This window comes from Fringilla coelebs (assembly GCF_963513975.1).
Source record: "Fringilla coelebs genome assembly, chromosome: 6".
NCBI lineage: Eukaryota > Metazoa > Chordata > Aves > Passeriformes > Fringillidae > Fringilla > Fringilla coelebs.
In genome coordinates, this window is record NC_140034.1 from 2565787 (window position 1) to 2635539 (window position 69753).

General features: G+C 52.4%; 4 protein-coding genes across 4 annotated transcripts; 3 read left to right on the top strand and 1 right to left on the bottom strand.

Moving 5' to 3' along the window:
* Positions 1–6665: 6665 nt before the first annotated feature.
* On the top strand, positions 6666–8141 carry GNG2 (G protein subunit gamma 2; the record flags this gene model as incomplete). Its single annotated transcript, XM_084207960.1, has 2 exons — positions 6666–6752; positions 7712–8141. The coding sequence occupies 2 exons, from the start codon at positions 6666–6668 to the stop codon at positions 7838–7840; spliced, it is 216 nt and encodes a 71-aa protein (XP_084064086.1). The 3' UTR covers positions 7841–8141.
* Positions 8142–15038: 6897 nt separating this feature from the next.
* Positions 15039–31709, top strand: RTRAF (RNA transcription, translation and transport factor). The gene is made up of 8 exons (XM_084207790.1): positions 15039–15216; positions 17639–17763; positions 19267–19366; positions 22924–23010; positions 23862–23950; positions 27087–27155; positions 29847–29895; positions 31374–31709. Exons 1-8 carry the CDS (start codon positions 15156–15158, stop codon positions 31526–31528), a joined length of 735 nt encoding a protein of 244 aa, XP_084063916.1. The 5' UTR covers positions 15039–15155; the 3' UTR covers positions 31529–31709.
* Positions 31710–32255: 546 nt separating this feature from the next.
* NID2 (nidogen 2) lies at positions 32256–52301 on the bottom strand (the record flags this gene model as incomplete). The annotated part of the gene is made up of 22 exons (XM_084207404.1): positions 32256–32658; positions 32763–32875; positions 33487–33610; positions 34149–34306; positions 37877–38048; positions 40180–40309; positions 41338–41507; positions 41622–41843; positions 41938–42174; positions 42872–43105; positions 43187–43306; positions 43389–43532; positions 43615–43743; positions 44449–44592; positions 44880–45098; positions 45227–45427; positions 45625–45870; positions 45950–46099; positions 46697–47061; positions 47283–47515; positions 51033–51341; positions 52113–52301. 22 exons carry the CDS (start codon positions 52299–52301, stop codon positions 32648–32650), a joined length of 4020 nt encoding a protein of 1339 aa, XP_084063530.1. The 3' UTR covers positions 32256–32647.
* Positions 52302–65553: 13252 nt separating this feature from the next.
* Positions 65554–69410, top strand: PTGDR (prostaglandin D2 receptor; the record flags this gene model as incomplete). Its single annotated transcript, XM_084207893.1, has 2 exons — positions 65554–66369; positions 69073–69410. The coding sequence occupies 2 exons, from the start codon at positions 65554–65556 to the stop codon at positions 69337–69339; spliced, it is 1083 nt and encodes a 360-aa protein (XP_084064019.1). The 3' UTR covers positions 69340–69410.
* Between the last annotated feature and the right edge of the window lie 343 nt (positions 69411–69753).

Genomic DNA, 69753 nt, shown 5'->3' on the forward strand with positions numbered 1-69753 from the left:
AAAACCCAACTAAAAGAGGAGAAAAAACTTCTGGAGGTGGTTCAGCATGGATTTGGAGCTGGAACTGGGGATGGATCCAGCACCAGGCACCCAAATTCCAGGATCCTCTCTGCTCCACAGCCTCTCAGCTCTGTGCAAAGCAGGCAGCAGCTGCTGCTGACGAGGAGCTGGCAAATGAAGCTTAATTACTGCTGCAAGCAGAGCTGGCAGCTCTGGGGTGCCAGAGCCCCACAGGAGCCCAGGCTGGGAGGGAGGAATGGGATGGCAGCTTAGCAGGAGGGCTCAGCATCGAGAAATGCTCCTTTTGCAGCGGCTGCTTTGGGTTGGATGTGCCATGTGGTGAGGAAATTCATCCAGGAATCCAGGGGGGTGGGACTGGCTGGCATGGAGGAGGGCTGGCTGGCCCAGAGCAGTGGTGGCTTTTAGCTCAGAGCAATTTCAACCCCAATCTCAGCACATCAAGCTGCTCCACATCCACATTTGGTGCTCCACATCACACATAAGAGGTGAAGATTTTGGTGAAGATTGCTCAGGATTTGGATATCCTGATTCCCTGTCATTTGGGCATCCTTGTTCCCCAAAATTTGGTCATTCTTATTCCCCAGTATTTGGGCATTTTTGTTCCCCAAATATAATTTTTTTCCTTTATATGGGCATTTGTATTCCTCAGTCTTTGGGTATCCCTGAATTCCCAGGATTTGGGTGTCCATGTTCCCCAGTATTTGAACATTCTAATTCCTCAGTATTTGGGCATTTTTATTTTCCAGTATCTGGGCATTCTTATGCCCTGGTCTTTGGACATCTCTATCCTTCAGGATTTGACATTCTAATTCCTCAAAATTTGGACATCCTAATTCCTCAGTATTTGAGCCTCTTTATTTTCCAGTATCTGGGCATTCTTATTCCCTGATAGTTGGGCATCCTTATCCTTCAGTAATTGAACATTCTTATTCCTCAACATTTGGACATCCTTGTTCCCAAGTATTTGGAAATAAGGATCCTTATTTCCCAAATATTTGGGAATCTGTATTTCCCTCTGTATTGCCTTTCTTATCCCTCAGTATCTGGGCATCCTTATCCTTCTGTATTTGGACATTCTTATTCCTCAAAATTTGGATATCCTTGTTCCCAAGTATTTGGGCATTTGTATTTCCCAAATATTTGGGAATCTGTATTTCCCTCTGTAAGGGTTTTCTTATCCCTCAGTATCTGGGCATCCTTATTCCCTGATATTTGGGCAGCCCTGAATTCTCCAGTATTTGGGCATTCTTTGGGAAATTTTTGGGAAGGCTGGAATGAGCAGACCAAGAGCTGGCACAGCTGCATCAGGGATCACGGATGTGCCTTGCTGTTTGCTCGCCTAAATTCCAATTTTTGGTGCCTGTTCAGGCTGGGTGCTGCTGGTGACAGAAAAAAAAAAGTCATTCAAATGTACCCAAGGCTCTTCATTCAGCAGAGAGCAACAAATGAGGCGGTTTTTTGGGGAGCTTTTTCAAATAGCAAAGATCAGCAGCAAAATTTCTGTGTCCAGACATTTATTGCCAGCATTTTTCATGGAATCCCAGAATGGTTTGGGTTGGAAGGGACCTTAAAGCCCATCCCACTCCAACCCCCAGCTCCTCTTTACTCATTGCAGTCAAGCAAGCAACACCCTGGAAAGTCTCCAAAAATGCCAAAATATTTGAGCTTGGCACTTAGAGGGGAGTTTATTTTCCAGGCATTGCATTTGCTGGCAGTGACCTCCTTCCCTGGGCCAGCACAGGGATGGGAACTTCCAGAGGCAGGGCTGGAGATGTGCTGGGTGCAGAGAGAGTGCCTGACCCCACTTGGGGAATCTGGGAATTCCCAGCCTGGTGGAGGGATGGCAGCACCTGGATCCAGCTCACTCAGGAGCTGGGCCAGCATCAGCCCAATTAATCTCCAGGTCCCCTCCATCAGAGCTCAGCTCCTGGCCTTAGGCAGCAAAACCCTTTTGGATTTTTAATTTTTATTTATGTTTTTTATTTGTATATAAAATAGATTATATCTATATATCTATAAATAGATTATATGTATTATGATACTATATTTTATATTGGTTTTATATATTATAGATAAAGAAAATAGATTTCATTTTTATATTTATATTTTATTTTATAATTACCTTTATTACCTTTATCTTTACCTTTATCTTTACCTTTATCTTTACCTTTATCTTTACCTTTATCTTTACCTTTATCTTTACCTTTATCTTTACCTTTATCTTTACCTTTATCTTTACCTTTATCTTTACCTTTATCTTTACCTTTATCTTTACCTTTATCTTTACCTTTATCTTTACCTTTATCTTTACCTTTATCTTTACCTTTATCTTTACCTTTATCTTTCTAGTTATATGTTTATTTATATTTATATTTATTTTATATTTATATGTTTATTTAGATTCATATGTTTTGTTTTAAGGTAATTTTAATTTGATTTATTTATTTATTTTAATTTTTATTTCCTGGTCTTCCCATTATCACAGGGCTGCTCTTGCACCATCTGCTGTTGTGCTGAGCTTATTTTTATTTTTAAATTTTTTTAAATTTTATTTTCATTTATTTATATTTCATTTCCTGATCTCCCCATTATCACCAGGCTGCTCTCACACCCACTGCTGTTGTGCTGAGCTTTGCCTGCAATGAGAGGAGTTTTATGGCACTCCCAAGGGAATTCAGGCAGTGCCTTATTCCCCTCACTTAATGGCACGTGTGTGCCTGGATAATGGGATTCCTGCCTTGGAGCCCACAGGTTAATGAGTCCTTCCTCATTATTTTCATGCTAATGATGTTTTACAGGGCCAGGACATGGATAGTGTCTCTTCTGGGCTCTGCACTGTAATTACAGCTCGGGGTCTTGCCAGTTGTTTTGCTGTTTGTCTGTTGTGCAGAGGGGCTGTGGGTTATTTACTGTGTGTGGAAAGGGCTGGGTTTGTTCAAAGGGCTGCAAAAAAGCTGGAGAGGGACTGGGGACAAGGGATGGAGGGACAGGGAATGGCTCCCACTGTCAGAGGGCAGGGATGGAGGGGAGATTAGGAAGGAATTCTTTTCTGTGTGGGGCTGGCACAGGTTTCCCAGAGCAGCTGTGGCTGCCCCTGGATCCCTGGCAGTGCCCAAGGCCAGGCTGGACAGGGCTGGGAGCAGCCTGGGATGGTGGGAGGTGTCCCTGCCATGGCAGGGGTGGGATGAGATGGGATTTAAGGTCCTTTCCAATCCAACCCATTCCATCTCTCTATGATAAATCCAATCCAAACAAAAATCCCATGGAATTTTGGGGTTCCACACCTTCCCAGGGGTGCAGTGGGGTCTCCTCTCTCTGGGATTTAAGAGCTGCTTTGTGTTGGAGCAGCTCTACCAGGGCTGTTGTCCAGGGTGGAACATTCACCAGCTCACTTTGAAGGGTCACCTGCTGCTTTTTTTTGTTATTTGTGGTGGAGGAAACGCCCCAGGTTTCCCCAGGGGTGGAAATGCTCTAAAACCATCACTGGCCCCAAAATGCTTCTCATTTCTACTGGAAGCACCTGCAGAGTGGCTGAGCGTGGCCCAGGGTGTGGTGGTTCCTGGGAGGCTCCTCTGAGTTGCCCCAAAGTCCCCAACATTGTCCCAACAGGCCTGTGCTCCTCTCAGGATGGTCCCACCCTTCCCTCACCTTATTTTTGGGGCTGTTTTCCCCATTTTAGTGTCCCTAGGGCTGGCTGGAGTAAGAGCAAGGGAGGGTTTCCTTGCAGGAGGGTGGCAGCAGGGTTGGATATATGGAATTGTCTCAAGGATCAGGGCTGAAACAGCCATCCAGATGCTCTCAGCAGTCCTCCCAGCTCCCATGGATCCTAAACATGGAAGTCCCTGAAGTGATTCCCTGCTACTGGAGCAGGTCCTTTCACAGAATTCACAGAATCACTGGGTTGGGAGAGACCTTCAGGATCACGGGGTCCAACCCAGCCCCAACAGCTCAACTCACCCCTGGCACCCAGAGCCACATCCAGGCTTTGTTAAACACACCCAGGGATGGGGACTGCACCACCTCCCTGGGCAGAACATTCCAGAACTTTATCACCCTTTCTGTAAAAAAAACTTTTTAATATCCAACATATATTTTCATACTTTAATATCCAACCTTGAGACTTGCACACCTTGAGACTTTGTATGACAGGGCACAACATGGAATTGTTGAGGCTGGAAAAGCCCTCTGAGATTGAGCCCTCAGCACTGCCAATCCCACCACTAACCTGTGTCCCCAAGTGCCACCTCCACACACTTCTGGAACCCTCCCAGGGATGACATTTGCTGCCTTAGGAAAGTCTCTGTGGCACCTAAGCCAGTCTTGGTTGAACCTGTTGCTGTGCCAGAACCGTGGCACATTCCATGGTGTGGGAAATAGTGAAGGCAAGAAGAGTTTTAGAAAGTTGGGAAAGTAGGTTTTAGAAACAGAAAGAGTAGAGAAATTAGAATTAGTTGTAGTTGTAAAGTTTGAAGGTAGGAAAAAGTTACTATAAAGCAGTAAACAGTAGGTAAAGTAAATAGTAAATAAGGACATGAAACAGTAGCTTGAGTTTTAGGTTTGGTTAAGATAGACTTTAAGACTCTAGAAAAATATGTTTAGTAAGACAGTAGAAGGTTTTAATCTTAATAATGGTGTATTGTTAATAGAAGGCATGTAAGGGTTGTGTGAAGTATGTGTACCTTTAGTGATTGGTTAGAACAATTGTTTGTAACTTTAGCAATATGCTATTGGCTAGAAAGTTTTTAAAATGTTCTGTAACAAAGAAATCCTTGGCAGTTGCTGGCAGGATGTGAGCTTTTGCTATCTTTCTGTTGTCCCAGCTATGTAATGTTGAGACAGTGAGGCTGATGCTGTAATAAAATTCCAAGAAATGTCTCTCGCTAGTCTTGTTCTGTCTCTGAAAGAGAAAAAAACTTCCCCAACACAAATGGTGCCCCGTGAAGCAAAAGATTCATTTCAGAACCTTTGCAGACCATTCAGTCATCAGTGTTAAGAGCCCCAGATAAGGAAATTGAAAGGAGAGAGAAATCGAAAGAGGGCTGTGCTCTGCTGCTCAAACCCTTCCCCAGCCACCAAAAAAAGAGGGGAGAGGTGAGATAAGCAATGCTGAACCTCCAGCCATGGTCCTGGGGGAGCAGATCCGGCCAGGAGCTCGGGCTGCCCCTGGGAGCTGGGCTGGAGCATTTTGGCAGCGCTGCCCAGGAGATGCTCCTCTCCTTCCACCCCAGCCCGAGCCCTGTGCACCCTCCAGCCTGCTCGGGGCTGCCAGCAGCCCTGGGCTACGTGCCCGCTGACTGAAACCTCTTCCTGTGCTGAAAACCTCGCTGAATGCAAACAAAAATTGTCCCTGGGGGCTGGGCTTGCACGGCACGGGGCGAGGGACACACGGGGGGAACGTGGGGATGCGGCACCCGGCGGCTGCGGGGTCCCTGGTGCCAGAAATGATGGTCCCATGGAGCTGAGTTTCATTTTCTGTTCTCTTTATTTAAGGGCACTGAAGGGCCAAGAGGAGCAGAGCTTCCCTTAGAGGCGCAGATCACCGGAGAGATCAGCTTCTGGTAAAAAACAACCCCTCCTTGTGCCCCCCTCCTCATCCTCAAACCTGGCTGGCCCTGGCATGGCTCCTTCTCCAAGCACAGGCACCAGTGCCTGGTTGATTCCTTCTCAAAATCCCATAGATTTATGTGGGATCCCATATAAATCCCACTAAAATCCATTATATATACAATATACTATATATAATATAGTATAAAATATAAATATATAATATATACAATATAGAATGTAAGCTATAACTGTAATATATATTATATATAGTATATAGTATATTGTATATTATATATTGTATATTTTATAATATCAAATATAGACTATATAATATAGAATATAATTATATATATATATATATATATATATAAGTCCTGTGAAAAACCTATTTTGAAGCTGGCAGGCAGCCCCAGTCAGGCAGGAGCACTGCTGGAAAACCCTTGCTGCTGCAGGAGCTGGATGCTGGGATTCTGCTGCCTCTGCCAGAGCTCACTGCTGGTAGAAGGTGCTGGAAAAACATCCGGGATCCAGCCTGGAGTGGCCTTAATGAGCATCCCCTGCCTGCCTGGGGTAGAAATCTCCAGAAACAGGAAACTCCAGCATCCTGTTTAGCATCTCAATGTGCAAATTGGCAGCGGGGACAAAGGCAGGGAGGCCAAGGGACACTGGACACACACTGGGCACCGGCACGGGCTGGAGGATGGGCAGGGAATGAGTCTGGCACAGAAATCCTGTTCCCTGGTTTTTGTTGCTGTCAGAGGCTGTCATGGAACAGCAAACACCAAAGCACAGCTCAGCTGGGCTCCTGCTGCTTCAGGCTGAGCTCTGGACAGTCCCAGTGCCACCTAAGTGCCACTCCAGCTCTGGGGACAACACTGGCAGCATGTCCCTGCCCTGGGTTGGCTTCTGTCATCATCACCCCCTCATTTTGATGGCTCTAACACTCCTCACATTAAACCCCCATTAAACCCTGGCACCTTTGGGTTAATTAAAGCCCAGCCCATCCTCTGGGGGCTGGCAGGGCTGGGAGCAGCCCAGCAGCTGATCCCGGTGTGTTCCTGCCCACAGCCCATCCCGGGAGCCCTCCTGGCCTGCCCATGGCTAGCAACAACACTGCTAGCATAGCACAGGCCCGCAAGCTGGTGGAGCAGCTGAAGATGGAGGCCAACATCGACAGGATAAAGGTAGGGATTCTTGGGAGATGCCTCTGGCAATGCTGGGAGGTGGTGGCTGCTGCCCAAAGCTCGTGGAGGGAGCTGGGATGTGGAGCCAGGTGGTGTTTGTGGGGGATGCTCTTGTTTTAAGTAGACCATTCAGTCATCAGTGTTAAGAGCCCCAGATTAAGGAAATCAAAAGAAGAGGGAAGTTGAAAGAGGGCTGTGCTCTGCTGCTCAAACCCTTCTCCAGCCACCAAAAAAAGAGGGGAGAGGTGAGATAAACCACGGGCTGAGCCGAACCTCCAGCCATGGCCCTGGGGGAGCAGAGCCAGCCAGGAGGCAGTGGGAGATGGGATCGTAGAATCTGGGAATGGTTTGGCTTGGAGGAGACCTTAAAGCCCTTCTTGTTCCATCCTCCTGCCAGGGACACCTTCCACCATCCCAGGTTGCTCCAAGCCCCATCCAGCCTGGCCCTGGGCACTCCCAGGGGTGAGAGGCAGCTGGAAGCATCACCTGGAGCCCTGTGGGGTGGTGGGAAGGAGTGACTGTCCCCAAGGCATCTCAGCTCCTTGCTAAGAGCTTAAATCCAGGGAGAGAAGTGCTCCAGGGCTGGGATGAGCTCTGGTGGCTCGGGAGCTGCTGCCATGTCTGGAATAAAGAGTGAGGCTGGTGGGTGAGGGCAGGAAACGCTGCTGTGGATGTTCCTGCCAAGGGATGCGTGGGAGAGCCAGCAGGGATGCTGAAGTCAGTGCTTGTCAGGTGAAGGATGGGATTGGGGGAAGGCTGGGAATGGCAATACAGGCTGACAGAGCAGCTCAGAGCCCAGAGGTGAAGAACCAGCTCAGAACCAGCCCCAGCAGGGACGTGTGCTGCACTGTCAGCCAGGTTCTCATCTCAAATCTGATGCTCCTTGCCCAGGGATGCTGCCAGCCTGGTGGCACCTCTCTAGGTGGGATGTCCCTAACCCAGGGCTCCTCCTTTTGCAGGTGTCCAAAGCAGCAGCAGACCTGATGGCGTACTGTGAAGCCCACGCCAAGGAGGACCCTCTATTGACCCCCGTCCCGGCCTCAGAAAACCCCTTTAGAGAGAAGAAGTTCTTCTGTGTGATCCTGTAAACCCAGGAGGAGCCTGACGGGCACTCAGGCCACCCTGAACACTGATGTAGAGTTTTTAGGAATGGGGACGACCTGCTGGTCCGCAGAATTTAAACAAAAATAAGTAAAAAACACGGCCTGGAAGCTACAGAGATGTGCATGTTTAAAGAACCTGGCCACCTTTGGGGGAATCAGATGATCTGCATTGCGAGGCAAAAGATCTGAAGTCTGTAGAGTTGCCTAGAAAGAGAAAAACAAAACAAAAAAAAAACCCATGTAAAGAATAAATCTGTGTCACTTCTCTGCTCACAAAATTGTTCGATTGTTCCATATTTAAAGCACCAGAGCTGTGCTGAGCAAAGTTAACTGCTAAGGATGTGTATAACCTTCTTGGAATGATATTGTTGGTTTCTTTCCAAGCTAATATTTTTGATTTAAGTTGTCAGATATATAGCAGACAGGTTAGGTGGCTGTGCTGTTACTCAATGTTTGGTCTTGTGCTTTTTCATTTCTGGCCGTAGCGTAGCAGGGGGAAGTCGAGGGGACACCAGCAGCTCTGTGTCCCCAGCAAACCCCACTTTTTACCATTCTCTCTATGGTTAGCTTTGGTTCTGCAAGTAAAAGTGGTTCCTGTGTCGTGCTTGGTGCTTCCTAGCCCTGTGATGACATTCAGTGGTAGTGCATGAGAGTTTTAATTCCGTTCATCCGCTCCAGACTTTTCTTTTCCAGCGTTTGGCACCACGTGCTGGTGGAAGAAGCCGTAGGGAGGGAACAGAGGCGATTCTGAAAGCAAAGAGAGCTCCTGAGATGCCTTAGACGTGCCTGAAATGCCTCCTGCCACAGGGCAGGTGCCAGCCCGGGTGCAGGGCGAGCCAGAAATCCGAAAATCAAAGTCGACCGCTTCTTTCCGGGTCTTTCCTTTCTCCTACACCTCTGTGCCTCTGCTCTCCTCGCTTGGTCCTGCTCTTTTCCCAGCTCCTGGTAGCACTTCCTTCCCTTGGGGCTGGTCTGGAATGTTGCTGGGATGCTGCTCAGTGGTGGGATGCTGCTTCAGGGTGGGATGCTGCTCTGTGGTGGGATGCTGCTCCTCCATGGAATGCTGCTCCTTGGTGTGATACAGCCCCATGGTGGAATGCTACTCCAAAATGGGATGCTGCTTCTCCATGGAATGCTGCTCCGTGGTGGGATACAGCTCCATGGAATGCTGCTCCATGGTGGGATGCTGCTCCTCCATGGAATATTGCTCCTCCATGGAATGCTGCTCCATGGTGGGATACAGCCTCATGGTGGGTTGCTGCTCCTCCATGGAATGCTGCTCCGTGATGGGATGCACCCCCGTGGTGGAATGCTACTCCATGGTGAGATTCTGCTCCATGGTGGGATGCTGCATGGTGGGATAGCATGGGATGCTGCTATCCCAGCATGGGATGCTGCTATCCCAGCATGGGATGCTGCTATCCCAGCATGGGATGCTATCCCACCATGGGATGCTGCTCCTCCATGGAATGGTTCTCCTCCATGGTGGATTGCTGTTCCATGGGATGCTGCTCCACGGTGGGATGCTGCTCCTCCATGGCATGCTGCTCCTCCATGGTGGATTGCTCCTCCATGGGACGCTGTCCCACCATGGGATGCTGCTCTGTGTTGGGATGTTCCTGCCCCTTCCTGCCCCCATCTCCCCTCCCGTTCCCGCTGCCCCCTCCCCACGCTGGGAAAGGCCAGGGGAGCAGCTGTGGGGCCGCCCCTTCCCGGAGGTGCCTGATTCCCTGTTTACACACGGCCTGGGCTCAGTGCCAGGCTGGGCAGTTATTCCCAGGTCTGCTTCATCTGCTCCCAGCTCTCGGGGGACACACGCCACCTTTCTGGGCTCCTCCTCGGGTCCATGCTTGTGTGGATGTGGCTTGTCTCTCCTTTCTGCTGCTAAACACCTCCTGGCTTTCCCCTGGTCATCTGTCCTCCTGGGAATCTTTGGGAACCATCACTTTGGGAATCATAATGTGGGGATTTATGTACAAAATGACCTGGGGGTCACAAAGGGGTTTAGGGGTCTGTGGTGACCCAGTTCTGAATCAGGTGTGAGCTTTTAAAAATTCCTGTGGATCCAGGAGGGGAAAAGTCTTTAGGTACCTTTTGGTAACTCTTTCTAGCCCGTAAAAAAAAAGTGCTTTTTGGTTTTTCTACCTTTTCATACTCTTTTTCTAGTTCTTCTACGGAGAAGGCCAGTTCTTCTCACACTGGACTCCAAACTTTTGGCACCTGGGAATGTTTGTAAGCCACGAGTAGCCTAGATGGTCCCAGCCCCCCCCCTAATTCCCCCAATTTTGATCTTTTTACTACAGCTCCCCTAGCTTTTGGATGAAGGGTGGATGAAGTGGTTTGCTCTGCAGCTGGTTTCACTCTTGGTGTTACCAGGCAGAGATGTAAAAAACCCCATCCTGAGTTTTGTCTTTCCTTCTTAATCTGATTTATTGTCACAGAGAGTGAAGTACAGCCGGTCTGACCCGGGGCTCCCACCCCACCCCTTCTCAAACACTGTCACAAAAGTGGTTTGTAATAATTTTTTAAACAACTTGCCTATTTTACAACTCGAATTCTTAATACCTTAGACAACAAAATAAACCTGCATGAATATGGGGGAGTGAGGAGGGGAGATTTTGAACTAACCCAAACTATTCATTGAAGGTGTTTATGTTGCTGGGCTTAGATTTTCTGTTGGTTGTGGTGTTGCCATTGGTGTGCTGCCAGGTATTTCACCCCAGTATTTCTATTTACACAGATCTGCCTTTGTTAGCCAAGCAGAAATCTCCTGCCAAGGTTGTTTCCCCTCCTCACAACAGAAATCCCACCCATCCCTCCATCCCCATGCTGGATTTCCAGCCTGGCCTCAAACGACATTCCACTACCCCCAGGCTTTTAAAGAAAAAAAAATATCTGGAGTACTGGAAAAAGGACTTTTATTGTCTGCAAAGGTTGCTGGTGGCAATTCTCTCCATGGGTTGCCACCTTGCCAGCAGCAGGATTTTGGGGAGGGGGTGGCTGTAGGCGAAAGCCAGTCGTGGTGTAGCGCATCCCCATCCCACATGGTCTGTGTACTCGTTGGAAAAATAAACTTTTGGATTTGTTTCAAGCCTTTGGAGATGCTGCTCTGTGCCTGTCGAGCCCTGGGGAGGTGGGATCCCATCCTGGTTGTGGTTGGATGCAGTTCCCAAGGGGTTCTCCCCTTGGGAGGGTTTAGTTTTGGGCCTGGGGTTTCAGCAGCTTTTTGTTCTCACAGGATGGGGCAGGTCAGGGTAGAACAGGTTTGTTCAGGGTGGGACACTGCTCCTTGCTCAGAAATTGAGAGACACCCAAAATTCCAAAATTCCCAATTTCATTGTCCATCCTTCTCCCCTCTCTTTCCTCCTTCTCCCAGCCCTGGCACACAGCACAGGAACAAATCCAGAGGAGGCCATGGAGCTGCTCCAGGGGTTGGAGAATGCTCTGGGGGAGCTGGGGGTGCTCACCTGGAGAAGGGAAGGCTCCAGGGAAACCTCAGAGCCCCTTCCAGGGCCTGAAGGAACCTTCTAAAGAAGGACAGATTTTTATAGGGCCTGGAGGGACAGCAAAAAATTATTTTAATCTAAAAGAGGTTTGGTTCAGGCTCAGATACAAGGAAAAATTTTTTAATGGGAGGGTGGGCAGGTCCTGGCACAGGGTGCCCAGAGCAGCTGTGGCTGCCCCTGGATCCCTGGAAGTGTCCAAGGCCAGGCTGGGTGGGGTTTGGAGCAGCCTGGGATGGTGGGAGGTGTCCCTGCCATGGCAGGGGTGGAACTGGATGATTTTTAAGGTCCCTTCCAAGCCAAATCTTCCTGTTCTACCCCCTGTCATTCACAGGGACACTTTCCACTATCCCAGGCTGCTCCAAGCAAGGTCTCACTGTAGGTTCTGAAATAAAACCACCAGCACCCAGCCCAGCATGGATCTGTGCTGATATTCCGATTTTTCCAAGCACCAAGATGAACTCCCAGCCCCTCCATCCCTTTCTGTGTCCATCAGAGCAGCTTCAAAGCAGGCCCCAGGAATGAGCTGAGACCGAGCAGCCTCAAAATGTGTGGGAAAGCAGTCATCCCTGAGAGTCCTGTGAAACTGCAGGGAAATTCAGGATGCAGGGAATTTGGCAGGGGCAGAGTATGTGATGAGGAGACGTTTTGGTAGTCCATGATGGAATCACAGAATCCTGGAATGGTTTGGGTTGGAAGGGACCCTAAAAATCATCCCATTCTACCCCCTGTCATTCACAGGGACACCTTCCACTGTCCCAGCCCGCCCCAAGCAAGGTGTCACTGTATATTCTGAAATAAAACCACCAGCACCCAGCCCAGCATGGCTCTGTGCTGATATTCCCATTTTTCCAAGCACTTCCCAGCCCCTCCATCCTTTTCTGTGTCCATCAGAGCAGCTCCAAAGCAAAATGGTGTCGCTGGGGAGGAAGGAGCCAAGTCCGTCCCGGCCTGCCAGGCAGCTCAGCTGTTCCATGGCTCCCTGGCTCCCCTCCAGCTCCAACACTCTCTCCCTTCCCTCCTCACATCCAGGATTTGGCTCTGGAGCAGCATCTGCCGAGCAGGAGGAGGTGAGGAGCTTCCACGGAGCGCGTGGGCGAGGCGCTGCTCCGCGCGCAGGCCGCAGCCAGGCCCGGCTCCCTAATGAGAATAAACCCATCTGCACTAATTGCATTCATTAGCTGCAAGCCCAGCGGCAGCGGGGAGAGGAGAAGCACAACTCATCTCCCGGGGATGGATTTGTGTTCCTGCAGGAAGGGTTGGAGCCACCAGGGAACGGGGGAAGGGCTGCTCTGAGGGGGAGCAAGGCAGGAGGGGTGGGGAGAGGAGGTGTCACCGCCTCCATGATTGTCACTCGTGGTGGCACGGACAGCGTGTGGCACTCGTGTGGCTGAGGGCACCGTGGGGACAGGCCCGAGTTCCTTTTGTCCAAAAAGTTGGAGTTGTTGTGCCTGTCCTGCTGGCTTGAGTGTCACTGCTTGTCATTCTTAGTGGCACGGACATTGTGTGACACTCGTGTGGCTGAGGGCACCGTGGGGACGGGCCTGAGCTCCTTTTCTCCATGAGGGGGTTGTTGTCCCTGTCCTGCTGGCTTGAGTGTCACTGCTTATCACTCGTGGTGGCACGGACAGCGTGTGACACTCGTGTGGCTGAGGGCACCGTGGGGACAGGCCCAAGCTCCTTTTCTCCATGAGGGGGTTGTTGTCCCTGTCCTGCTCACTTCATGTCACTGCTTGTCACTCGTGGCGGCACGGTGTGTGACACTCGTGTGGCTGAGGCCACCATGAGGATGGACCCGAGCTCCTTTTCTCCATGAGGGCGTTGTTGTCCCTGTCCTGCTCATTTCATGTCACTGCTTGTCACTCGTGGTGGCACGGACAGCGTGCGTCACTCGTGTGGCTGAGGGCACCGTGGGGACAGGCCCGAGCTCCTTTCCTCCATGAGGGAATTGTTGTGCCTGTCCTGCTGGCTTGAATGTCACTGATTGTCACTCGTGGTGGCACGGACAGCGTGTGACACTCGTGTGGCTGAGGGTACCAAGCTCCTTTTCTCCATGCTGGGGTTGTTGTCCCTGTCCTGCTCACTTCAGTGTCAGTGCTGGCTCCAGCTGTGGGGTGGGACAGGGACACTCCCTCAGGAACTGCAGCCACAGGATGAGGGGTAAGGGAAAGAGTGGAAGTTTAGGTTGGATATGTGGAATTCTTGGCTGGGAGGGTGGTGGTGGCACAGGGTGCCCAGAGAAGATCCAGGCTGCTCCTGGATCCCAAGGCCAGGCTGGACGGGGCTCGGAGCACCCTGGGACGGTGAAAGGTGTCCCTGCCATGACAGGAGTGGAACGGATGGGATTTATTGTCCCTTCTGACCCAAGCCATTCTGGAATTCTGGAATTCCACAAAACCTGAGGGAGGCTGAGGTGCCAGGGAGCCCCTGCCCAGCTGACACCACTCCAGGAGGGAGCTGGAGGAGACCCAGTGGAGGGGAGGGGAATGTCCTGAAGGGAAAGGGAGGCAGAGCCCCCCCGGATCCCGCTGAGGCCATGGCGGGGGCTGGCTCTTCCCGCTGCCATCCTGCAGCCAGTGCCAGCTGGGAAGGGCTGGCACGGAGGAAATGTCAGGATGAATATTGCAGTGGCTTGTCACGCTGTCACCGCCTGGCTGCCTGCAAAGTGCCACCCCAGCCAGGCGGAGGGGGGGACGGGGGGACGGGGGTGGCCTCGCTCCCAGCCAGAGCTCATCCTTTCCCCAGGGAAAAAACCTTCAAATGGAACCCTCCCAGTGCTCCCCAGTACAGATCACTGCTTCCCAGTGCAGCTCACCGCTCCCCAGTGCAGCTCACCGCTCCCCAGTGCTCCCCAGTGCAGATCACTGCTCCCCAGTACAAATCACTGTTCCCCAGTGCTCCCCAGTACAGATCACTGCTCCCCACTGCTCCCCAGCACTCCCCAGTACAGATGTCAGGGTTCCCAGTACAGTACAATGCTCCCAGTTCTCCCCAATACAGCTCAATTCCCCCAGCACAGCTCCCCAGTACAGCTGCCAGAGCTCCCAATATAGCTCAATGGTCCCAGTAAAGTGCTCCCAGTACTCCCAGTACAGCTGCCAGAGCTCCCAGTACAGCTCAGAGCTCCCAGTACAGCTGCCAGTACTCCCAGTACAGCTCCCGGGTGTCCCAGTACAGCCCCAGCACCGGTGGTATACCCCAGGCCAGCTCCCAGTACAGCTCCCAGTACCTCCCAGTATCCCCAGTACACCTCCCAGCGTGCATCTCAGTGCTCCCAGTACCCCCCAGTACAGCTCCCAGTGTTCCCAGTAAAGCTCAGTGCTCCCAGGACAGCTCTCAGTGTTCCCAGTACAGCTCAGCGCTCCCAGTACAGAACTGCACACGCCCCAGTTCCCCACCAGGCGGACACCCTGGCAAAGCCCCGCCCCTCTCACTGACCCCGCCCCTCTCGCTGACCCCGCCCCTCACACTGACCCCGCCCCTCACACTGACCTCACCCACTACAAGCCCCACGCCAAACAGGCCCCGCCCCCTCCGCCGCCGCGTCCATACCCAAGGCAGAGCGGCTACTTCCCCTCCCGGCAGCCCGTTCCGCTCTCTGATTGGTTAAGACAGCCGCCGCTCAGCGCGCTGACCAATGAGCTAGAAGAACGCCGCGCAGGGGGCGGGCGTTCCCATCTTTCCGGTCCGTGCGGTGCTGTCGGGGCGGCCTGAGCAGGGGAGGCGGCGCTGGCACCGGGATCGAGATCCGGGTCCGGGTCGGGATCGGGCCCGGCACCGGGACCGGAACCGGGACCATGTTCCGCCGCAAGCTCTCGGCGCTCGACTACCACAACCCCACCGGCTTCAACTGCAGGGGTGAGGGGGCTGCGGGGGGGCCGGGGGAGGCTGGACGTGGATTGGGGTAAGATGGAATGGGATGGGATCGGGTTGGTATCCATGCGAAGGGGTGGGATGGGATCCATGGGATGGGATTGGGGTGGGATCCATGGGATGGGATTGGGATGAGAAGGGATGGGATCCACGGGGTCCGTGAGATGGGATGGGATCCATGGGAAGGGATTGGGATGAGAAGGGATGGGATGGGATCCATGGGGTCCATGAGATGGGATGGGATGGGAAGGGATGGGATGGGATCCATGGGATGGGATTGGGATGGGATCCATGGGATGAGATTGGGATGAGAAGGGATGGGATCCATGGGATGGGATTGGGATGAGAAGGGATGGGATCCATGGGGTCCATGAGATGGGATGGGATCCATGGGATGGGATCCATGGGATGGGATTGGGATGGGATCCATGGGATGGGATTAGGATGAGAAGGGATGGGATCCATGGGATGGGATTGGGATGAGAAGGGATGGGATCCATGAGATGGGATGGGATAGGATAGGATCCATGGGATGGGATCCATGGGATGGGATTGGAATGAGAAGGGATGGGATGGGATCCATGGAAAGGGATGGAATTGGGATGGGATCCATGGGATGGGTTGGGATTGGGATGGGATCCATGGGATGGGATTGGGATGAGAAGGGATGGGATGAGATCCATGGGATGGGATTGGGAGGAGATTGGGGTGGGATGGGATGGCAAGGTCCCTTCCCAGCCAGCCATTCCACGGCTAAAGCTCATGCAGAGCCAGCTTGCCCCAGCTGGGCTTTGGGGACAGAGCTGTCCCCTCCCATGTCACCCAGCCTGGACATCCCTGTGTGCACACAGCCTGGGAATTGTGGAGTTCCAGCCCCCAAAAATCGATTTTGGGTCGAGAGGAGTCAGCAGTGAATGGAGAAATTGTGCAGCCTCAATATTTCTGCTGTGTTTTTGAGAGGAGCTGGGGATTAGTGCTGCATGTGTCGTGTTGTGCTGAAAACAAAGTTAGAAACTCAAATTCTCTGTTGTTTTTTCACCTTTCTTTCTGTGCTCCATAAGTTATAATTATATTTCAATAAAAGGAATCTGTTGGCTGATGCCTTTAACGAGGTCAGTCAGCTGGAAAATGAAAAACACTCAGGGTTGATTTTTGGTCAGAGAATGCGCAATTTTAGTGGGTTTTTAATATATTATATATAGAAGGATTTTATATATAAATATATATATTTAGAACCCACTAATGTAGATATTTATAAATACATGCTAACTAAAATAAATATATACTAACTAAATATATAAATATATATAGATAATAGATGTATAAATATATACTAACTAAATAAATATATACTAACTAAATATATAAATATTATATAAATATATAATATATTTATATATTATATATAATATATATTTATATATAAATATATAAAAATATATAAATTTGTAAATATTATGTAAATATATAAATAAATTTATAATATAGTTATATATACTAACTAAAATTAATATATACCAACTAAATCTATAAATAAATATATAATCATATGCTAACTAAAATATATACTAACTAAATACATAAATAAATATATATTATAAATATATAAATATATACCAACTAAATCTAAAATAAATGCATATTATAGATATATAAATATATAATAACTAACTAAATATATACTAACTAAATATATAAATAAATATATATCACAGATATATAAATATATACTACCTAAAATGAATATATACCAACTAAATCCATAATATATATAAAAATATATAATTATAGATATATAAATATATGCAAAAAAATTATACTAACTAAATATATAAATAAATATATATTATAGGTACATAAATATATACTAACTAAAATAAATATATACCAACTGAACATATAATTAAAAATATAAAGATATACATATATGCTAATTAAAGTGTGTACTAACTAAATGCATTAATATATATAATAAATATATAAATATATACTAACTAAATCTATAACTAAATATGTATTATAGATATATAAATATATAATAAATAAATATATACTAACTAAATATATAAATAATATATATGACAGATATATAAATATACACTAAAATAAATATACACCAACTAAATCTATAAATATATATTATAAATATATACTAGCTAAATGCATAAATAAATGTATATTATAAATATATATTAACTAATAAACATATACTAACTAAATATATACCTACTAAATATATATATTTATAACCCACTGAATATATATTTAGTGGGTTTTATATATGTGTGTATATATATATTTGGGGGGAATTTAATGGGAAAAGTGCTCAGAGGGATCTAGATTTGTATGAATCAGATGGAAACTTCAGATATTTTTGAATTCCTGCTCTGTTTACTCCTCCCCACAGATGAAACAGAGTTCAGGAATTTCATTGTCTGGCTGGAGGACCAGAAAATCAGACACTACAAGATCGAGGACCGAGGGAATCTGAGGAACATCCACAGTGAGGACTGGCCCAAATCCTTTGAGAAGGTATTTCCTTGCTCCAGACATTGCTGCAAATGACATTTCACAGCTGCTGTGGCTGAGGAGCACAATAAATAACTCTGAATATTTGTCCTGTTACATTTCTAGGAATTGAAATGTATTATTGAGGCCAAACTGGGGGAGTTTATGACAGTGGGGGAATTTTGGGCATGGTTTTCCCCCAGCTTTGTTTGTTTAATAGGTGGAGTGTCCATCCTAAACTGGTTTTTTTTTTCTTTTTCTGCCTGATTTGATTCAGCTCATGAAGCAGAAAGAAGACTGACTGCAAATAAACAAATTTTTTCTGCATTAATGCTCCTTCTGTCCCAAAAGGAGGTGGATGAGGCTCCTGCAGGCCTTGCCAGCATGGGGGGGAATCTCATCCCTGCACCTCCTGCCACTCCTGAGGGATTTTTTGGTGGACCCAGAGGGATTTTTTCTGGTTCCAGATGGATTTTTCTGGTTTCAGATGGATTTTTCTAGACCCAGATGTGGTTTTTTTGTTTGTTTGGTTGGTTGGTTGGTTGGTTTTTTCTGGACCAAGACGGAGTTTTTTCCTGGATCCAGGTGGATTTTTTTTCTTGGATCCAGGTGGATTTTTTTTCTGGACCCAGATGTTTATTTTTCTAGACCCAGATGGATTTTTTTGAATCCAGATAGATTTTCTGCATCCAGATGGACTCTGGGTGATCTCTGTGCTCCTGAGCATTTGCAGCCCCCACAAAACTCTTGAGCTTTTCCTCTTGCTCCCATTTCCCTGCTCTGTAATTCCCAGTGCCCATCCATCCCATTTTTTTCCCCTCCTGGAAACCCTTGCTTTGCTCAGTGAATGATTCCAATATCCTGGAGGTGAATGGGAATATCTGGAATTCCTGGCAGCTGGTGCTGTTGTGGTGCCTTTACTGGCTTGGTGACAATGTCCTCTCCACATCATTCCCAGGGAATTCCTGCTTTCCAGCTCCTGGCATCCTTTTCCCAACTGTGTGGCACTCCTGTCCTTGCAGGATGTCACCATGTCCTGGTTTTTGGGAGCCTTGTTAGCAGCCAGGGCTGGATCTCGTGGTCTGGGACAGAATCTCAGCCTGGTTTTGTCCTAAAATCCCTAAAAAAAGGAAATTTACTTTTGCTGCTCCAGGGAATGCTCTGGTTTGGGGAAGCCTTAGGTGGCTTCATTCCAGGTGGGAAGGCTTTGTTCCAATTTGTTCCCCCTTCCCTTGTTCCATTTGCTCTGTGACATGAGCAGAGATAAAGCAAGGGCATTTTGGTACAGTCTGGCAATAAAAAACATTCATTAAAAATGAAATTCCATTATCAGGTGTCAGACTTGAGCTAGGGGTGCTTTGGGACACTCCAGTACGGATCAGATACCACAGCAGGAATTTCACACTGACACCTCTGGTTAATTAATATTTTCTGTGGGAAAGTGACAACAGTTCTGTGTTCCCAACTGATTCATCCACTAAAATCCTTTTTTTTTTTTCTCTTTTTTTTTTTTTTCCTGCTCCCCAGTACATGAAAGATGTGAACTGTCCCTTCAAAATCCAGGAACGACAGGAAACTGTGGATTGGCTGCTTGGCTTGGCTGTGAGGCTGGAGTATGGAGATAATGGTATGAGGAAATCCATTTCATACCTCCACATGGCAGGGGAATGGGGGATTCTGATCTATTTCACACAATCCCAGCATGGTTTGGGTTGGAAGGCACATCTTCCACCCTCCCAGGCTGCTCCAAACCCCATCCAACCTGGCCTTGGGCACTTCCAGGGATCCAGGAGCAGCCACAGCTTCTCTGGGAATTGTATCTTAGCCAGGAATTCCTTCCCTTTGGTTGGAGGAATTTTGATTTGGAGGAATTTTGATTTGGAGGAATTTTGATTTGGAGGAACTTTGCAGCATTCCCAGTGTGGGGTCACTCCCTCTGTTCCTTGGGCCCATTCCATGTTCCATTTACCTTGGAGACAGTTTCACCTGGAACCTTTATTGCCAAAGCTGTGCTGTCCCTGTGCTTTGGGACAGCTCCATCCACTGTCCAGCTTTCCTGGGATCCTTTCTACAGCTGGGAATTCTTTGGCAAACAGCCAAATGCATCTTCTCCTCCTTCTTGAAGCAGTCCTGTATTTTCTTGCTGTTTTTTCTGGAGAATCACAGGGAGATTTGGATTGAAAGGAAGCTGTAAAGACCTTCCAGTCCAACCCCCTGGGCAGGGCCCTATCCAGCCCCATCCAGCCTGACCTGGAACACATCCACAAAGGATGTCCTGCACTTCTGCAGGTGCTTCAGGTAGAGCTTCAGCAAGTCAGGATCTTCCTTCAGCTTGGAGAGCAGCTTGGAGGTCTTGCAGGAGCATCCATACTTCCTGCCACATCTCTGGAAGGCACAGAGTGACAGGGACAGAGGCAGGAGCAGCTTGTGTGGGAATCATGGAATGCTGTGGGTTGGAAGGTCCCTTAAACCCCATCTCACTCCAATCCCCAGGAATGTTAAACCTGTCCTGCTTTTCTCCATAGTGGCCAGCACCCACCTCTGCCTGCTGGGGCTGGGCACAGTCTGGGAAGACCCTTCCTTGTCCCCATGGGCTCCTGGCCCCCTCACCTTCATCCAGTAGGTCCTGCTGAGGAAAAGCAGCAGGAGCAGCAGGCACAGGGCTGGGATGCTCCAGCAGAGCACCTCTGCCATGGTGATGCCCCTGGGGGCACTGCCCTTCTCCAGCTGGGGCACATCCCACACCAGGGTGGCCCAGGAGGGTGGGCACGAGCGGGGGGTGCTGCTGGGGTAGAAACAGCTGAACCCAAAGGCCACCAGCAGGAGCTCCTCCAGGCTGGGCATCCCTCTGGGATCCTGCTCAGGCCATCCCAGTGTGGCACCTGCAGCTCTGCAGCGTGGGGACAGGAGTTGTCACCCCCACAGTGTCACCAAATGTGCTGTGATGTCACAGTGCCCTCACACACACTGAGTTCCGTAGGCAGGGACACCTTCCCCTGCAGAAATTCACGCTGGTTTTAAGTTTTCATCAAAATCAGACAGTGTCAAAAGGATATTTCACTTCTTTAAAAAATAAACCACAATTTTGTGTGCTTGTTTCCACCCCCTGCTCAGAGAAACTGTTTCTTTTCAGCTCCCATGGGACTGGAACAGCATAATTGCATTTGTTATTTTATTTTATTTTTATGGATAGAGCCAATCCCATTGTAGATATTTACCCCCTTCTCCCTGTGGGATTGCCTCTATGAGAACTTCCTCTGAAGTTGATTAAATGCATTATATTTAGTACTACATTTATTCAGAGAAGTTATTCTTAGACCCCCTTTTTATTTTTTTAACAAGGAGTGGATGTGGAACCCTTGGGAACTAGGGCAAAGTTATGAAAAAATGGAGTTAAATCTCCCCAAGTCACAGCAGTTCCATCTCCTTGTGGAGAGAGTGGGAATACAAATGTAATTACTGGTGGCAAAATAACAACAGCCACGGTGCTGCTTTTCCATTTGCTTTAATTCCTGCAGGGCTGAGCTCTGCCCAGAGCAGGGGTGGGACACAAACACCTGTGCTGTGATTCTCAGTCCCTCATGGTGGGCAAAATGAGCTGCCTGTTCCTTGGGATTGTGGGAAAAAGGAGGAGTTCAGGAGATTCCATTCTCCAAAGGCTTGGAAAACCCCAGTGTGGGCTGTGAAACAAACCCACTGGAAGTGTTTTATTTTCTCACCAGGACCAAAATCATCCCCCAATTCTTGATCCCTGCTCAAGGCAGAGGAACTGATGGATTTTAGAAGTGGCAGATCTGGGAGATGCAGCTTGTGTGCTGAGTCTGCTTCTTTTTTGCCAGGGTTGGGATTAAATTGCAGGACAGTGATGCCTCAGGTTCAGCTTTTCTATTTTCACATTCTGTGCTGCTTTAGTGTGTGGGTCTGGGTTCATATTATGGGATGGTGAGCTCTGTGCACAGAGCAGGGAGACAAAACAATTCCTGCTCCAGCTGGGCACCAAGGACAAATGAGCCAAATCTCAGGCCAGGAGCACAAACCCCGTGGGCTGGAGAGAGAAAAACAAGCAGGGTGGGACTGCAGGGGCTGAAGCTGGGATGGGACAATGAACTGCAAGGTGCAAATGGAGCAGAGCTGATCCCAGGGAGAGACCCCGTGCCCGGCCGGGCATTTTGGGGCCATTTTGGTTCATCTTGGGTGCAGCCCTGGCTGGGCTCTGGTGCTGCCCAAGGTGGGTCCATGGAGGATCCTTTGGATAAATCCCTGCTTTATTCTGGAACTCCATCCAGCCTCTGCTCCAGGGCAGCTTTCTCAAGGCATCATGGTATTTCTTATGGGGACTCAGAGGTTTTTTAGTTCCTATCTCTGTTACAATCTCACAAACCCTGAGTTCTGCTCACTCCACTCTAACAAACTAAAAATGGAGCCCCATCTCTCTCTCGACAAGGCCTTTTAAGGATAAACTTAAGGATTGTGTCCAGTTAATTTAGGTGTCCAGTTAAGAAATGACACCTCAGTTATTTTCACTTTTAACCCAATAACCAACAACCATGGCTGCAATGGGGACTTTTTTATCCAATGACACAAAACCACCCAAACCCGTGGAGAAGGAGGTGAAGTAGAAGGAGCAGCCTCCACCCTGAAACCTCCATCTTCTTTTATACCTATTGCTATATTCTAAACCCCAATGAGTTTCCCACCCTGTGATATCACACACTTCTATCCAAGCCCCACACCCACAATCCCAGTTCTGTCATTCCATTCTGGAAGCTTCTCCACGGCCTCAGGTCAATGCAGTGTTCTCTGGGGGGTCAGAGCCTGTCAGCACAGAAAGGCTGAAATTCTCAGCAATTCCCTGGGTTCCAACACTTGTTCAGCCTTCTGGGGTGAGGCTGTAATGAAGAGGATCCTGCCCTAAATGCTCTGAGGCTGCTCCTGGAATCTCTCTGCAGCTGGGAGCTCTTGGAGCAGCTCACAGGAGTGGCAGCATTTGGAATCATTAATGGGGAGCTCCAAAATCCCAATTTATAAACCCAGAAATCTCAGTTTATAATCCCACAAGGCTCTTGAGCAATCACCACACCCTAAAAATCCAGCTGTAACACCACAGCTCCTTGCTAAACTTTGAGTTAGTTCTTTTTGCCATTAGTGCTGATGATTTTTTGTGTTTGCTTCCTCATTTTGCAGCTGATAAGTACAAGGATTCCACCCCTGATGGTGCTAAAAATGCAGACAACACAGCAAAAAATGCAGAGCCACTGATTAACCTGGATGGTGAGTGTGCCACAAGCTCCTGGATGGGGATGTGCTCCGTGGCCTGGGTGTTCCTCAGTTGGTTCATCCTATGATGTAGATTTTTTAAAGCCCCATTTAAAGCTTTAGGAATACAGGTCTGAACATTTACATGAACAGCTTTGCTCTGTAAATCATAATTACTTATTGTAAGTGAGGGAGAAGTAGCAAGATGCCTTAAAAAATAAAAATATCCAAGGAAACATGGTGGCAGGCTGGTTACTTCCATGCTGTCAGGGATTTCATCTTGGCTCAGTCTTCCCCAGCTGTTCTGTCATCATAATTTTAATTTATTTTTTTTTCCTGCTAGGCACAGTCACAATAAATGGAAGTGGTGGGAAAGAGCTGCTAAAATCAACCCTAAATCTTCCAAATATTCTTCCATTCCTCCATCTCCAGAAAAGCAGGGATTGATCCTACCCTCACCAGCAGGGATAAAAAGATACAAAACCTTAAAAATGTACAAATAATGTACAGAAGACAATATCTGCCTTTAATTTGCTTTATTTTCACACACTGTACCTGGCTGTGCAGCCCAGTGCTGATTCCTCTGCAGCCAAATTGTTTCCTCACTCCTTGGAATTCTGGAATTAAGGTTGGAAAAGCCCTCTAAGATCACAGAGCCCAGCAATGAACCCAGCACTGCCACATTCAGCACTAAATAATGTCCCCAGCTGCCACATCCTTGTTTTGTGAACCCTTCAAGGGTGGTGGGGAATTGCCTTGTCCAATCCAATGCCATGGAGTCAGGCAGCCAGTTCTGCCTGCTGGAATCAGTGAAACCAAAATAAATTAGCATTTCTTTTTAATGATAATCCTTATTTTTTTTCCAGTGAATAATCCTGATTTCAAGGCTGGAGTGATGGCTTTGGCTAATCTGCTTCAGATCCAGAGACATGATGATTACTTGGTGATGCTCAAGGTGAGTTTCACACTTTTCCCACCTCCTTTTTTCCTTCTTTTCCCCAGTGCCTGGTGTGTGTTCATAGCCTGAGGTGCAGTTACTGATAAATATGAATTTTTAGGCAAAGATAGGAAAAAAACCCAAAACTATGTCTTTTCAAGCAGATAAGAACACAATTCAGGGAAATTCATGCAGGGAGAATTCTCCTGGTAAACAATTTTATCTGAGTTCCTTAAGGAGCATCCTCAAAGGAGAAAGTTCTGTTCCAGTGCTAGAAATTAGAGAAAGTTGAAAATTTAAAAGTTAATGATGCCAAAGATGTTTTAAACAACATCCAAGGGAGGAACCACTGTTAAAAATTTCCTTTTTCTTTTGGTCCTGTGAACTGTTTATTCCTTGTCATTACTGAAATCAGTTTAATTTAGTTTTGACAACTAATTATGGGGTTTAAGTGCCCTAAATAGACATATTAATTTTCTAATCCATCTTTTTATGCCTTTAAGAAGTTTTCTGGTGGAACTCTATAGATTTGGGGTTAAGCCCTTACTGTATTTTTTAAAATAAAAAATACATTATTGACAAGAGTGTAAAATCCCAAGTTCCTACTTGATCATGTCATGTCATAGTATGGGAATAAACTTTGTTTGGTTTGGAATAAAAATAAAAGCATTTAACTGAAAAAAATACCCATAAAGTTCTCTTCATGACAATAGTTGTGATACTTGCTAAACTTATTTTGGAGAAACCAAAAGCTGTGGGTATTGAGGTTTATTTAGTGTAAGTCTGTAACTCTTGGAAGAGTTTTATGATAACCTGGTTTCTTAAGGAATTCTCAGCCTGCAGTTATTCCAGCCATTTTTTCTCTTCTCCAGTATGTTTTCCTACTTTGCTTTCCCAAAATATCCTTCTTCAGTCTTTAAGGAGCATGGAGATCTCATACCCCCTACCAAAAATCAAAACCCCACAAAAATTATTGAAAAGGAATATCAGGTAGGGAGGGGACACCCTGGGTGTGGTGATATTGAGCATTTGCAGCTTGAATGAACTCAGCTCTTATCAAAATTCCTTCAGATCTTCTTTGAAGGAAACTTTAGAGAATTTATAATTCTGCATAAATAAATTTATGCAGAATTATACACTCAGTAAAGCAAACTTTACTGGGTGTATAATTCTGTATAAATGTATTTTTTATTTCCACATCTTTTTTTCAGACAGATTCTGGCAAAACCAGCCTGAATTTTCTTGCTTTTAATTCCAGCAAGAGTGGATTCCTGCAGTGAAAATCCCCATTCCAGGAGCAATGCAAAGCTGCTTTTGGGGTTGAGATGATGATATTAGAAGGTGTCAAACTCTTTAATTCTCCCCCACCATAAGCAGGTTTGCAGGGAATTTCTGATCCCTGTCCAGGCTTGGGCACTCAGGAGTGGATTTTTGGGAGAGCCAGAGGGTGCAGGCACAGCACAGACATCTGGCCAGAGATTTAGATCCCATTTTCTTCATTTAAACCTGGCAAGTTGATCAGAAAGCATCTGTGGGACACAGTTGGATATTTCCTAATGCCAAAAGCACTTGGAATTCTCTTCCACAAGATCTGGTTTCACTGCTGGAATTAAACTCCCCATCCAACCATTCCTTTGTCCAGGCCACTTCCTTCAGTGACAGATTTCTAGAAGTATTTAAGTGACAACTTTCTGGTATCAGCTCAACTTTAATCATGACCAAAACTGGGAGAAATCCTGGGGGAGAAACACAGAGCTGCTTCTGTCACTTCTGGCTGCTCATCAGGGAGAGTCTGAGCAATGTGTTTGACAGAGCCACTTCTTCTTTCCTGTGGAAATCTGCCTGCATGGTATTCCTGCAGTTATTTTTGGAGGCATTTGGAGCTGTAGGTATCAGTAACTGATAGCTCTGGTAAGATTTCACCCCCTGTGCTGGAGCCAGGGAAAACAGATGAGCACCAGGATTGTCAAAGTCAAGGCTGCTCTTGTTCCCAAGGCTAAAATTAATTTCTTTCTGCTCTCAAGTCTTTTCCAAGCCTGCCTGGGAAGCCTTGCTCCAGGTTTCTCTGCATGGGGGAGGAGGTTCAGCACCTCCTAAAAGATGCTGGCAGCAGGATTTCCTTCCCCAGGCAGGATTTCCATCCCAAGGCAGCATTTCCATGCCAAGGGAGGATTTCTGTCCCAAGGCAGGATTTCCTTTCCAAGGCATTTCCATCCCCAGGCAGCATTACCATCCCAAGACAGGACTTCCTTCCCAAGACAAGATTTCTATCCCAAGGCAGCATTTCCTTTCTAACACATGATTTCCTTCTTAAGACAGCATTTCCTTCCCCAGGCAGCATTTCCATCCCAAGGCAGCATTTCCTTCCTAACACAGGATTTCCATCCCAGTTCAGAATTTCCTTCCTAACACAGGATTTCCATCCCTAGGCAGCATTTCCTTCCAGGAAGCATTTCCTTTCCAGAGGAGCTGCATTGCTGCAGAGTTAAAGGTGTGAGAACTCAGGAGAAGAAGATTGGTGCTGCTGCTTTGGGGTTGTGATCAGCTCATTTTGAAATCATGGAATTGTTTAGGTTGGAAAAGACCTTTAAATCATTGAGCCCAACCATTGCCAGCACTGCCACGTGTCCCCAAGTGCCACATGCACACAGCTTTGAAATCCCTTCAGGATTCCACCACTGTGAAACCCTTTCCAGTGCCTGTCCACCTTTCCCAGGAAGAAATTTTCCCTGATATCCAACCTAAACCTCCCCTGGCACAGCTTGAGGCCATTTCCTCTTGTTCTGTCTCTTGTTCCCTGCCAGGAGATCCTGACCCCCTCCTGTCACCCTCCTGAGCCTCCCTTTCTCCAGGCTAAAAATCCCAAGATTTCCAGGCTGTTCCTTGTATTTTGCATTTTCTATCCCAGGACTGGCAGGAATTAATGGTATAAAATCAATGTCCTTGTCACTTCTGATTCTGTCACCTGGGTGAGATCCTACATGCCAAGATTATTCCTAAATGGAAAGGTTTAAGGGCTGGGAAAGTTTCAAAAAAAAAAAACTGTCACAAAACTGAATTTGAGGTTATAATTTTGGCTCTTTTCCCCTTGGAATTACTGAGAAATGCCTCAGGACATGAATTAATTCCTGTCCCCTTTCCATGTTTTTCCCAGGCAATTCGGATTCTGGTTCAGGAGCGCCTGACACAGGATGCCATAGCCAAAGCCAGCCAGTCCAAGGAGGTTTGTACTCATGGCCAGCCTTCATTATCCCATCCTAATTAATGAAGATAAAGTTCTGTCCCCTCAGTCAAAACCACTTCTGTTCCAACACTTCATTGGGAGGATGGAGGGAGCTGGATTTCTCCCAGCCATGCTGATTGCAGCAGATCTGGGGGATTATGGAGAGCAGGACACAAAGCTGGGTTTGTTCCAGTCAATGCAAACACACCTGTGTGAGAAATCATGGAAAAGCTCTTCCCTGGGTTATTTTCCACAGGGTTATCCTGACTGTTCAGTGCAGCAGGCCTGTAGTGTGAGGAGAAATGCATCACCTGGGTTTTCCTTGGAATTACCAGTGTTGGCTGCCTAAAGTTGAAATATTCCTTGTTTGGAGTGTTTTTTTTCATATGGACACCTCATATGTGTTCAAGGAATGGGATGTTGGAAATGCAGCTCCTCCCTCCTCTCTTCCCCCCCCAAAAAAGGAGCAGTGAAGGAAATTTCTGCCCTTAAAGTCAGATTTTTGCAGAATTCTTTGCTAACCACGACCTGGCTGTTGGGAAGATGTTCCAGGGGATGACTGTGGGTTTTTAGTTTGGGATTTCCTCATCATTCCAGATCTCTCCAGCATTTGGCAGAGTTGGGAAAGGCTGGGAAAGGCAGCCTCACCTGCCCTGCAGGTGTGTGAGTGTGTGTCCCTGCTAAGGCAGCTGGATCTGCTCAAAGAGCTCAAATTCCTTCTTTTTCTTTTTCTTTTCTTTTTTTTTTGGCAGCTGCTCACAACAATCCATGATTTATTTATCAATCAAAGCTTTGGACCTGCAAATCCACAAAAGTGTTCAAAGAGCAGGAAAATAGGAAAGCAGCTGAGCCTGTTGTCTTCATTTTAAGGTTCTGTAATGTTAATAAAAATCAGCTTTTAGCTGTTGTTTTCATAGCTGCACAGCTGGGATCAAAATGGGATTTTCTTGGAGGAACAGGGAATTTTTTTTTTTTTTCCTGCCAGGGAATTGTTCATTTCTGATAGATCTTCAAAGTATCAGCAGGGCTGAAATGTCTGTCTGGGAGATAACCTGGGAGTGTTGTTTCCTTAGGAATGCCACATTCCAAGGGGTGTGGAGAAAAGGGAGTGGTGAGAAGCAAGAAAATCTGTGCCAGGAGGGACCATCAACATCTTCATGTGCCAGGGGGGAAAAAGGAAATATTTCCAAAGCACAGAGGATGGCTGGGTTGGGAATTTAGAAAAAAACAAAAAAAGGAAAATTAGATTTATTCTTCAGGTTTTGACTGATTTGTAAATGGCCACATTTTTGTGCAGCATTCATAAATCAGATTTGTGGGGAATGAGGCTGGAAGTGAAGCTGTGTGTGTATTCCTGATGTAAATGTGCTCTTTTTGGTTTATTCCCTGTTTGAAGGATCATGAACTTGTTGTAGGATGGGCTGAGGGATTCCAAAGGCAGCTTCCCAAAAAGGATCAAACTCACAAGTGTGAGAAGAAGGGAGGGTGAGGAATTTCCTGCTAGCAGGAGACACTGAGGGAACCTTGGGGAATTCATCCACAAAGAACTGAGAGGGGAAAAAAAAAAAGACAAAAAAATGACAATTTTTGCTCAGGAACACCCAAGGCTGGCAGGGACCTGAAGTACAAACCTCAGTCCTTAAAAAAAAAATCCTTATAGGAAGTCTGATATTTCTGGAATCTTTCTGAAGTGGCTTTAGAGGCATTTTGATCACCAGTTTTAACAGTGGAGATGGATTTTTAGCATTGCAGTGGAAGATGGATTTTACTATAAAGGCCATGGAAAAACCCCACTTTTTGCAAATGATTTGCAGCCACCAGTTTGTGTTTAATGTGTGTTTTGATCAGCTCAGATTCTTTTTTTTTTTTTTGCCTTGTGTATAAAAGCCTTTAAAGGAAATTTTCACTGTCTAAAAGCTTTACAGCCCCATCCTTGCAGAAATTAATGGTATTGAACTCTGATGTTTTTGTTGTGTAAAATGCAAGGCTTTTGGCAAATGTTGAAAAAAACTTGCTGAGGGTAATAAAAGCAAATTCTGGGATTTGGAATGTTTAAATCTAATTTTAAGTGCATGGTGAAGCTCCTTGAGTTAAGATTTAGTGTGACCACTCCTCTGCAGCTGGACAAAGGAAACAGAGCAATGCTCAGAAATAACCACTAATAAATTTTGCCTTGGAGAGTTTTAATAGATCAAATGTTTAGAAAATGGAATATTTCCCTTTATTCCTAAGCTTAACACTTGAGCAGATGCTTCTGGGGCTGTTGTGAGCTCAGCAAAACTTGATTACAGAGAATTTCTGCAGCTCTTTGCAATCAGCCCCTGCTCAAAGGCTGGCAGCTGTTGAAAGGCAGAAGTTTCTAAGAAAGCCCAGTTTTGTTTTCCTGGGAAGCTGCAGGGTTGGGTGATGGCTCCCAGTCCTGCTGTTGGCCTTTTAAGGATTGAATGCAGGCACTGTGTATCCACTGAGGGATTCTTAAGCAGGAAGATTTTTCTGTAATAATACTCAGGGTTTGGTGTTTCAGGACACAAAGGGAGTTGTTTAATCAACTTTTCAAACTTTTCACACATTTTTGTCTAAGCAAAACCCGTATTTACTCCCCAGTACCTGCTGCAGTACTTGATTTGATTTACCAAACATTTAAATGACATTTTTAACAGGTTTTTTTTGGTTTTTTTTAATCTTTTCCAGGGTCTGCCTGTTGCTCTGGAAAAGCACATTCTTGGATTTGACACGGGAGGTGAGCACTGCTCCTAATGTGACTTTTAAATGGGAATGTTTGCCTTTGACAGAGTTATTACTGTCAAATCCAGAGCTGATGTGGACAGTAAAAAACCCTGCAGTGGAAAGAATTCCTCCCTCCCAGCTGGTTATTTATGAGCATCCCTGAGCATTTTGGGTTTGGAACAGCAAAGCCTCAATCCAATCTGTTTGGAATCTGTTGAAATAACATTTCTTAGTGCAGCCCAAGGAATGAATGCATCCTGCTGTTGGTAAATCCTGCTGCTACCAGCAGAGGACAGCTCTGCTGCTGCCATCACTGCTGCTGCCTCCAGCCTGAAATCCATCCAGGCACCTCAGATTGGCATCACCTGATGGGATATTGATAAACATTATGGGATATTGATAAACCTGATGGGATATTGATAAACCTGATGGGTTATCGATAAACCTGATGGGTTATCGATAAACCTGATGGGTTATTGATAAACATGATGGGTTATTGATAAACATGATGGGATATTGATAAGTAACAACCAGCCAGGTGACCTGGGGCTCCACAGGATTCACTTCTGCTCCACATTACTTAAATCACTGCTTGGTTTCACACCAACTTTGGAGTGGGAGGTTGGAATGAGATGATCCTTAAGGTCCTTCCAGCCCAACCCAGCCTTTTGTTTCTTTAATTTATTATTTTTATTTATTTTTATTGTAATGTGGATATTTTAAATTAATAAAGTTGTTACTATATGTATATATTCTAGATAATATTTGAAATTTTAATTTATATAGTTATATTTTTATCTTATAAATTTTTGTTTGATTTCAATTCTATCATTTATATAATTACATTTCTAGGTTATAGTTTTTATTATTTTATTACGATAGTTTTTATTTATTTAATGCATATTTTTATTTCTAGTTATAGAAGTATAAATTTATGGTTTTTAAAATTTGTATATTTTATTTTTATGTTAATTTAAATTCTTTTAGGGGTTGTGAATTAAATCTTTTTGCGTTTATGGAAGGTTTTTTGGGGGGGTTGGGGTTCTTTTGTTTCTTCATGTTTTTTTGTTTTGTTTTGGTGGGTTTTTGTTTTGTTTTGCATGGGGTTTTTTTGTTTGTTTGTTTTGGTGGGTTATTTTGGTTTTGGTTTTTTTTTTTTTTGTTAGTTTGGGGGTTTTTTGTTTTTATTTTGTTTTTTTTGTTGTTGGTTTTTTTGGTTGTTCTTTTCAGTTTGGTTTGATTTTTGTTTTTTTGTATTAAAACACTTTATTTTTATGATTCCCTCATTCCCTGCCCCTGGGCTGCAGGGTGGTGAGGAAGGTTTGGATGCCACCCCATCCCTCCCCAGCAGCAGGGAACCTTGCTCTCTATTTCCACCCTGCAAACCACCAGCAGGGCACTAAAACGTCCTTAAATCCCTTCTCTGAGCTGAAAATGCTGGATTAAATGCTGGATAAAATAATTTGTGCTGCTCTGTGTGCCCCTCCCCAGATGCTGTTATCAACGAGGCTGCCCAGATCCTGCGCCTGCTGCACATCGAGGAGCTCCGCGAGCTGCAGACCAAGATCAACGAGGCCATCGTGGCTGTGCAGGCCATCATTGCTGACCCCAAGACTGACCACAGACTGGGCAAAGTGGGCAGATGAAGGGGGAAAAGCTTCCCCAGCCCCCACCACCCCGTGTGTTAGTGCAATTAGGAACAGCTCCACTCTGGCATGCAGTTTGTAACGGGATTAATTGGCCTGTTTGGGAGAGAAAACAGGAGATTGAGTTCTGACTTCTGATGAATTAGCAGATTTTTCTTGAAATAAATGAAATCGAGGGAAACATTGTTCTGGTGAGCTCTGAGTTAACAAATAGGACTTTTTTGTGTGTGTGTGTGTCTCTTTTCCATTGTGTTTGGCTTTGTTACATTAAATCTTCTTTTCCTGAGGTCCTGCCCTAAGAACAGCTTGCTTGCTGCTTCCCCACGCTGAAATATTCCCCTCCAACTGAAAAACTGAATCCAAAGGGCAACTTAAACCAACCTTTTTTATTCAATTATTGAAGTAACCTAGAAAAAGTGAAGCATTACAACGTAACTGGTATTTCTGAACATGTATTGGTCTACACTGGGTAGGTCTAGGAAGGCACTTGGAAGACCCAACAAGCATGAACAGATCAATTCTAGCATATTCTTCTAATATAAATACTAAAAGACATGCATGGAGGCAGTGGTGAAAACACAGAATCATCCTCTGGAAAATCTTCAATGCCTTTGCCACATCCCATCCCTGTTCTGCAGGATTTTGGAGCACACACAGTCTCTGTCTTCAGGGCTGTTTGTTAATTAGACCCAGTAATTTACTGCATCCACAGCTTCCCATAGGCACTTAATTTCTTATTTTTGGATAAAAGGACCTCTTGGTCAGATTGTCAAAATTATGAAAAATTAATCCATTCTTCTTCCAAGAAAATAAAACACTGGAGTAAAAAAAAAATAGCTACATTTTAAATCTTGCATGAGCAAGAGTTCGAGTCATGGCTTGAGCTTCCCAGGACTTTTTTTTTTTTGGTGATATCTCATCATTTTCCACTTGGTACAAAAATACAGTAGTAAAGTCTTGAGGTATAACTATAAAAAATACTTGAAAATCTTTTGCAGGAAAGCAGGGCACTTCATTGGCCTTGGTGAGGGACTTCTCCCCCCTTGTATGCAGTGACAGTTCTCTGGGTCTGAAATTCCTCTGGGTGCAGAGATCCTCATTTCTTTGAAAATGGAGTTACTATTTCCTGGCTGTAGGGAGAAATGGAGATTTTTTTTAGTGTGAAGTGGAGATTTTTCAGGCCCCCAGCAGCCACCAGAATTCACCAGGGGATGGGGTTTGGGTGGGTTTTTACCTCCAGGGCAGTAGGGATAAACTGCCGTGATTCCATAGAGGTGGGATCGCTGCTCTGGAAGATACTCATCAGTGAAGGAGCCTGTTTCTTTATTTACAGCTATCACCCCATCCCTGGTGAAAAAAAGGGGAAGAAGTGTTTTATTCACCTATGAAACTTGGCGGTTTTTCCCCTGTTTAGAACAGGCAGCTGAAAAGCTTGCTCTGAACACGTGCAGGACAAGTGGAAAGAAATTTGCCCTGTAAAATCCTCCTCCAGCTCAGTCAGTGCATTTCTCTGTGGTGATGCAGCCACAGAAAAGAACCTTCCAAGGAGAGATTATCTCCCTGAGAGTCTCCTCCAAGCGTGGCAAGCCCTTAAGTGTTTGTTGTAACCTAAGATTGGATGGGAGTTGTGAGAGCTTCCAGCTGGAGTGGGAAGAGAGGCAAAGGGAACGGCTGAGGACAGGATCTCTCCTTGGACCTCATCTACATCCAGAGACTTCAGCCAAGTTTCAGTTTTAAAAAAAAAAAACCCAAACCACTGTTTGTGTCCCTCCCAGGGAGCTGGGCTTGTGTCTAAACAACTCCTCCGTGCCGAGATTTACAAGCAGGTGTTGCTGAAGCCACGCTCAGAGATCCAGGAGAGCTGGATCTGGGAGGATTTGGGAGCAGGCTGGGATTCCTCTCAGGGAGGGGAGCTGAGCATCCCCAGGAGTGCAGGGGGTGGGTTTTTCCCTGCTCACCGTCTCCAGTCCGTGTGGTAGAAGTGGTTGGCGTAGCTGATGATGCTGAAGGGGTAGTTGAGGTTGCTCTGGATGACGCGCCGGCCGGTGCCGTCCGGGAATGTGCATTCCAGATGCTTGGTGCCTGTTCCAACACAGAATATTCCCCATCCCACTGGAAATGCCACACCAAATTTGTATTTCACAAGGATCACAGGACACCCCAACAATCCCACCCTGGGCATCTGGAGCAGCTCCTGGAGAGCTCCTGGAGCTCTGGCAGCCTCGGGGCTGTGCCCATTCCCTGGGGAGCCTGGGCAGTGGCAGCACCCTCTGGGGGAAGAGCCTTTTCCTGATTTATCACATTTTGAATCAGCTTTTCAGCCTGAAGTTGTAGAATCGTAAAATTCAGGGTTGGAAAAATTCCCTAAGACCAAGTCCAGCCATCACTGCTCCATGTCCCCACGTGCCACATCCACATGGCTTTTAAATCCCTCCAGGGCCAAGGACTCCACCACTGCCCTGAGCAACAACATTTTCCATGAAGAAACATTTCCCTAAATCCAATCTAAACCTCGGCTGGCACAACATTGGAGCCCACAGGTAGCACTGGGCTGAAGACACCCAGGATTTTCCCTCGAGGCTCAGTGTGACCTTCTCTAATCCATCCCTGGGGACATTACCTGCGTCTGCCCAGCACAGCAGCTTGGAGAAGGGGTCAAAAGTCAGGCCATTGGGCAAACCAATGTCTGTGTGCACCAGAACCCTCCTGTTGGCTCCATTGACAGTGGAGGTTTCGATTTTGGGAGCTTCGCGATTCCAGTCCGTCCAGTAAAGGTTGCTTGGGAAATAATGCACAAACAGGGCACAAGAGTAAGGAGTGGTGGGAGATTATCCTGGTTCTTGCCAGGAGCAAGGCCTGGTTTTTCCCTTATCAGTGCATGAACCATCTTTATTTGATTAGGAAAAAAAACAAAGCAGAGCAATATCAGACATGTTTATGACCCAAACTGCGGCTCCTCGAGGAGGGCGAGTCTGAGGAGCAGCACATTTTGTATCCCAACAGCACCCCGGGGGCACAGCTCTTCAAAATAAACTACATCCTGATCCTGAACCAGCAGCTTCAGCCAGATCTCAAATAATTCAATCAAAAGAGGGGCTGGGGAGCAGAGCCAATCCCTCCTACAGGACAAGGTCAGGACGGGGCCCACAGCAGGCTGAATTCTGCTAGCATAGTCCAGGGTAAGGAAGCAAAAAGAACCTTTGCATAACATCCACAGATGTTTTATTCAGCCATGCAGAGAGGATCAGGTCCCAGCAGCCACACATGCAGAGTCTGGGTTTCTCTCTGCCCACAGTGTGGGGGGTGACCCTGCTCTCGGGGCAGGACAAAGATGAGGGCCAGTCAGGGAATAGGGAGGATGTGGAAACCCAGGGCACAGGGAATCTTTGTCTGCTCTGGGGTGCCCTGACTCCCATGGGAGCACTGACTCTGACCCTCACTCATGGAGAAAGTTTCCCAGACTTCAAGACAGACTGGAACCCACAAAAGTGTGAAACAGATTATTGAGAGCAGTGTGGGTGTGTCACTGGGTGAGAAATTGAGGGTTTGGGATTTTTAGTGTGCTGTGGATGGCAGCAAGATGGAGGGCACAGGATGTCATCCTGGGCTTCTCCTTCATGCTTCTTCTTCCTCCTTCTCCATGGGTTTGGGGGGCATTTTGTAATTGGGCAGAAAAGTCCCCATTGGGGGCTCTGTGGGATCAGTTACTGGGTTAAAAGGGGAAATAATCAGGTGTCAGTTCTTAATTGGATGATTTACTCTTAAAAGCCCTTGTAACCAGGGATTGTTGGCCATTTTGTGCCTTCTAATGAAAAGCTGCAGAACTCACAGCAGTGAGACTGTTTTACTGATAAGAAATAATAAACATCTGAGTCTGAACATGAATTAATGTCTCAGTGCCTTCAATCCAGACCCAGAGAAACCCACAGCTGGCACCCCCACAGGAGGAGTGGCTCAGGGACAGAGGAACAGACAGAGGAACCGGGGAAGGAGCCAACGGGGTCTGACAGCTTTTTGAGGGAAGCTCCAGTGCAGCAGGCACAGGACCTGCAAGGCCTCCATGACGTTCTGCAGCCCAAGATAGGAAATGCCTGGTCATGATGACTGGGTCTAGGATGCCCCTCTTCCACCTTCAGACCATTGCTTATCTCTCTGTAACACTATAGGTCACTTTCACCCCAACCCTTAATATTGAACAATTCCTAAAACCTCTGTACCCTCTATAAAGGGCTACTTTTGCCCAGCTCAGCAGAAGAGCTGTCCCTGACAGATTTCTTTCACAGAGGCTGCAAATAAAGATTTCTCTGTGGAACCTCACACAGCCTTCTCCCCTCTCTTCCTCTGTCTGCCCAAGGCACTTAGCAAGCCAAAGAGCTGAAATCACAGAATGAGCTGATAATCACTGTGAAAAATGCGTATTTTATGATTGGCTTTTTGCAAATATTCAAATGAATATTAGATGTGTTGTGTTAGAAAGTGATGCTGTGTTAATTCTCTTAAGTAGCGTGTTAAATGTAGTTTTGGGTTGTAACAGAATGTTAAAATAGAAACTCTGCTATGTAAGATAGTTTTTTTAAGAAAGGACTTGCACTGAGATAGCAGCCACAGGACACCTGAATCTTTCAGAGAAAAAGAATTTATTGCTCCATTATCAGGAGAAATGAACTTCTTCCTGCCTGGCTTGACCAGGATGATGCCATCAGGATTACAAGGAAGAAGTTGATTCTGACCAGACAGAATCCTGTGTGTGAATGGAATTGATGCATCATGGATGAGGTGTGTGAATATGCAACAGGTTATTGCTTTTAAGGGTTAATGCTCTGTTAACGTGGGGCCTTTTTGGGCTTGTGCTGCCCAGAAAAGGTACCTGGACTGTCTGTAACTCTTTGTTTTTATTGTCACGTATTGTCCTAATCCAAATTATCCAAATTATTATTACTCTAATTATATTACTATTTTTATAACCATGTTATTACTATTAAACTTTAAAAATTTAAAAAACAAGTGATTGGCATTTTTCACAATCACAAAGAGCTGGTCTCACTAAGAGCTGAGCTTGCTAAGGTGGCCTGTGGCTGGAAGCTGCCTGGGAGCCCAGGCAGGCTGTGCTGGACAAGGCTGTGCTATCTGGAGCAGCCACGGCCAGCTGGGGATAGCCCCAAACCCAGCCAGAGGCTGCACCACTTCTTGTGTCTCCCAAAACCAGGGAATGCCCCCCCAGGGTGTCCACAGGAGCCTTGAGTTCTGCACCTTTGTCCTGGATTGCCAAGGGAATTGTATTCTATTTGCCATCTGGATGGCAGTTGTCACCTGTTAAGAGGGCAGTTTTCCTTATCTCTTCCACAACTGGGGAGATGTCACGGACATATTTCATGAAAAATATTTTTGCTAAGATTTTTCTCTTGAGGAGCTGAGAGACTTTAGAAATGAAATGTAAACCATAATTATCTGCTGCTGTAGAATGTAACAAGTGCATATTTGATTGGTCTCATGTAGTTGTTTTTAATTAATGGCCTATTACAACTATTAATTAATAGTTGTAATTAATTAATCAAAGTCCAGCTGTTTCAGACTCTCTAGTCAGTCACAAGATCTTGTTATCATTCCTTTCTATTCCTTCTAGCCTTCTGATGAAATCCTTTCTTCTATTCTTTTAGTGTAGTTTTATTATATCACTTTCTTTTCATATAATATATATCATAAAATAATAAATCGGTCTTCTGAAGCATAGAGTCAAGATTCTCATCTCTTCCCTCGTCCTGAGACCCCTACGAACACCACCACAGGGTGTTCACATCTGCTGATAAGAGGCCATTGAATGTCCCTGCATGGCTGATAAGAGCCACAGCATCCCATGGGAGATGTGAGCCCAGAGGGAGGAGCCAAGCATTCCTACCCGGATAGAATCTGGAGATTCTGGAACACCAGCACGGCTTCTCCACTGCATTCCCAGAGGAGCAGCAGCTGCCTCTGCCCCTGGATCTTCAGAGGATTCTGCACCCTTCTCCAGGATCCCTGCTCCAGCAGAACCACCCCTGGCACTGCAGGAGGGCTGAGCCACAATTCCAATGGCCCTGCTGCAGCACCCTGACCCACAGGGTGTCAGTGTTGGTTTAGCTCACTGCATTGTTTATCTTTTAATTTTCTTCCCTATTAAAGAACTGTTATTCCTGCTCCCGTATTTTTTCCCTGAGAGCCCCTTAATTTAAAATTCATACCAATTAGGAGAGAGGGGGTTTGCATTTTCCATTTCAGGGGAGGCTCCTGCCTTCCTTAGCAGACACCTGGCTTTCCAAACCGAGACAAAGCCCAAACCCCAAACCTCCCCGCGGGGTGCGCGGCGCTCACCCTCGGACGGGGTCGACGGCGATGGCGCGGGGGTTGACGAGCTCGCTGTCGAAGAGCACGCGGCGCTCGGAGCCGTCCAGCCGCGCCCGCTCGATCCTGTCCAGCCCGCTGTCCGTCCAGAACATGGCCCGGCGCAGGTGGTCCACGGCCAGGCCCTCGGGGCTGATCAGGCCTGCTGGGAGATGGTGGGGAAACGCTCACGCCGGGGAAACGCTGCTCCGGGAGCCCTCAGCCACCCCCAGCCCAAAGGTGAAGGGTGGTGATGACTTCAGTTTGAGCTTTTAAATTTTGCATCTATTTCTAATCCTGTAGTTCTTTAGTGTATAACTCTGAACTACAGTGGGAGCTGCTGCTTCCCCATTTTGGTCAGACACAATTCCTCAAGGACACATCACTGACTCAGGCTCCAAAAGATTTAAACAAAAGGGAGGGAGCAAACTTGGGTGTCACTATGATATTTTATGAAAAATCCTTTCGCTAGCAGTTTTCTCCTGAGGAGCTGAGAGGCCTCAGAAATGAAATGTAAGCAATGATTCTCTGCTGCTGTGGGATGCAGCAGGTGCATCTGTGATTGGTGCCATGTGGTTGTTTTTAATTAATGCCCAATCACAGTCCAGCTGGCTCGGACTCTCTGGTCAGTCACAAGATTTTATCATTCCTTTCTATTCCTTGCAAGCCTTCTGATGAAATCCTTTCTTCTATTCTTTTAGTATAGTTTTAATATATCATTTTCTTTTAATATAATATATATAATAAAATAATAAATCAGCCTTCTGAAACATGGAGTCAAGATTCTCATCTCTTCCCTCGTGGGGAATGACCGCAAATTCAACACTTGGGGTAAATTATGAAATATGGACCTCCTTGGGCCAGGTCTCATAAGCTTTGGAGATCTATTTCACACCCAACATAGCTCAGCTACCTTAGAAGGCATAAAATCAGCAGGATGGCTTCTGTGGTAGTGCTGGAAACAAAAAGGTTTTAATAAAAGGCAAAATAACAAAACTCTTTACAGAGAAAAACCAAACCAGGTGCAAAAGGTCCTTGCCCCTGGTAAAACACCTCACAGAAGTGATTTGTTTCTTTGTTCTCTTCTTTTTCTAGTAAATTGCCCAGGAGGACTTTTTGGCTTCTGTCCAATTGGCTATCCTTAAGTTTGAGGTGAAGTCCCCCAGGTCCTATGAGATGTCTTTTCACCTGATTGAGGAGAGAAACTTCTGGGCTTATTTCCTTTTTAAGGTTTTCTCACTCCATCAACAGAGGGCACATTCCTATAAATGACTTCATTACCTGAAGCTGTAATTGGAAGATTAACCCTCAATATGCAAATGGACCAAACTTATAAAAGTGTGAAAACTGTCCATTTTTGGGTGTAGCACCTGGATGGGCTTTGTCTGCCTGAAATGTACCTGAAGGCCCTTCAATAAATATAAATATAACTGCTTTTTATTCTCTTAATTTTGTCTGGCCTCTGTTTTTAGGTAGCCTGATAAGGCACCAATGGGAGGAGCCCAGAGCTGGGATGGGAAGGGCAGATGTGGCTCTGGGCAGGTGACACAAACTTTAATGAATTTAGAGATTTTAGAGGAGCTAAGATTTTAGTTAGAGATAAGCTTTATTGGAGTTAATTAAAATAAATGGGTAGGCCTTGATGAAGTTTAGAGTTAGTAATTAACTAATAATTGATTGATTGTCAACACAATGTTTGGTGAGCTGGGTTTGTAATGAAGAATATGGAAACTGATCAATGGCTTTGGGAACGTCAGACAATTGTGGCCTCCTCTGCCCTGACACCAACTGAAGCCAGGGAAGGGGAGTCCCACCAAGGGTTCATTTGTCACATTTGCATTGCAAAGGCAGAAAGGGCAGAAGGAGGAAGATTCATTGACTTCCTCATTTTGGGACCCCTCCCCACGAAAGGGACCACAGACCCATTCCAAGGGACAAACTGCCTGTGCTTAAAGCTTTGGAACTGATTCCCATTGGAATGGGATGTACCAAAGGTGGGAACGTGGGTTTGTATTTTGGGTATGCAATACTCTGATATACTGACAGATATCCATGTTGGGAATGGGATGTACCCAAGGTATGAACATGGATTTGTATTTTGGGAACTCAATACCTGTACAGATAAAAGGACTCTGTGATCACCTGTAAACTGGGGTGTGTATTTGGGAGCTATCCCACAATAAACACACACTTTTTAACTCTGAACTGTTAGAGAGTCTTTGTCCCTCACAGTTGAAGATCAGTACTAGATCAATATCAGTATTTTTAAATAAATCCTGGGGACAGGAGCACACCTGAGCTGATGATGGTCTCTGGCTCAGAGCCTGGCTCCAGGCCCGCCCGGCTGATGCTCCGGCCGGCCACGTCAGTCCAGTAGATCATCCTCTCCCGGCAGTCATAGTCAATCCCCACCACGATGGAGCCCTGCCAGGGACGGGAGAGGATGGAAAAAACGGGGTGAGATCCTGCCAGGAGGCTCAGGGAGGAACCTCAGCCCATCAGCTGGCACTGAGACGCTCTGCAAGTGGGGAATGACACTCAAATCCCATTTTCCCCAGCAAAACCCTGCTCTGTTCCCTCTGCATCCTCCCAGCTGAACCCCCAGCAGAGGATTTTAGGCCAGCTCACACCCACATCCAGATGGATTTGAACCCTTTGCCTGAAGGAGAGGGTGCTCCAAGAGCAAAGCCAGCCCGGGGAATGACCTTCAGGATGGGGAGAGGGAATACTTGGCAAGGTCCTTCACTTCCCCAGGGTGCAGGGAGGGTCCTGGCCCAGATTTCAGCGTTCCTCTGCCTTGGTCTGGCCTGGCTGGAGAGGCAAATTGCCACGCTCCAAGGGGAGTCCAAGGAAGGAAAAAAGGGCCAGCCCTGCAGCTGGAAGTCTGGGCTGAGACCAACCCTGGAGAGCTCTGGGAGCACCTGAACTCCTTCCCTTTGTGAGCAGGAATTGTCTGGGTGACCGTCTGAGACCTCTCTCTCTGCTGGGGATGGCTGGAGGGAGGTGAAAATAGAACCCAAAGAACCCCAGAATGGCTTGGGTTGGGAGGGACCTTAAAGATCATTCAGTTCCACCCCTGCCATGGGCAGGGACACCTTCCACTATTCCAGGCTGCTCCAACCAGATCTTGGACACTTCCAGGAACGCGGCAGCCACAGTTTCTCTGAGCAACCTGTGCCAGGGCCTCCCCACCCCTCCAGTCAATAATTTCATCCCAATTCCCCATCTAACCCTGCCCTCCATCACTGGGAAGCCACTCCCCCTCATCACTTGTCCAAAGTGGCACCCAGCACAGCCCATATCCCCAAACACCAGCGTCAGCTCTCAAGAGGTGACCCCTCAAACCCCGACCAGAGCTTCAGAGAGAGGTGAACCCACCGAGGGGCAGCCCCAGCCTGTCCCAACCCCCCTGGGTGTTCCTGCACCCCAGGCCCACCCCGAGGATACCGTACATGCAGGGAGAGCAGGGTCTTGGCCGCCTCCTTGTGCAGCCGGGTGCCGTTCAGGGGCAGGTAGCCGATCTGCTGGCCCTGGGCGTAGAGCAGGAATGTCCCCGCGGCCGGGGGGGACACATCGGGCCGGGGCTCGGGCCGGACGCTGGGCGGGGCGACGCTGGGCAGACCTGGCAGGTCGGAGGGGACAGAGATGGCTCAGGCAGCCCCGGCTCAGCTCCCCTGGGCTCCATGGCCGGAGCAGGCGCCGTGCCCAGGGTCACTTCGGGGCGCTGGGCTCTTACAGGGCGGGGTGGTGCCGGGCTCGGAGCGCGTCCCCGGGATCTCCCTGCCGCTCTGCTCCACGCACCAGCAGTAGCCGCTGTCGCCGTGGCACTGCAGCGGGGTGAAGTCCCCGCTGGGGTCGCACTGCGGCACGTACTGGTCCCCGCGGGGGCTGCCCCCGTAGTGCTCCAGCAAACTCTGCCGCCAGCGCTCGCACATGCTGGGGGGCCTCTCCGTGGGCTCTGGCACGGGAGGGTGACGGTCACCACCCCGTTCGGGGGACTCGGGGCTTTGCAGAGCCCTGTGTCCCCCCGTCCCTGCTGGCTGGGCACTGACCTGGGCTCCCGCAGCGCGGCGGGGTGGTGCCCGGCGCCGTCCGGGTGCCGGCGATCTCCTGTCCGGCGGCGTCCACGCACCAGCAGTGCCCCGAGCTGCTGTGGCACTGCAGGGGCCGGTACCGGCCCTGCTCGTCACACTGGGGCACGTGGCCGTCGCCCACGGGGGACGGCCCTGGTGGCACCTCCCGCGGGTACATCCGTGCGTGCTCGCAGGGCGTCAGCTGCTGGATGGACTCTGCCGGCAGCAAACACCCCCAGCCCGGGCTCAGGGGGTGCCACCAGCTCTTCTGGAGCCACTTGGCACCTTGGCATCACTTCTCCCTGTCCACCAGCACCCCTTGGTCTGGGGCTGCCCCACTCCAGCCCCTCAACACCCCACAGCTGTTGCCTCCATCGTAAGTTGACACAGAAGGTGGCCCAAGGCCACAGCCACTGTGACCCAATGGGCCAGGGCACCCTAAACACCCAGGAGCCCCTCCCTGCACCCACTTGACAGCACCCTGCCCTCAGTGAAGCCCCGGATCAGTGGTTGGGCAGAGGGTCACAGAGTCACAGAATCCTTAGGGTTGGAAGGGACCTCTGGAGATCCTCCAGTCCAACCTCCCTGCCAAGGCAGGGCCACCTGGAGAAGGTGACACAGGAATGTGTCCAGGTGGGTTTGGAATATCTCCAGAGAGGGAGACTCTACACTCTCCCTGGGCAGCTCTTCCAGGGCTCTGCCACCCTCAGCATCAGAAAATTCTCCCTCACGCTGAGGTGAAAATTCTCAAGTTTTAATTGATGACTGTTTAATTTATGGCTCCCCTCCACTCACGGCGGCCCCACTGTCCCCACACTGCTGGTGGCTGGGCAAAAGCGGGAAGCCACTGAGACAGCACCCAGACGCCCAAGGACCCAACCCTGCTCCCCTCACCCCAGAGGGTGTCACCGACCTGGGCTCCCGCAGCGCGGCGGGGTGGTGCCCGGCGCCGTCCGGGTGCCGGCGATCTCCTGCCCCGCAGCATCCACGCACCAGCAGTGCCCCGAGCTGCCGTGGCACTGCAGGGGCCGGTACCGGCCCTGCTCGTCACACTGGGGCACGTGGCCGTCACCCAGGGGTGGCACCTCCCGCGGGTACATCCGCTCGTGCTGGCAGGGCGTGAGGCGCTGCGGGTTCCCCTCCGCCGCTGGAAAGCCAGAAGAGAGGAGAGTGAGGCTGGGGAAGCTGTGCCAGGCGCGGAGGGCGCGGGGCTGAGCGGGCATCTCACCGTACGTGCACTGGAAGCCGTCGCCCGCGTAGCCGGGCCGGCAGCGGCAGGAGAAGGAGCCGGGGGTGTTGTAGCAGATGGCGGCCGGGTGACACGGGCTTTCGGCACACTCATCCACGTCTGTGCAGGGGGAAGACGGGATCAGCGGGGACAGGGACGCCCCGACAGCTGCGGGGTGGGGTCCCTCCCGTGCCCACCTTACCGGAGCAGTGGATGCCGTCGCCGGTGTAGCCGGGGAGGCACTCGCAGGTGGCGCGGCCGTCACCGCGGGACAGGCACCGCGCCCGGTCCCTCGGAGCGCAGGGGTGCCGCCCGTCCTCGCAGGGGTCACTCGGTGGGGCCAGCGCTGTGGGGACAGGGCAGGGGTGCTCAGGGCACGTCCGGGGGGCACGGGATGGGGGGACACCCCAGCTGGGGCCAGCACTTACGCACACACGCCTGCCCGTCCCCCGCTGGCTGGTAGCCGCCGCGGCACTCGCAGCGGTAACTGCCCGGCACGTTCAGGCACACGGAGAAGGGCCCGCACTGGCTCAGGCCCTCGGCGCACTCGTCCACATCTGGGGAAAGGAGGAGACACTGGGCACCCCAATAGCGGTGGGACACCCCCAACTTCATGGTCTGGCTGCTCGTGGTCTGACAGGGAATATCCTGCCCCGCGCTGCCCATCCCATGTCTGTCACCGAACTTAATCAGCTACGGAATTAACTTTCTAATCAGCTCAAAATAGAAGGGAAAAAACCCAAGATTGCTTTTCGTGTATAGTTTTGACAAAGAAGCGTTTGTTCAAGGTTAACCAATATTCTCAAGTATTTGTGATTTAAAACTTGGTTTCCTTCTCCTGAAATTAAGTGATCAGATTGGTCACTTAACCTGGGATTTTAGGAGAAGGAAACCCGTTCCTTATTGAAAGACAGGATCCTCGAATTCCTCGTCAGCATCACTGTGCAGTGCAACTCACTGGCACTGGGCAGCTTCTTGTGAAAAGGGACTGTGAAATTGGAAGACAAATTTGCAACGTGGAGTTTTGGAGTGATAGCAAAGCAACAACAAAGCTGGCTGCATTTATGAAACGCAGAAATTATTTTTCAACTGGTTTTGCTTTTTTCCTGCATGTCCTTTTTTTCCCCTCCTCTTTTTCATTTGCTCCTGGAGTGCTTCCACCAGCACCCTGCCTCAGTTTCCCCCCCACGGTACATCCCTGTGCTTGGTGAACCTCTGTGGGCACCAGAGCTCCCCCCCAGCATCCCCCCGGCCCCGCTGACCTCGGCAGCCCCGTCCATCTCCGCGGTACCCGGCCGCGCACTCGCACGTGTACTCGGTGCCCACGCCGGGCTGGCAGCGCGCCGGTGCCTCGCACGCATGGCTGCCGTCGTGGCACGGGCTCACCCCGGGATTCTCGGCGTCGTCTGCGGGCACACGGGGATGTTGGGGGGAATAAAAGATCTGGGAGACACAGGGAGTGACCATCCCCACTTACACCCGACGCAGGCATCACCGCTGCGCTGCAGCACCGCTGGCCCACGCAGGGAACACAACGGGGCCACCCCCACCACGCCGGCAGCGCTGGCAAAACCCCTCCTTTTTGGCTGGTTCTGGGCAAAGCCAGCTTTGGGGGACAGCGGCACCCCCGCTGGGGGCTGGCACCCTGGGTTGGCACGGGGATTGGCACCCGGGGCTGGGTGCTGGTGCTCACCTCGTGCCGGGCCGATGCGGGCGGCCAGGGCGTAGCGCAGGACGTGCTCGTGGCCGTCGAAGAGGGCGAAGGCGCGCGCCACCGAGAGCCGCTGCCGCGCCGGCGGCCGCGAGTGCGGGCACCCCGAGAAGGTGACGTTCTGGCGCAGGCGGTAGGACAAGGTCTGGTTGGCGGTGCCCGCGGCCACCACGTATTCCCGCTGGCCTGAGGATGTCACGGCTGCCGGACGGCACGGAGAACCCCGTGGGATGTGGGAAAAGTGGCGTCAGCATCGATGTGGCTCGGATGTTGTCGGGCGTTCAGGGGTGGTGTGCAGGGGGCTGAAGGCAGGTGAGCACAGGTCTTACCTGAGCTGGAGTAGGAGTAGAGCTCCTTGTAGGGAGTGATGTGGACGGTGACGTTCTCTGGCAGGAATGGCACCTCACCCTGGATGTGTGTCCTGAGGCTTAAATAATTGTCTGGCCCCAGGCCCTCGGCTGTCTGAGTGACCTGGACCGTCTCCCCACCGGGGTAAAACGTCACCTCCAGGTTCTGGGTGAATTCAGCGCCTGGGCAGGAAAAAGGAACGGGCACCACTTGTAGGGACAACCCTAAAGCATCCTTTCCTGCTACTCCAGCATGGGGTGTCACAGCGAGAGGTGAGCGGGATTGCAGAAACCACAGAGCTGCCCTGACCCCTGATCCCCCACCCACCCCAAGCAGCCACACCCCTCGGAGCGACGGCACCTCCCAAACCCCCTCTCACCGGTGATGCTGAAGCCGTTCTCAGAGCCAGGCTCCTCCAGGGCGAAGAGCCAAGCGAAGAGCCCCCCGAGGGGCAGCAGGGGCAGCAGGGCGCGGGCAGCGGGCTGGGGCACGCCGCTGATGGCCGTGTAGGCTCTGCCGTCGCTGCCCACGATGTAGGCGTGCAGATCCACGTCCTGGAAGCGCACGGACGCCCGTCCCACCCTCAGGCTCCCGCTCACCTTCCCGTTGAGGCGATGCACAGCGCCTGGGTGGGGAGATGGGCACCCCTGGCAGCGGCCGCCCGGGCACACGGGCTGCCCGTGGCCGCCGCCCGCCCCGCGTACCTTCGGGCAGGCACTGCCGCCCGTTCCCGTAGAAGGTGGCCCGGCAGTGGCAGCAGAAGCCGGCGGCGTAGTCGGTGCAGAAGGCGTGAGGGGAGCAGCGCCCGTGGTGCTGGGCACACGTCTCCCTGCTGGCTGCGCTGTAGGTGAACACTGGGGACGAGGGGAAAAGCTTGGGGACACGGTGACAAAGCCACCCTTCACGGGGGGTGTGGGTGTTTTGCCTTCTCGGCCCCCAAAAGCACCGCCTGGAAACGAGCCAGCTGGCTCCTCACCCGGGAGGCAGAGGGCTGGTGGAGGGTCGGGAACCTGCTGCCTGATTTCAGGCAGATCTGACAGAGGGCGCGAGATCAAATTCCTGACGGTATTTTTGGGAGACAGTTGGCTGGGACAGGGCTCTGCTCCCCCAGGCACGTGCCACGGCGGCTCCACAGCTGGCTGGGTGGCGGGGACGGTGGCAAGGCCAATTCTGGGACTTCCCTGAAGCTCCTCCCTGAGCTTCCCACCCCATCCCAAGCTCCAGACCTCCCTCCTTCCCCTTGGCACGCCCGGCGGGCAGGGCTGTGCGGCTCCAGCAGCCCCTTGGCAGCAGGATGGGGCTGAGAGGAGGAGCTGCAAGGGCAGCAGCTCTGCAGGAGCAGCTCCTCCAGCACCAGCCCTTGGGACGGGGTGAAATTCCAGCCAGAGGCCTCTTTTAGGGAGCCACCCCCACTCGGTCACTGTCCCCACCGGGTCATTGTCCCTGCTCACCGTCGGGGTTGAAATGCACGTCCTCCTCCACGCCCACGCCGTGCTGGCCCGAGCTGTAGGAGGAGGGGTTGGCAGAGAAGCTCTGCCCGGCGGCACCGTCCCCTCTGGGCTGCCGCTCCTGGGTGTCCCTCCTGCCGGGGACAAAGCCCAGGAGCACCGAGCCACCGTGGGACCCGTGGCTGGGACGCTGGGCCATGGGTGTGTGGCTGGACAGAGGGTGGGGGGAGCCGGCGGTGCCAGGGTTGGGGCGCTCAGGGGGGCTCTCAGGCGCAGCAGGAGCAGCTTCCTGGCCACCCCCCGGCTCCACGTGCTCCGTGCTGCCCACGTGGAAAACCCACACTCCAGGGATTCCCGTGTTGCTCTCCCTGTGGACACAGCACACACGAACATCATCACAGCCACGCTGGAAAAGCCACCCCAAAGGTGGCAGCATCCTTCCAGGACCCCAATACAGCTCCTGCACATGTAGGGCTGAGCCCCTGATGCAGCCCAGCACCCCAAGGTCACTCCCCAGATTCTTCCAGCGCTGGAGGAAGGTGACCCTGCTCCCCCTGCCCACAGGCACAGCCCCCCAGGTCCCACCCACCTCTCCAGGCTGCTCAGAGCCTGCTCGCTGCTGGCCAGGCTGTGGAAGAGCCCGTCCCTCTTGGGGTCATCGCTGTCCCCCCAGCTGAAGCCCACCCTGGCAGGCAGCTCCAGCTGGACGTTGTAGGACTCCTTGGGCCGTGTCCCCAGGAACTGGAGGCCGCCCTCGGGGTAGAGGAAGATGGTGTAGGTGTCCTCGTCGTTGTAGGCTATGACTGCCTGGAAGGTGTTGAGCTGCCAAAGGGAGAGCAGATGGATGGCATGGAGGGGCAGGAACACAGCAGAGGAGTGAAGGAAGGGGAGCAGGGATGTGAGAGGCAGCCCCACACACAGCACAGAGCATGCAACCAGCCCAAAAGGGCCCTCAGACAGAGAGAACCTCCATGGAGCCAGGCTGGGAGAGCTGGGGGTGCTCACCTGGAGAGGAGAAGGATCCAGGGAGAGCTCAGAGCCCCTGGCAGGGCCTGAAGGGGCTCCAGGAGAGCTGGAGAGGGACTGGGGACAAGGACAGAGGGACAGGAGCCAGGGAATGGCTCCCAGTGCCAGAGGGCAGGGATGGATGGGAGATTGGGAACTGGGAATTCCTGGCTGGGAGGATGGGCAGGCCCTGGCACAGGGTGCCCAGAGCAGCTGTGGCTGCCCCTGGATCCCTGGCAGTGCCCAAGGCCAGGCTGGACAGAGCTTGGAGCACCTGGGACAGTGGAAGGTGTCCCTGCCATGGCACAGGATGGGCTTTAAGGCCCTTCCAACCCAAACCATTCCATGATCAGCCTGCAGAGACCTCCTGGGGAAGAGCAGGAGCTGGGGCTGCTCCTGCCCAGCCAAACCCCAAGTGCCACATCCTGGGGAGATGCTCAGCATCCTCCTAGGAGCCCATGGCACAGCCCTCCCTCAGTGCAAGGGCGTCCCAAGAGCATCCCCTGCACGGGGAGCCCCTCACTCCTGTCCTCCCACCAGCAGCACCAGAGGAAAACCCACACCCCCCGCTCGTCCCTGAGAACAATTTTAGCTCGGTTTCCTCCGGAAAAAACATCCCAGCTTCCCATACATCCCGCTATAGGCAAGCTGGCCGCCTGCCCCGCCAGCCCTGCGAGCCTTGGGGCCGTGCCACAACCCCCGGAGCCGGCACAGCCCCGCCGAGCCAGCCGGCATCCCACCCGCTCCCAAACCGCCGAGAAACCAACCCCACCGAGCTCCTGCTCCTCCCGCTCCGAGCAGGGAGCAGCCGCAGCCCTTCCCGCCGGGAACGGCGCCCGAGCGAAGGAAAAGTGATTAAATTCCCAGCTTCACCCCCCGGAGCAGCGGGGGGGAGGCTGGGGGCTGCCCCCGCTCTGATTTTGGGGCGCAGGGCCCCCGGAGCATCCCTGGATTTCCCGGCGGCCCCGCGGGATATAAAGAGCCTTGTTGTGCCTGTCACACACTCGGGCATTCAGAGACCCCGAAAAGGCGGCCAAAAAGCCGGAGGGGGGTGGAATAACCCCCCTTCCCTCCCCCCGGGGCTGGATTCCTCCCCCACGCAGCCAAATCACAGCAGCAGCTGCAGGACTCATTCTGCCTCGGGGCGGGTGGCCGGGGGGACACGATGGGTGACATCGATGTGCTGGCACGGTGGGGTGAAGGGAGGGAGGGGGGGAAGCCCCCAGCAATGAGCTGCAAAGGGCAAATTCCAGCCCAAAAGGGCAAGTTTTGCTCCTCCAGAAGCAGGCTCAGCCTTGTCCTGTTCTGCAGCCCCAGAAAATGTCACTGCAGGGACCAGGAGAATGTCCCAAGGAGTTGGAGGGGACACGGCACGGCCAGACCTCCCCAGACCTCCCACCCAGGCAGGACCCCCAAAGAGGGGGTCTGGGGATCCTCTGCTCCCCATCTTAACCCAGTTTTCTACTTTTGGGGCTCAAAAGAGATCAGCTGTGACTTTCCAGGGCAGGGGGAAAGGCTTTGGAGTCAGTCCTGGTTCTGAGCAGCAGGAGGGCAGCGTTTCCATAAACACCACATTTGGTCAGGGGAAAAAAAAAAAAAAGTGGTGTTTGGGGAGATTTTTAGCAGTTTTGGCGAAGGGGGAGCTCAGCAAAGCACAGGCACAAGCTGCATTTCAGGAGCTTTCCCTGGAGCTCCTCGTTTCCAAACAACACCAGTTTCATTTTAAAGCCTGATCCAAAACTTCCCAGAGGGGGAAAAAAACCACAACCAGAGGGAAGAGAAAAGAAGAGGAGGCTGCGTTTTCGATGGCCACGAGGTCACTGTGAGGCCCCTGATGGCATCTCAGCTGTTTTCCAAACTTTTAAATGAGAGGAAAAAATGTGCCTCGTCTCCTTCCAAACCTCAGCTTCTTGCCTTGCTTGGCTTCCCTCTCAGCAAGGCACTACCGAAGGGCCCTAGAGCAGGGGGACGGCTCCTGGTGGCCCTTGGGGACCTGGTGGCTGCTGCTGGGCTTTGGGGGAGAGCCCATCACCCATCACCCAGCTCTGGGTGTCCATCACCAGCGTTTTCCTGGTGCAGCTCATCCTTTTCAGCTCGTTGGAGTCCCCGCAGCTGGCAGGGCGTCGCTGTCACCTCCTCAGCACTGTCATCAGCCTGATGTGACAGCTCATGGCCCGGGACAGGCAGTGCTGGAGGTCCACCCACGCAGGAGCCTCATCAGCCCCGTGGGTGGAGAGCACAGGTCAGCCCCCGAGCTGGCAGACCACCTTTGAGCTTGTTTTCCAGGCACAAAGTCAGCCCACGGTGGAAATTCCAGAGCCGGTTGCTCACCAGCAGCGCAATCAGCGCAGGGCAGGAGGAAGAACCAACCCCGAGCCACCAGTAAAGGTCAGGAGCACAATGGGGGACCTAAACCAGGGTCCCCAGCTGCCCCCAGCCACCCTCTGCCCTGCAAAGCCAGAGCTACCAGCACTGGAAAGCTTTGTCTGAAAAGAATCAGAATCACGGAATGGTTTGGGTTGAGGGGATCTTAAAACTCATCCAGTGCCACCCCTGCCATGGCAGGGACACCTCCCACTGTCCCAGGCTGCTCCAAGCCCTGTCCAGCCTGGCCTGGGGCACTGCCAGGGATCCAGGGGCAGCCACAGCTGCTCTGGGCACCCTGTGCCAGGGCATCCCTTCCCTCACAGCCAGGAATTCCTTCCTAACATCTGATCCAAGCAATGTGGAGCCATTCTCCCTCGTCCTGTCACTCCGTGTCCTTGTTCAAGCACCTCCAGCCATGAAGGCAACCTCCAAACCTCTTCTGGCCAACAGCCCCACCCGTGGCAGAGCTCTGAGCAGAGGGGGAAAGCTCCACGTTCCTCCTGGTGCCCACCCAAGGACGGATGGACGGATGGATGGATGGATGGATGGATGGATGGATGGATGGGTGGATGGATGGATGGATGGATGGATGGGTGGATGGATGGGTGGATGGATGGGTGGATGGGTGGGTGGATGGGTGGGTGGATGCGTGGGTGGATGCGTGGGTGGATGCGTGGGTGGATGCGTGGGTGGATGCGTGGGTGGATGCGTGGGTGGATGCGTGGGTGGATGCGTGGGTGGATGCGTGGGTGGGTGGATGGATGGGTGGATGGATGGGTGGATGGATGGGTGGATGGATGGGTGGATGGATGGGTGGATGGATGGGTGGATGGATGGGTGGATGGATGGGTGGATGGATGGGTGGATGGATGGAGCCACCACTAAGCTGCTCAGAAAGAAATTTTGGGTACCACACATCCTCCCATGCTGTGTAGGATGGGAACCAAGCTCAGCCCCTTGGCCTCACCTTCGTGGAGGGCTCGGTGTCCTGGGAGAGCTCCTGGTAGGCGCCCACCTCCTCCCAGGTGGCAACGAAGGCATTGGTGGGCACGAAGGCGGCGGCAGAGCGGGGAAACCCGGCCTGGATGTATCGCACAGCCCGGTCCAGCACGTCCCTGGAGTCATCCTGCCGGTAGTAGACGTTCCCTCTGTCCCCAGAGGTGTCCAGGTCGGCCAGGAAGGGAGCGACCACGGGGAAGTCTGTGGGGAAATCGTCATCCACGTACTGGGTCTCCCTGGGGAAATCCTGGCTGGAGATGACCCCGTTGGTCCCCACCTGCAGGGAGAGCGGCGCAGGGGGCTCAGGAGCCGCAGAGGTGCCACCACTGCTGGTCCCCCTGCCCTGTCCCCCCCTCCTCGGTGCAGTGAGAGCCCTGAGGCCGCGTGGCCCCATCCGGCCCGGGCAGAAAACAAAGACCTCGGGCTTCTCCATCCCCCAGGGAGCTGCGGCTCGGGGGCCGTCCCAGCTGCAGCCGCTGCGGCGGGGGAACAGCTGCGGAGGGGAAAGCCGAGGAGAAAGCCCTCTTGTTCCTCCGGAGACAGCGGGCAGGAGACCGCGGGAAGGGGGAAGTGGAGGGATGGAGGGATGGAGGGATGGAGGGATGGAGGGATGGAGGGATGGATGGATGGATGGATGGATGGATGGATGGATGGATGGATGGATGGATGGATGGATGGATGGATGGAGAAAACACGTGCGGCGGGACAGCGAAGGTGCACATGGAGGGGCAGGGGCGGGCAGGAGGAGGAGGAGGGGGTGTAAAGGCAGGGGAGGAAGGGGGTGAGTGGGAGGAAGGATGGAAAGATGGAGGGGTGAAAAGTCAGAAGGAAGGAGGGATGGTGGGACAGAAGGATGGAGAGAACCAGAGTGGGAAGACTGAGAGAGAGAGGGCTGGAAGGAGGGAGGGACACAGGGTGGAGAGATGGACGGAGTGAAGATAGAGGGACAGAGGGAGATGATGGAGAGGAGGAAGCGGGGTAGGGAGTAAGAGCGGCCAGGGGGAAGGAGGGCAGGGAAGGCGAAGGGAGCGGGGCCAGCGGGACTCACGTAGAGGCGGCGGGCGGCGCGGCCGTAGAGGCGCAGGGCGCGGCGGAGCAGCACCCCGGGAGAGCTCTCGTCGTCCCCGGGCCGGAGCCGGGCATCGCCGCGGGCCGGGCCGAACGGGAGCAGCCCCGGGCGGGGCAGGGCTGCCCCCAGGGCCAGCACCGCCGCCAGCAGCGCCGCCACCGCCCGCATCCCCACGGCGGCCACGGGAGCCCCGGACGGAGCGGAGCGGAGCCGAGCGGGAGGCGCCGATCGGAGCCGGACGGACCGGACGGGGCGACCCCGGCCCCGCGGGGCGGGACGGGGAGTAGCCCGAGGGGCGGGGCCAAGCAGCGGCCGTCCCCGTCCTGAGCCAATCAGATCTCACCCAAAATCCGTCCAGGGTTGAGGCCCCCCCCTACCCCCCCCCCCTCCCCGGTACCGGCATCCCGGGGGGAGCGGGGTCCCGCAGCGGCGGTGTCCCGAGGGGACATCCCGGGAAGGACGGGGGGGATCCCCTCTTGGAGCCCCCCATCTTGGATCCCCCCATCCCCCCCGGCTCGCCCCAACGCCGCCGGGGCCGGGCCCACGGCCAGCCGGGGTCGGGGCCGGGGTCGCGGCATGGGCGGGAGGCTCCGGCCGCTCCCCGCCCGCTTGCTCGGATCCTGCTCCCTCGAGCCGGGGAGGAACGTGATCCTCATCCCCTGGGAGCCGCGGGGGGAGCACACGGGCAGCCCCCGGCCGAAAGCTGAGCTGCAGCTCGGCTGGGTCAGCGAGCGGCCCCCACGCACGCAGGGTCAGCGCTGTTTATCCCTCCTCTGTGCCGCCATCCATCATCTCCAGCGCTGCAGCCACCGACGGAGCCAGCAGAATTCCCGGCCTTTGGGTCGGGGTGGGAGCACCCACGGTGGTGGAGGGCAGGAAGAGCTCAAATCCCGACAGCTGCACTCCATGAGTGCTCCTGGAAATCCGGGCTGGGAGCAGCCAAAAGCTCTGCTGCAGCTTCCTGGAGCGTTTCCCCCTTCCCTGGCCTGGAGACTGCGTCCGTCCCAAGGCACGGCCATGCCCGAGGAATGCCAGATAACAAGGAGGGAAGCGTCAAACCGCCGTGGGCTGTCGAGAGAAATAAATCAGGGACACATTCATGGCATTCCCGACAGGAATCCTCACACGGGAAGCAGCTGGACAGCCTCCACCCCGTCTATTGCAGCGACAGGGATTTGTCACTGTGGCCCCTCCATCCCAGCAGAGTGCAATCACTGCACCCTGCTCACCCTGGAAAGCAGCTCCCACCCGTGCTGGGATTGAAGTCTGGCTGTTCCAGGGACTGTCACTGCTGTGGCCACATCTGGAAAGCCACTGCCCCTTGGCTGCAGGCAGCTGGCTGGCTCCAGCCCCTGGAAGGACTCCTTTGCCTGGCCATGGAAAACCATTAGGACTTTGAGCAGGGTCCAGGCCAGCTGGACACGATCTGCAGCCTTTGAGGAGCTTCCCGTGCCAAAATGTGGCTTTTCTTTGAAGCTCAAACACCTCCATGGCTCTCCAGGGAAATTGGGAGCTGCACGGGGCCAGCAGCTCCTCTGCCTGGTGAGGTCCCAGCAGGGATGTCACTCCCATGGGGAATGGTGGCATTTGGTGGCACCTCGGAGGTGGCAATGGGCAGAGGGGGCAGGAAGCGAGGGAGGGAAAGGGAGGAAAGCCTTGCTGCTCCATGAGATCCTTGGGGGCTGTTGAAAATCCAAACCACGGGCCCTGAGAATCCTCTGGGCAGGGAAGGAGGAGCTGCCAGGCTTCCTGCAGCCTTTAGGATGCTAAAAAGTGAATTTTCCTGACTCCCTGAGCCAGACTGGCACCAGTCAGTTAAAAAAATGACATCTGGGAAGAGCTGGAGCCCTGTCCTGTCCTTGGGAGCAGAATCCTGCTGTTGTGGGCATCCCTGAGGCTTTGGGAGGAGCTGGGAGCCTTGGAGGGGGTGGGAACAGGGATTGGGATAGGGAGGAGGAAGAGGATGGAGACAAGAAAAGGGATGAGGATAAGGATGGGGGCCATGGTGGGGATGGGGTCAGGGATGAGGATGGGGAGGTGGGAATGGGACAGAGACAGGGATGGACATTGGGATGGGGACAGGAACAGGGATGGGTAGAGGAACAGGGATAAAGATGGAGACAAGGATGGGGATGTGGATGGGCACAGGAACAGGTTTTGGGATGTAGATGGGATTGGGGATAGGGATAGGGATGAGGATGGGGACAAGGATGTGGATGGGGACAGGGACAGGGACAGGCTGTGCTGGCCCACGCCCTGTGCTGGGAAGGGAGGTGGCACAGGGACCCTGTAATCACTTCCATGTGCCTCAGCAGAGCCTCTGGCTGCAGGGTCCGTCCCTTCTCTGAGCTTGGGCATAAAAACAATCCAGAGCCGTTTCCTGGGAGGCATTTTGGGCAGAAACAGATGTGCTGACATTATGGGGGAAGATCTGGGATGGGGCTGAGGATGGATCTGTCCCCACCCGGCAGACACTCCCAGCTGGAGTGTGCTAAACTGGGAAAACCAGGACAAGCCAGATGTGGCTGCCAGCACCTCCCTGTCCTGCCCAAGGCTCACCTTCCCCTGGGCTCCCAGCCAGGAGCAGGAAAAGCAGAGGAATCCCTGGCTCAGAGGCTGCTGAGGCAGGAAATCCCGGCAGCCTCTCCCTCCCCCGAGCCTGGCAGCGCTGGAATTGCTGAGCACAGATAAGGGCAGCAGCAGGAAACGCTCACCTCTCCCGGGGCAGCCAGGGAAGGGAAGGGAAGGAAAGGAAAAGAAAGGAAAGGAGCGCCATTCCCGGCGATGGGAGCGGGGCTGGGGGCTGCAGCACGCAGCAGAGGCTCTCAGGATGCTGCACCGGGGCGGGCTGGGGCTTTGGGATGTCTGCAGGGAAGCAGGGCTGGGATGAGAGCGGGGATTCAGCCGGCGCTGGCACGGCTCGGCCAGCAGGGTCCCGCTGCCAGCTGGGTCAGTGGGTCACTGCAATAAAACCCTCGGAGCATTTCTGCCCCTGGAGATGGGAACCAGCCCTGCTGGAGGTGAGGAAGGCAGGAAGGGCCAGGAACCCCTGCCCTGCACAGGGCTGTGCACCCTGAGCTCCCTGGAGCAGCACCAAAAGGGGTTTGGCCTCATGTCTAAGGAAAAGAGGAATCTCTGGGGACCCCCTGATAGAATCATGGAATGGTTGAGGTTGGAAAAGCCCTCTAAGATCATCCATTCCAACCTTCCCCCAGCACTGCCAGGCCACCCCTGACCCTGTCCCCAAGCGCCACATCCACATGGATTTTAAATCCCTCCAGGATGGGGAATCCACCACTGCTCTGGGCAGCTGTGTAGGGCTGGACAAACCATTTTTGTGAAGAATTTTTGTCAGTGTCCAATCCAAACCTCCCCTGGCACAACTTGAAGCTGTTTCCTCTTTCCTGTCCCTGTTCCCTGGCAGCAGAGCCTGACCTCCACCTGGCTGTCCTCTCCTCTCATGGAATGATAGAAGGAAAATTCCTCCATCCTTAATAACTGGAATCTGCTGGACAATACCAGCCAAATGTGACAGCAGCATTTCTGAGGCTCTGTGAAACCAGAGAGAACAAACCCAGACCCCACCAGCTGCTCCCTGGCCCAGGGAGATCTCCTGGCACAGCCCTGGGGTTGAGCCCAGCCCTCAGGAGCCATCTGGGAACCCCATCCAGCAGCAGGAACAGGCTCTGAGCTGTGCCAAGGACAAAGGGACACTCTCTGGGTGGCTGTGTCCCTCCTGTGGGGTGGCACTGCATCCCTTCAGGCCATCCTGAGGGATTTCTCCATCCCCCTGCCCTCCCTGGGGCTGTTTCCTTTCCTGGGAGCATCCTGAGGGAGCTGGCAGCAGGGCAGGTCCCCCCCAGCACAGCGCCCAGCTCTCCACATCTCCATTTTTGGGAACACTTCTCATTCATTTTCCTCTCAATTCCTTGACTCAGCTTCGCCTCATGACTCAGCAGCTCCTGGTCCTGGCCCGCTGCAGGGACACAATTCCCAAAGGATCCAGGGATGGATTTACTCCCCAAAGGATCCAGGGATGGATTCAATTCCCAAAGGATTCATGGATGGATTCAATTCCCAAAGGATCCAGGGATGGATTCACTTCCCAAAGGATTCATGGATGGATTCACTTTCCAAAGGATCCAGGGATGGATTCACTTCCCAAAGGATGCAGGGATGGATTTCCTTCCCAAAGGATTCATGGATGGATTCACTTCCCAAAGGATCCAGGGGCGGATTCAATTCCCAAAGGATCCAGGGATGGACTCATTTCCCAGTGGATGCAGGGATGGATTTCCTTCCCAATGGATGCAGAGATGGATTTACTTCCCCAAAGGATCCAGGGATGTATTTACTCCCCAAAGGATCCAGGGGTAGAGTCACTTCCCAAAGGATCCAGGGTTGGATTCACTTCCCAAAGTATCCAGGGGTGGATTGACTTCCCAATGGATGCAGGGATGGATTCACTTCCCAAAGGATTCATGGATGGATTCAATTCCCAAAGGATCCAGGGACAGATTCACTTCCTAAAGGATCCAGGGATTTACTCATTTCCCAGTGGATCCAGGGATGGACTCACTTCCCAAAGGATCCAGGACTTGCTCAAGGACAGCCTCCCATGCTGAGGTGATTTCCCACCCTCCAGCCGTGACCCAGCACGGATCTTTCTGCTCAGGGCATCACAGGAGTTGTGGCAGAGAGGTTTTCCTTATGGAGAGTTGGAATTATGGGGTCCAGAACAAGATTTTTATAAAAAGAGGGTGGGTTTTTTTTGGAGCAGAAATGTGGGAAAAGCTTTCAGTGCATGGAGAGGAGGAAAACCAAGTTGGATGAGGCTGGGAGCAACCAGGTCTAGTGGAAGCTGTGCCTGCCCCTAGCAGGGGCTGGAATGGGAGGAGGTTTAAGGTCCCTTCCAACCCAAACTCTGGGATTCCAGGGTTGTGCAGCTGGGAGGATTCAGCAGCTGAGGGGAGCTCAGATCTCCCAGCACCCTGAGGAGCTGAAGACTCACAGGATGGAAACACATGGAAAAAAACTTCCTGAGCCATCTGAGCCCCAGCCCAAAGAAACACTCCAGGTTTTACAATGTATTTTAAGACATAAAGGTAAAGAAAAAGGCTTTTTTTTTTTTTTTTTAATCTCTGGAGCTCTCTTTTCTTCCTTCCTTCCTTCCTCTCTCTAAATATTGCTGCAAAGCTGTTTTTGCTCCAGCAGCTGCCGGATGAGCGTGAGGAGCCCTGTGAGGCACAGAGCTTGCAGGGAGCTCCCAGCCCTGCCTGACTCTGACTGATTCCTGCTCCCCAAGATTAGCCAGGAGTTCCTTATTTGGTCCAGGCTCCAGCAAATTCCCTGGCAGAGGGGATTGCATCTGCAGGGAGAGCAGCCCGGATGGGTTTGTGCTGGGGCATCTGTCAGGAGGGAGCAGAGATAAAATCAGAGTTCAGAGCAGAGAGAAAATCAGGGCTCAGAGCAGAGATAAAATCAGAGTTCAGAGCAGAGAGAAAATCAGGGCTCAGAGCAGAGAGAAAATCAGAGTTCAGAGCAGAGAGAAAATCAGGGCTCAGAGCAGAGATAAAATCAGAGTTCAGAGCAGAGATAAAATCAGGGCTCAGAGCAGAGATAAAATCAGAGTTCAGAGCAGAGAGAAAATCAGAGTTCAGAGCAGAGAGAAAACCAGGGCTCAGAGCAGAGAGAAAATCAGGGCTCAAAGCAGAGATAAAATCAGAGTTCAGAGCAGAGAGAAAATCAGGGCTCAGAGCAGAGAGAAAATCAGGGGAGTTTCCAGGGAGTCTCTGTTTGTCTCTGCAGCACAAAGCAGACACACATTGCCTGGCCCCATCCCTCTCCAGAGCACAGAATCAGAGCAGAATCACAGAATTCCTTGAGCTGCTGCAGCACTGAGACCTTTCCTCAGGTGTTTATACCCAGAACCAAGAGTTTGCTGCAGAATTAGGCTTTATTTGTTGCTGCCCCTGGAATCTGCCCAGCTTGTCCCCAGCTGGAAGTGGACAGGGAATCCCAGAATGGTTTGGATTGGAAAGGACCTTAAATCCCATCTTGTTTCATGGCCAGGGACACCCTGCCCTGGATCCCAGGGATCCCACAGCCTGCCCTGGGAGCATCATCAGAGATGGGATTCAGCCCTTCCCACTGCCCTAATGTGAAAAATAGGTTAGAAACTGTTGTGAAATGGTTGATAGATGGTTAAGCATGTACTGTTAGTTTGGTTATTATACTGTAAAAGAGGTTAAAAGGGCAGTTATAAGAAATCTGATGCTCAGTGTACCACAAATACACCTCAGTGAAGTGCAGCATGAGCAGCCTGGGCAGAACTGTAATGGCCAATCGAGTGCCTTAAACCTTCATGCAAATGAAGGATCCAAAAAGAAACCAATCAAAGGGACAAAATCCAACCAAAGGGACAAAAAACAGGATAAAAAGGGAATTCTGACCCACTGACTCGGTGCTGCTCCCTCTGGGACATCGAGGAGAGGATGGAGCAGCGCCGGCGCTGGGGCTGCTCAGCAGCGATGGCCCCGATGTCCCAGCACCGATTCAGTGGGTCAGAATTCCCTCTTCATCCTGTTTTTTGTCCCTTTGGATTGGTTTCTTTTTGGATCCTTCATCTGCATGAAGGTTTAAGGTTCTCAATTGGCCATTACAGTTCTGCCCAGGCTGGCTCGAAGTGCACTTCACTGAGGTGTATTTATGGTACACTGAGCACCAGATTTCTCATAACTGCCCTTTTAACCTCTTTTACAATATAATAACCAAACTAACAGTACATGCTTAACCATTTATCAACCATTTCACACAGTTTCCAACCTATTTTGAACACTAACAAACCCAAGTCTCCCCCCAAAACCTCTTTCCCGCTCATCTCTCCTGGCCTGACCTCCTGGGGCCTCCAGCCCTGACCCCGCAGCCCCGGAGGGCTCGGGGGTGCCTAATCCCAGCAATTAGCCTCGTTCCCCGCATTTATCTCCTTCCTGCCTTTGTCTGCCCCTGACAGCTCCTCGGAGCAAATCCTCTCCCAGCCGCATTTCCCCGGCTGCATCTCCCCTGCCGCCCTTTGTCCCGCGGAGCCTCTCGGGGCTGGGTGAAGAGGTTATTGCCCCTCGACACGTGTCCCCTGCGTTCGCTGTCCCCAGGATCCAGCGGGCAGCAGCGCCGAGGTCAGCGGGCCCGGCAGGACCCGCTCCGGCTGCGGGAGGATGGATTTGTTCTCTAAATTGAAGACGGATGCAGCGCCGGCGGCGTTTCAGGCTAAAAGGGATTTTAGGGCTGAGCGATCCGGCTAAATGGGGACAGAGGGCTTGGGGGAGATGGAAATTCAATGGGAAATCGCGGGACACATGGGGAACACATTTGGGAGCTGCCTGCTCCGCCCAGCCCGGTCCTCGGGACGGGCTGTGCTCCCACAGGGAACTCTGTGGACACACGGACATCCAGAGGGATGGAAATCCTCCCATGCGTGGGGTTCACAACCTTTCCGTGCCTAAAGCAATCAGCCAGACAGCTTGGATTTAATTATTACGTTTCCTGAGATTTTATTTTATTTTTTAGTTCAGGATTCTTCTCCCCTTCAACTGAGATTCAAATCTTTTGAGGATTTTTTTCCCCAAGGAGGTATGGGCTGCTCGTGAAGGAAGGAAAAAAGAGATGGAGGGGAAAAAGGATGGAGGGAAAGAAGGATGGACTTGGGTTGTAAGGGACATTAAGAATCATCCCATTCCCCCTCCTGCCATGGCAGGGACACCTTCCACTGTCCCAGGTGCTCCAAGCCCTGTCCAACCTGGCCTTGGGCACTGCCAGGGATCCAGGGGCAGCCCCAGCTGCTCTGGGCACCCTGTGCCAGGGCCTGCCCACCCTCAGCCAAGAATTCCCAGTTCCCAATCTCCCACCCACCCCTGCTCTCTGGGAGTGGGAGCCATTCCCCGTGTCTTGCCCCTCCAGCCCTTGTCCCCAGCTCTCCTGGAGCCCCTTTAGGCTCTGAGCTCTCTCTGGAGCCTTCTCCTCTCCAGGTGAGCCCCCCCAGCTCTCCCAGCCTGGCTCCAGCCCTTGGAGCAGCTCCAGGTCCCTCCGATGCTGGAGGCAGCGCCCTCGGTGGGATGGGCCGGGCGGCGCTGGGCACGGCTGCGGGGATGGAGGGGAGGAAAAGGAGCGGGGCCGGTCCCGGTGATCCCGGTAATCCAAACAGTCCCGGGAATCCCGGTGATCCCAACAATCCCGGGGATCCCGGTGATCCCGGCCGCTGCCGCCGCCTGCCGCCCGCAGCGGGACGCGCAGCCCGCACCGATGGGACACGGACGGACACGCGCGCGCACCCGCGGACGGACACGCGCGCGCACCCGCGGGACCCCTCGCTGTGCCCCCGGTGCTCCCTGCTCAGGCACAAGTCCCCCCTCCCAGCCCTCAGACAGCCCGGGGTGGCAGAGCCGGGACCCAGGGGATGGTCAGAGCTGCTCCCGGACACACACCGGGGCCCCAGCAGGTGTCTTCCTTCTGTTTTCCTTTCCTCTTTTTCCTTTTTCATTTTCTCCTTTCCTTCCCCCTTTTTCTTTTTCTTTTTCTTTTTCCTCTCCTCCCCTTTCTCCCTCCCTCTCTCCTCCAGGGCTGATCCCTCCGGAGTTCCAGGTCCCCTCCTGTCCCTCCCAGCCCCCAGCCCTGCCCGGATCCCTCCCCGTGGCTCCCCCTCGGTTGTGCTGGAAGCGCCACCGAGCCCAATCCCACTTTCCTCCTCCTTCCCGGCCATCCCTGGGCCGGGACAAACCCTTGTGCAATGCCCGGGGCAGCGTTGCTCCATCTCCCCTCCTGCCCTCGGTGGGGTGGGATGCGATACCAGCAGCCCCTGGACCCCTCCCAGCACACAATTCCCAATTTCCCAGGGTTTTTATCCCCCTCCCCCGGACCAGCCCGCAGCTGGAAGCAATCGGCGGGGCCGCAGCCGGTGACTCAGAGCGGGGATGGTGCCTTCCCCAAGAGGAGGGACCGCGCAGCAAAAGTCCCCTCTGCTGGCGACACTGTCACAGGCAGCGTGGGGGGACGCGGGGAGCAGCGCTGGCTGCGTTTATCAAATTAAATCGGGGGGTTTGGGCGTGTGTGAGATGCTCGGTGCATGTTCCCAGAAAAAAAAAAATTCCCTCCCAAAAAAAAAAACCCCAAACCAAAAAAAAAAAAAAAAAAAACCCAACCAAAAAAAAAAACCAACCAAAAAAAGCCCCCAAAACCCAACCAAACAAAAAACTCCCAAAAAAACAAAACTAAGAAGAAAAATAATAAAAAACCTAAAACAAACAAAGAAACCCCAAAAACAAAAACAAAAAACAAACAAAAAACCCAAACAAAGAAACCTGAAAACCAAAACCAAACCCGAAAGAAACCCCAAAAACCCCAAAAAACTCCACCCAAAATAAAACCCAAACAAACAAACAAAACAAAAAAAACCGCCAAAAAACAAAAAAAAAACCCAACAAAACAGACCAACGGAAAAAAAACCCCTCCAAAAACCCCAAACAAACCAAAAAAACCCCAAAACCTCACTGTTCTAAGAGATGAAAAACCCCGGGGTGTCCCCAGGGTGAGGGTTCCCCATCCTTGTGCCCCCATCCCTGGGTGCCACCCCGAGCTCTCAGCGCATCCTCTTGGCAGCAGCGGCTCCTCCTGACCCTGACAGGGAGCTGTGAACCCTCAAATCCCCAAACCCCCAAAATCCCAAACCCCTAAATTCCCAAACCCTCAAATCCCCAAACCCGCAAACCCCCAAACCCCAAACCCCCAAACCCCAAACCCCAAACCCCAAACCCCCAAACCCCAAATCCCCAAACTCCCAAACCCCCAAACCCCCAAATCCCCAAATCCCCAAACCCCCAAATCCCCAAACCCCCAAACCCCACACCCCAATTCCCCAAACCCCAAACCCCAAACCCCGCCGCCTGGAAGGAGGGAAAGGCTGAGCTCCCGCTCAGTCTGGGGGAAGCAGAGCTGGGGAAGGAGCCCGGGGAGGGTCCCCGGGAAGGGCAGCGAGGCTGGGATGGGGCTGGAAGCTCCAGGCTGGGCTGACCCAGCGCTCCCGGGCAAGGAAAAAGCTTTTCCCAGCCTGGGAATGTCCAGCAGGAGCTGCCAAATCCTCATTTCCCGGCCCTCCAAACCCTCCTCGGGCTCTAAATGAGGGTTAAACACCGGGATAAACACTTCCAAAGGGAGCGCGGAGCTGCGGGAAGAAAATCCCGTGCTCCTGACAAAGAGCAGGCTCCTTGGGAAAATCCAGGCTTGGGAAAAACTCCGTACAGCAGCAGGGCAGGAGCTCCTCACCAAAATCTGGCGAGGAAAAGCTGGAGGGAGTCAACAAGTTTTGGAAAAAAAAAAAAACAAAAGCCAAAAAAACCCCAAACAACTAAAATTCCTTGTGGATGCTTCACGTTTTTCCAGCTCTTCATTTGTCTCTGGGTTTTGCGGCTGCTTTTTCTTCCGTTTCGGGTTGTTTTTATTCCGGTTTTTTTTTTTTTTCCCTCCTCCTCTCCTCCAGGAATGTGACCAGCCAGAAGAGGGTCACGTCGGAAGAGTGACGAACAACGGGGGAGATTCGTCATCCGCGGTGATGAGACTTTCTCCAAATAATTTTCCCCTCCTCTAATAGCCGCAATTTATGCAAATGAAGCCGAGGAAGAGCTAAATGGGGATTTGATGGAACCGGGCTGCCCACGGCCGGCTCTCTCCCAGGGCAGATGGAGGAGGGAGATGAGTCTGTGGTTACATTCCTGGCTGGACACCTTTCCCATCCCTCTCCACAGGGAAGGATGGGCACTTGTTGGAAGTGAGAATTTTAGGCTTTCTGTGTTTAAAGGCACAGAATTTAGAATTTTAATTTAGAAATTTAAGCTGAGAATTTTAGGCTTTCTGTGTTCAAAGGCACAGACCCTCAAGAGAGCAAGAAGAAGGATCAGCCTGCCTAAAACTTCCATCTATTATTACACTCTAAAGCCTTAAACTCAAAGTTTCCCACCCTGTGGCATCACACATTTCTATTCAAACTCCACACCCACAATCCCAGTTCTGTCATTCCATTTTGGAAGCTTCTCCACGGCCTCAGGTCAGTGTTCTCTTGAGGGTTTGTGCCTTTTAACAAAGTCTAAATTTCTCAGCCTCCAGGGTTCCCTCAGGCACAAGGAATCCAGACCAGGTGAAATCACCCCCTGCCCCATCTGCTCTGGGTGCTACCCCCTGTGCCTGCTCCCAGAGCATCAGAGCCACACTGATGGCCCCAAAAAGTCCCTTCTCCGTGGCAGGCTTTCCCCTTGGAGCAGTGCAGGGCCAGGAGCAGCAGCACCCCCTGATCCTTTGGGGTTTCCAGCCACAGCTGCTGCAACCCGGGGCAGCACCCACTTCCAGAAGGGGCTGGGTTTTGTCTCAGTTCTTCCTCCTCCTCTTGCCAAGTGTTGAATTGCCACTGACCTTGGCCTGCTGGTGGCTGTGAAGGGACTTTCCCGTGCTGGGGGAGCAGCCCAGAGCTGCAGTCTCTTCCCCATCAGAGCAGATGTGGGAGTGTGCAGGGTCATGGCTCAGCTGGCAGCTGAACCCATCCCTGGGATGGCCACAGAACCCAGAATGGTTTGGGTTGGAAGAGATCTCAAAGCACACCCAGTTCCAACCCCCTGCCATGCCAGGGACAACTTCCACTGTCCCAGGGTGCTCCCAGCCCTGTCCAGCCTGGCCTTGGGCACTTCCAGGGATCCAGGGGCAGCCACAGCTGCTCTGGGCACCCTGTGCCAGGGCCTCCTCCCTGGCATTTGCAGCATCTCAGCAGGGCTGGCACCAGTAGCTCCAGGGATCAGGACAGGCATTGTGCTCTCACTAAATCACCTCTCCAGGGGTGCTGGGCTCTCCTTCCCAATCTTCAACCTGATCCCACCACATCTTCCTTCCCCCACCCCCTGCCCCCGGGATTCCCGCAGGGACCAGAGTGCAGGGTCAGCTGAAGGCACTGGGTGTTTTCCAGGAGCTATTTTGGAGGATATCGTTCGGATTGCTTCCCAGGGCAGCCTGAATTTCCTCTCCCCCGGGGCCCCAGGCAGGAAGCAGCCTCGGGGTCCGCGCTCAGCCCTAATGAGGGCAGCACTTAACACCGACCTGGGTGAGAGCTGAGCTGCCACAAGTTTTATCTCGATTTCTTCCGGACCTGGGACTTTCCCTTGCACTACCACAAACAGCCCGTGCCCTCACTGCTGGAGGAATCGCCAGCTACAAGAACTACAGCCCACCACTAAAACCTGCCCTGCTGGTGTCTGGCCCCTCCAACCTCCTTTCCCACTCCTGCTGTCATCTTGATACCTCCCTGTGCTTCGTGTACACTCATCCAGAGTAGCAAAGAGTGCTCTGAAAGCAGACAGGCACGGTTTCATGCTTATTCATCATCACATGCATCCTGCAAGGCGCTGTGTGTGTGTGCTGCGGTCGGAGCTGCTTTTCCTGGAAGGAGCTCTGGGGGCTTCTCCCGGAGTTTGCTGCTGGGACAGAGGAGCACTGCCAGGGGCTGGGGGCTCAGCAGCACACGGCACACCCGCGGGATGGGCTGCAGGCAGATGTGGTACCTGCTCCTATCCTAGAATCCCAGAATTGTTTGGGTTGGAAGGCATCGGAAGAATCATGCAGTTCCTCCCGCCGCGGGCAGGGACATGTGCACTGCTTTGGCTTCTGTCCTGCGACACCCCCGGGGAATCAGCCCCAGCACCTCTCCCTGTCTCTCCGGGGGCTCAGCCCCAGCCCTGGGCCCTGTCACCCCTCCAGGGGCTCAGTTCCCCCCTCTCCCGTAACTCCCCCCACCATGCTCGGGCCCAGCTCCCGCACCCGTAACCCCCCCGGGGCTCCGCCCTGCCCCCTTTCCGGCACCCCCCGGCCCCGAGGGACTCAGCTCCAGCTCCCTCCCCTCCAGCGTCTCCTCCCAGAGCCCTTCACCCCCGGCACTCACCCCCGGCCCCTTCCCCTCCCTCTTGCCGGAGCCTCGCTTCTCCCGGGGGAGCCGCGCAGCCCCCCCGCCCTCAGCCGAGCTCCGACGGCCGGGGCGGGCCGGGCGGCGAGAAGGGGCTGTCCCAGGGGCCGTGCCCGGTTGCACCGCACCTCCTCCTCCTCCTCCTCCCGCCTCCCTCTCTCCGCGGCGGGGGGACAGTCGCCACCGGCAGCCGCGGCGCGGTGCGATCCAACCATCCCATCGCATCCCGGTACGACCCATCCATCCCATCGCATCCCGCTGCGGGACATCCGTCCGTCCGTCCGTCCCATCGCATCCGTCCCATCCCCCGGTGCGGTGCGGGGTTCAGTCCCATCCCGGTGCGAGGATCATTCCCCGCAGCCCGGCGCGGCGCGGGCCGTCCCGAGGCGGAGCGGGGCATCCCTCGCAGCGCATCCCGGAGCGGGGCACCCCATGGAGGCCGAGGGTTACCGCTGCCGCAGCAGCCGCCACATCGAGAGCGGCCAGTCGGCCGTGCCCAGCTCGGTGCTGTTCGCCGCCGGCCTTTTGGGGAACGTCCTGGCGCTGCTGCTGCTGGGCCAGCACCGCCGGCGCTCCCGCTCGCCCGGGGGCCGCCCGCCGCGGGTCTCGGCCTTCTACGTGCTGGTCACGGCGCTGGCGGTCACCGACCTGCTGGGCAAGTGCCTGATCAGCCCCATGGTGCTGGCAGCCTACGCCTACAACCGCAGCCTCAGCGAGCTGGGGCCGGGCGGCCGCGGCGAGGAGCAGCCGGGGGTGCTCTGCCAGCTCTTCGCCTTCCTCATGGCTTTCTTCGGGCTGGCCCCCACGCTGCTGCTGCTGGCCATGGCTCTGGAGTGCTGGCTTTCCCTGGGCCACCCCTACTTCTACCGGCGGCACCTGACCCGCCGCCTGGGCGCCGCGCTGGGGCCGGCGGCCGCCGGGCTGTGCGCGCTGTTCTGCGCGCTGCCCCTGCTGGGCTTCGGGGCGCCCATGCAGTACTGCCCGGGCACGTGGTGCTTCATCCGGATGGCCGGGGGTGGTCCGGGCCAGCTGGGCTTCCCCGTGCTCTACGCCAGCCTGATGGGCTTGCTGGTGCTGGCCATCGTGGCGTGCAACGTGAGCAGCATGCGGCACCTGTACGGCATGGCCCGCAGGCAGCCCCGCCGCGGGACCCCCCCCGCCGCCGCCCCGCGCATGGAGGAGCTCGACCACCTCGTCCTGCTGGGGCTCATGACCGTCCTCTTCACCGTCTGCTCCCTGCCGCTCATCGTGAGTAATCCCAGCGCCCCCACCCCGGCTCCGGGAAAATCGCCCTGCCCCCGGGAGGGTGGGGGGGCCGCTCCGGTGCCTCGCAGGGGGTCGGTCAGTGCGTGAAATCCCTTGGGAAGTGTCCCGTCCTCAGCACCGTGCTCTCGCAGGGAGGTCGGATCGATGATTTGGCCCCATTAGGATAGCCCCCCACCCTGTCCATGGGGGTCAGGCACCCTGGAATTTTCCCCCCACCAGCCCCTGACCCTGGGAGTGTGGGTGGCTGCTTTGGCCCTCCTCAGATTTTCATCATCCCACGCCCCAGGGGCTGGCTGTTGCATTAATCCTTTTGGAAAAATATCCATTCTTAGCACCATCTCCTCACATGACGATTTGGCCCCCTTGGAATGGTCCCTGACCCTGTCCATGGGGGTCAGGGTGTCGTTAAAGCACCCTGGAATATCCCCCCAACAAGCACCACTCAGTCCTGGAGAGGTCAGAGCTCTGATTTTGGGATAAACCCTGACACCACCAGCAGCTCCTGCGGACCAAGATTTTGCCTCCTTCTAAATCCTCCCCCACTCTGCCCACAGGGACCAGGTCATTGCCTGAAACTCCTTGGAATAACCCCCCCACCACCACCCCCCACTCCCAGGGGTCAGGGGTTGTTTAGGCCCCTTGGAATAAACTCTGGAGCCACCACCCACTCCTGGAGGTGCCAGGAGATCATTGCTTTAGTCCCTTGCGAGTAACCCACCCCTGCCACCCTCTAGGACCCTCTCCAAGGGTCAGGTTATGACTTTAATCCCCTTGGAATAAATCCCCCCTGGCTCCACTATCCCGTTCTGGGATGTTGCCCACCCTTGACACAAGCACCACATCCCCAGTCCACAATTTATTTAAATTAATTAAATAAATTAAATTTATATAATAAAAATTCATAAACAAATACATATATTTTAATTAAAGATTATCCTTTAAGCCTCATGGAATAACCCCCCCAGCAGCACCACCCTGTGCCAGAGGTTCTGGGGGGGGTCAGATAATTACCTTGTCCCCCCTCTGAGTGTCCCCCACCCTATCCCAGGGATCTGAGTGTTGCTTTAGCCCCCATGGAATAATGTCCAACACCCATCCTGGGATGGGGGAATGAATTCATTGTTTAATCCTCCTGGAATAACCACAACAACCCCACCACCCTGTCCTGGGGGTTGATGTATTGCTCAAATTTCCTTGGAATATTTGCCCCCCTCCCCGCCTCTGTCCCAGGCAGGGCCATTCCACTGCCCCTCCCTGGAATACCCAGTCCCAGTACCACATCCCCAGGGGTCAGTCCATTGTTTTAACCCCCTAAAACAACCCCCCCATCATCACCTCTCTGTCCCAGAGGTGCTGGAGGGGTCAGGTCATTATTCCAGTCCCAGCTGAGTGTCCTCTCCCCATCCCAGGGATCAGTTTGCTGCTTTAACTCCACTGGAATCACCCCCACCCCCAGCCCACAACCACCCCTCTGTTCCTCTGAGGGTGCCCCCGAGGGGTTTAAGGTTTGGGAGGGGGGTGAGTTCCTTGCATCAGACCCCTCAATTGTCCCCCATCCCTATCAGACCCCTCAATCATCCCCCATCCCCACCCTTATCATCCCTTCAAAACCCCCCATTCCCACCCCTGTCAGACCCCTCAATAACCCCCCATTCCCACTCTTATCAACCCTTCAAACCCCCCCATCCCCACCCTTATCATCCCTTCAAAACCCCACATTCCCACCCCTGTAAGACCCTTCAATCCCCCCATCCCCACCCCGTCAGACCCCTCAAAACCCCCATTCCTACCCCCATCAGATCCTTCAATCTCCACCCTTATCAGACCCCTCAATGATGCCCCTTATCAGACCCCTCAATTGCCCCCCATCCCCACCCTTATCAACCCTTCAACCCCCCCATTCCTGCTCCTATCAGACCCCTCAATAACCCCCCACTCCCACCCTTATCAACCCTTCAAACCCCCCCATTCCCACCCCCATGTCCCAGAGCTGCTGGGCAGATCCAGCTCCCTGTGCCCCCCCTGAAATCCTCTCATTTCTTCCCCAGGGCTGGGAGCCCCCTGGCAGGAGGGACCCCTCTGTGTCCCCTTTGTCCCCCACTCCTGGGTAGGATCCTGCAGTTCCACCTTTCCATCAGGCCCTGCAGGCAGAGCTGGGGCCACAGGCGGGGCCACCCCAAAATCAGGGTGGGAGCTGTGCGGGGTGACAATTTCCACATCCTCTTCCTGTCACCTCTGGAACCATACCATGAGGTGTCAGCCACCCACAGCCCTGGCACAGCTGGGCTCAGACTGGTTTTGTGACCAGCCCAGGATGAGTTATCCGATGGATGGATCCAATTTCATGGCAAGGGGATCAGCACAAGTGGGGTGCCCCGGCCTTGGGGACAGAGCAGCACCTGCCAAGGTTGGAGGATTCCTTCATCCATGAAGAAATCCTGGTCACTGGGACCACATTTCCACTTCTAACATCCTTGTCCTGACAGGATGTGCTATCCCTGAGCCACGACCTACCCTGATCCAGCTGCACCCACAGCTCACAGCACACCCTGATGCCATCCATGGCGTTAAAACTTCTGCTGCCCTGGGAATATTTTTACCCCCACCATCCCAACACCTCCCTTAATTCCCCTCCATTCCCTTCCCTAACTCTCTCCCATTTCCTGCATGATTTTTTTTGGCCAGATCCGAGCCTACATGGGCGCTTTTGCCGCCGATTTCAACGAGAACGCCGACCTGAGCGCGCTGCGCTTCCTCTCCGTCAACTCCATCGTGGACCCCTGGGTCTTCATCATCTTCCGCACCTCCGTCTTCCGCTCCTTCGTGCGCCGCGTCTGCCGCCGGCTGGGCTCCCGCAGAGCCTCTCTGAAGGGCTCCAGCCCTGCCGCTGACAGCCCCTTCTGTGCCCCGGGCTGCGGCAGGACAGCTCCCCCGCCGCCCGGCATCCCCTGAGCGCGGCGCCGCGGCAGAAGCCGGCGGCTGCTGGCGAGGATGAGGAGCGAGCCTTCGGCCCCGCAGCCCTGCCCTGGAGCATCGCGAGGCGGTGGCAGGGCGGGGACAGCGTCCAGCTCGCTGCGAGGGACGCCGTGAAGGGTTTCTGTGCCCTCCCCAGGCTGCGTTTTGTCCCGGAGAGGATCTGGCATCTCCTGGGATCTGGGAATATTCGGAGCTGCAGCGTTTTGTGGAGGGTTTGGGGAGAGCCCGGCGCCAGGAAGGCAGAGGGGTTTTGGAGTGTGGATCAGGGCAGTGGGGACGCGCAGGGAGGAGAAGTGTGGGTGTGTCCCCCTGGAATAAAAGTGGTTCAGTGTTTCATCGCCTTGGCCCGTGCGTGATCCCATTCCGTGCCAAGGAATGGGTTTGGGGTGT

What these genes read in the sequence shown, in the direction of transcription:
- RTRAF (XM_084207790.1), top strand. Translation starts at nt 15,156, where the DNA reads ATGTTCCGCCGCAAGCTCTCGGCGCTCGACTACCACAACCCCACCGGC. An exon ending in CACCGGCTTCAACTGCAGGG is followed by an intron (nt 15,217 to 17,638) that starts GTGAGGGGGCTG and finishes TCCTCCCCACAG; the next exon opens with ATGAAACAGAGTTCAGGAAT. An exon ending in AAGCCAGCCAGTCCAAGGAG is followed by an intron (nt 27,156 to 29,846) that starts GTTTGTACTCAT and finishes AATCTTTTCCAG; the next exon opens with GGTCTGCCTGTTGCTCTGGA.